This window comes from Eptesicus fuscus, chromosome 12 (assembly GCF_027574615.1).
Source record: "Eptesicus fuscus isolate TK198812 chromosome 12, DD_ASM_mEF_20220401, whole genome shotgun sequence".
Classification (NCBI taxonomy): domain Eukaryota; kingdom Metazoa; phylum Chordata; class Mammalia; order Chiroptera; family Vespertilionidae; genus Eptesicus; species Eptesicus fuscus.
The window spans coordinates 88,794,137-88,865,441 of record NC_072484.1 but is presented as its reverse complement, the minus strand read 5'-3'; the positions used below and the strand labels follow the sequence as shown (position 1 = coordinate 88,865,441).

At 47.0% G+C, this 71,305-nt stretch overlaps 2 protein-coding genes across 2 annotated transcripts in view; both read left to right on the top strand.

Moving 5' to 3' along the window:
- The window catches only part of DSG3 (desmoglein 3), a 27,744-nt gene extending 5,600 nt beyond the window's left edge, over window positions 1–22,144 (top strand). The window contains exons 2-16 of the mRNA XM_008148326.3: window positions 3,469–3,504; window positions 4,017–4,145; window positions 5,007–5,162; window positions 5,582–5,726; window positions 6,362–6,528; window positions 7,467–7,595; window positions 7,869–8,054; window positions 9,638–9,909; window positions 10,822–10,961; window positions 12,370–12,597; window positions 15,247–15,498; window positions 16,835–16,974; window positions 17,348–17,411; window positions 18,746–18,993; window positions 20,191–22,144. Of these exons, the coding sequence (XP_008146548.2) occupies window positions 3,469–3,504; window positions 4,017–4,145; window positions 5,007–5,162; window positions 5,582–5,726; window positions 6,362–6,528; window positions 7,467–7,595; window positions 7,869–8,054; window positions 9,638–9,909; window positions 10,822–10,961; window positions 12,370–12,597; window positions 15,247–15,498; window positions 16,835–16,974; window positions 17,348–17,411; window positions 18,746–18,993; window positions 20,191–20,808 (2,910 nt within the window). The 3' untranslated portion in view covers window positions 20,809–22,144. The remainder of the gene's footprint in view (window positions 1–3,468; window positions 3,505–4,016; window positions 4,146–5,006; window positions 5,163–5,581; window positions 5,727–6,361; window positions 6,529–7,466; window positions 7,596–7,868; window positions 8,055–9,637; window positions 9,910–10,821; window positions 10,962–12,369; window positions 12,598–15,246; window positions 15,499–16,834; window positions 16,975–17,347; window positions 17,412–18,745; window positions 18,994–20,190) is intronic.
- A 12,209-nt stretch (window positions 22,145–34,353) lies between these two features.
- On the top strand, window positions 34,354–66,974 carry DSG2 (desmoglein 2). Its single transcript, XM_054724044.1, has 15 exons — window positions 34,354–34,473; window positions 46,936–46,971; window positions 47,953–48,087; window positions 50,481–50,642; window positions 50,784–50,928; window positions 51,971–52,137; window positions 54,507–54,647; window positions 54,780–54,965; window positions 55,325–55,590; window positions 56,946–57,088; window positions 57,274–57,501; window positions 59,219–59,446; window positions 63,358–63,479; window positions 64,953–65,288; window positions 65,928–66,974. The coding sequence occupies exons 1-15, from the start codon at window positions 34,438–34,440 to the stop codon at window positions 66,972–66,974; spliced, it is 3,378 nt and encodes a 1,125-aa protein (XP_054580019.1). The 5' UTR covers window positions 34,354–34,437.
- The last annotated feature ends 4,331 nt before the right edge of the window (window positions 66,975–71,305 follow it).

The window sequence follows — 71,305 nt, the reverse complement described above, 5'->3', positions numbered from 1 at the left end:
AGGGGAGTGGGTGAGGCCCTTTCTTATACCCATTCTAGAGATGAGAAGGGTTGCTATGCCCAGGCCAGCTGGGAGCAGTTCCATGAATCCAATGCATAGTCCAACTATCTATCCCTCCCACACGAAAGCTTGAAGTAACTCCAAATAAAATGATAGCCAAACCAAGTAAAGTAGCAGTTGTTATTAAAATACCCTCAAAATGTATTTATTGTATATCTACCATATATATACAAACCTTTATCATCCTATATAATAAATATGCTAATGTGATCCTAATATGCTAAGTGTCCGGCCATCTGGTCAGCCATTCAACCAATCAAAGCATAATATGCTAATGATATGCTGAGGCTGCTCAACCACTCACTATGATGTGTACTGACCACCAGGGGGCAGATGCTCCGATTGGTAGGTTAGCTTGCTGCTGGGGTCAGACATGCCCTGGAGCCCTCCCAAGCTGACCAACCTCCCACATCCCTCCCGGGCCCCGATCATGCACCAGTGGGGTCCCTCTGCCTGGCTTGCACCCTCCGTGATCCAGGCTGAGGGACACCCCCCAAGTGCATGAATTTCATTCACCAGGCCTCTAGTATAACTATGTACATTTTAATTATCAAATGGGGGGTATAGATATCAAATCAGTTTATTTCATATTTTACTAATTTAATAATCTGATTTGATGTTAATAAAATATTTCTAATTCTTAGCTATACCAAAGTATTTCTGCCATGTCAATGTTTCAAAAACCACATATTCAAAATTATCAAAATAACCAGGAACCAAGCGGAAGGAGGAAAAGTGTAGGAACCCTCAAGATAAGAAGTGCTTTCCGCACTGATATGTCCAGTCAGGTCACCAATGGACAACTTAGCTGATTTATGTTGTCAGGAAACTACTGAAATAGTAATTAAATGCTGACAATAATTAGATTAGCGAATTAACTAAAATAATCAAGTAGCCACAGAGATGTATTAACTAAAATAATTAAGTTTTTTAAAACACAATTCTAAATAATGTAATGCTACAATTATATTTCCAAATGTCTAATGAAAATTTTCAAAACTTACAAGTGTTTTGTATTAGCTACCCCTTATTCCTAGAAGAGCAAAAATAATCACAGTTTCACAACACCCCCTATAATAAGGGAACGCTCTTGATTTTAGAGAGGACACGCAAGAGTCAAGGTCTAGACCAGTGATGGGCAACCTTTGAGCTTGGTGTGTCAAACTTCACCAAAAAACTGAGCAGAACTCGGGTAGTGTGTCACTTTGAGGAAAAAACATTATTTCGCAAATGTTTCATCCTCAGGAGCAGCAAATGTTTCAGCCTCGGCATGCGGCCGCCTCAGCAGCCGCGTGTCATCAGAAATGGCTCCGCGTGTCAGTGCTGACACGCGTGTCATAGGTTCGCCATCACTGCTTTAGACTAAGGAACTCCCCACGGCCTCTCCTTCTGTGAACAGACTGACTGAGGAACAACTGTGTGCGATGTTCATTCCCCGGAGTTCAGGGTTCGTCCTTCCGATGCTGCCCCGAGAGCACAGGACTTGCACTCCAGTGTCTGTTGGAAGCACCATTCCCGGTGGGGCTGGTACGAACACGTTCACATGTGCTGGGTGACTCTTCCCAGCTTCCCCGGAGGGGAGCGTGCGTGGCCCCCCTCCCGGGCGGGGCAGTGCAATTCCCACCGCGCTCTGGCCTGCTCTCCCCTTACTGCCCGAGAGCGCTCAGTGAAGGCAGCAGAGCTGAGCCGTCACGTGGAGGCCTGCCATCCCAATCTGCACTGGTTCTTCCCGGGGCTATCTGAACACACAGCTTTGGGAATGAAGATTTCGATGAAATATGTCGAATGGAAAGGTCCTGGCCTCCCATGTCTGATAGAGTTACTCCTTTGGTTCAGACTCGGAGTTACCTCTTTATGATAATCTCCCCAAATAAACAACGTAATAAATCTACATCATTTCAGGAGTAACCCCCAGGCTTTGCCAGGAAAAAAAGTCTAAATTGACTATTAGAAAACTTTCTCTCTACCCCTGGCTTTTATTTATCTATTTCTGCCTTCTTAGGCTGGAATCCACTGTGGTGGTGATGTACTCACTTTGGAATCAGGCTGCCAAGGTTCAAATCCTGGCTCTGAGAGATCTGTTAGCTGGAGCCAAGTGCTCCCCCTCTCGTGTCTCCATCACTTTATCCACAAAGAAGGGATTACAACAACAGACGCTCATTTCAATGGCTGCTCTAAGTATTAAGATAGAAAATACAAAGCTCTATGCATAGTAACTGACACGAAACCATAATAAATACTAGCTACTATTACTTTCACTTTTTCTTCTGATTTATTTTGCACAATCTTTCCCCTACCAGATGTCCTTCAGATCATGTGATCAGTGGATTAGCAAATAGTTGTGAAACATCTCCGGAGGAACAGATATTGTAAGGGTTGCAAGTAATAATAACAATGTAGAAGCACGGATCAGGCAAATTTACAGTTCTCTTGGGTTAGCACCACAATGTACATAAAACGATTAAGAAATAATAAACCAAGGCAAACCGTTCTGGGCTAAATTGCATAGTTCAGAATAAGGGTTGCACACGCTTAGAAAAGGAGGCCTCGGTAAAAACAGCTTCATGGACGTTGTTGGGATTTGCATTGATCTTAAAGGATGAGTAATACTTAAGGGGTGGAAGGGAAAGAAGGATGCATTCCAGGCAGAACACAAGATGGAAAAAGACAGAGATGAAGGTCCCGGATGCTCTAGAGAAAGTAAAGACCCACGCCTGCCTGCCTCCACATGTATCGTCATTTATTTCAGATGAGTAAGGAAATTAAGCTCTGTCTTGAAATGGAGTAGGGCAGAGAGGAGCAGGTCTGTGTGCCACAGCAAGCAGCTCTCGTGTTTAGAATAGTCTAACCCCATCTCCTCTGTCCCGTTCTCTAAACCAGACCAACTCCATCGTTGTGTCCACTCTTGAACAACTAAAAAAAATGCCTCACCCTGCAGCTCACTGATACAGGATTGCCTCACTAATACAGGTACCAGTCAGTTGTATAGGTCATGGCTTTTAATAATCGCCCATGGAACCTGATGAGTTTATCACAATGAAGATTGCCATTGTTTGCCAAAGCAACAATTTCCATATCTCCTGGGAAGTATTTACAGAACAGCCAGATTTGAAATGTCTGATTACTATAACTGGCTATTAAAAAGATATTTTCAAAATCCAATAGATTCTTCTGTATATCTTTAAAATTCTGTAGTCAGAGTAAAGAACTGGAAGAATTTGTTTATATGTAGAACATTTTCTTTTTCTTGAGAAGATTTTATTCTTTGAATCAAAATCTACTTTTTAAAAAAATAAAAACAAACTATACTATGAACAGCAGAATGTAAATATTGGGATTATTATCTTAAGTAGTTAGTACTTATATGAAAAACTCACATTTAATTTTACTTTATTTAAATGTCTACAGGTGGTCCTATTGGTTCATGGAGAAATGAGAATAGAGGTAAAGTATGAAAAGCTTTTTGTAACTAAAATAATAGTTCCATTAAAAAATTAAAATTGTGTTCAGGAAAACAAATATTAAATGTTTTAAATTATTTAACAATTAAAATGTGAAAATTCTAACAACTAATCCAATGATACTTAAATACCAGCAATGTGTGTTATTAATGTATTTTATCTCAGGCATTTGTTTCTTCTTATGTTAAATCAACAGGTTTTAATGAGACAGGGCCTATGTTCCCAGAATAGTTAAGATATTGTGGAATATATGGAGAAAATATAAAATATGATTAAATGCTGTCTTAAAAATCACATTGCAAAAGGCTTTATAACTCTTTTAGTAATTAATGTTTCTTCTTTGACAAAGTCTGAGATAGAGAAGGTAGACATGTAACAACAGTCTTAGATATCCTGAGACATAGGGGGCTCCTCAACCTATGTGTCTAGAATCAATTCCCAAAGCAACAATGTCCCACCGTGTGCATACTAAAACGGAACCCCTTTTTCCACCAGACCAAAGGGCAGCCCGGAGGAAACGGGACAGCAGCACAAGGCAAAAGGAGGCATAAACGGGAATGGGTGAAGTTTGCAAGACCCTGCAGAGAAGAGGAAGACAACTCCAAAAGAAACCCCATTGCCCAAGTAAGTCATTGGAGCAGTGAGAGTTTTCAGAACAAATGGATTAGATGTAAATTAAAATAATATGGCAGTTCCAGTTAGCAAGATGCGGACTGGGCCGCCCACAGAACAAATAACCTGATATCTACAACCAAAAAGAAGTCAATAATAATAATAATAATAATAATAATAATGATAATGATAGAGATAGACAAAGATGAAGGAACCATGGTCTGTAGAGTAATAAAGAATAATTAAAATACACTTGGACCAATTTCAATGGATAAGCCTTATTTAGATCCAGATTCTAGCCAATAGAAAAAAATATGTGGATAAGACAATTATAAAAATGGCTGGGAGCCAACACTGAATTGACCACGTATTCTTAATGGTTGGAACTGGATGATAAAATATATCAGGTTTATTACACTATTCTAACTCTATATATCTCTAAACTTTTCCAAACAAAAAGCTATAAAATTAGAAAAAAAAAAGCAATACATTTTAATACTATATAAACCTTTCCCTTTTTTCTCTCCAGCTCTCCCCATTTAAACTAAAATAAATGTTAACTGTTAAGAAAGGGAGCATTCAGACGTAGCTTCTCTGACTTTCTCTCAATCTTTTAACATCACCATGGTGGCCACAATCTAAGCAAATGTTCTAAAGCCAAAATGATTAATGCATATTGATCCATACCAGTCAACAGAAGCAACCATTTATGTCGTATTTCTAGTATCTATTAAGGTAAAACGTAAACAGCACAGTGTCAGAAAGGGTGAATAAAACGAACAGATGACTTAAGACTAGAGCGGTGGAGAAAAGGGGGGGAAGAAAAAGACTGAGTAATGATCATCTTAACACGTTGGGTATTTTTTGCTGCAGATTAGTTCAGATTTCCATGCAAAACAGAAAATTACCTACCGCATTACTGGAATCGGAATTGATCAGCCACCTTTGGGGATCTTTGTTGTTGACAGAAATACTGGAGATATTAACATAACAGCCATAGTTGATCGTGAGCAAACCCCAAATTTCCACGTAAGTAGTGTTTTCAACAGTGGGCGCCCTTTTCCCCTCATGCATCGTAGCTAGATGATACTCTTTATTGGTTAATTGAGAGGCGGTATCAGTGCATAAATCAACCCACCAACAAATAACATTAGTCCCTCGACAAAGAGCCTCCACTCATGGCCATGCCCCTGAAGGATATGCCAGGAGGGGCAGGCCTGCCAGACTCCAGATGCAGCCTGCCAAGAGCTTCGCCCTGCCAGCAGTCAGTGTCAGTCTGGAGAAAGGGGCAGACGGGTCTGCCCAGAAGGGTACCTTTTCCTACTTTGTCTACTCTTTGGGGAAATACTTTTCTCCTTGGCATGAACGTTCCCTCCATGCCAGCACAGGCTCCTACTGTGCAAATTCAGCTTGTTGAGTGAGAATTAACATTTTCCCTTTTTTTCTAGATCACATGCCATGCACTAAATGCCTTAGGACAAGATGTAGAGAAGCCACTTATATTAACGGTCAAAATTTTAGACATCAATGACAACCCTCCAGTGTTTTCACAAGCGGTATTCATGGGTGAAATTGAAGAAAATAGTCCTTCAAGTAAGTCTTTTTACAGTACATACCACTGCTCATTTTTTTTTAAATTTTCAAATATAAGTATCACGATAGCACATCATTTTTATAAGCTAATGTATTCTTAGTTTCATCAGTTTTCCAGAAAAACTCACAAAGATAACCTAAATCTTCTTGCTGATATTTGTAGTTGAGCTAATAACTCACTGCCATTGTGCTTCCAGGTGTGGCTCTGTTATGAGGCCAATAGCATCTTATTCTATACATACAAGTTACATGAGCACCCAGCAGTCACAAAGCTAACGAGGGGCCTTAGGTAGCCGGAGGCCCCAGCAGGGCTTTTAGAGGTTATACGGCACGAGACACTCTCACAGCACTTGAATAATTTGGGGGAAAGAGAGAATCATAAAGCCATCCATCAAGGGGAGACAGAAAAGCCTCTCCACCCCACAGCCAAGGCTGACGGGGAACTGGGGGGTTTTAGGGAAGGCAGTGCAGTTCTACCTGATGAAGACGGACAGCGAGCGGCAGGTAACGTTTTTTAGCATACATATAGGTGTAAGATCTTAAAAAACAAACATGGATTGGAAATTGTGTTGCGTAAACAATGTGAACAGAACATCAATGGCTCCATATTCTTCAATGAACTTCTCCCTTCCTAGACTCTCTGGTGATGATACTGAATGCCACGGACGCCGATGAGCCCAACCACCTGAACTCTAAAATTGCCTTCAAAATCGTCTCCCAGGAGCCCGCGGGCATCCCCATGTTCCTCATGAGCAGGCACAGCGGCGAGGTCCGCACCCTGACCAATTCCCTGGACCGAGAGGTAAAGCCAGGCGCGTGGAGCCGTTAACGTAAAGGCTTCTCTTTAGGAAAGCCAAGGGCAGTGATTCCGCTTTAGCAGAGAATGGAGAGGCAAAAGCGGTTCCCGGTGCCCCCCGGGCCAATCGGGGGAACCGTCTGCACCCCAATGTGACTCCGGGGGCGGGGGCACCTGGCACCGCACAGCCCATCACCCTCAGGAAACAAGCGTGACAACACGCGTGGGCGCTCGGGTGGAGGAGGGAGGGAGGCTCTGCCTACATGGACAAGGACCGGCCGTGGTTCGTTCCCCACACGATGGAGGGCAAGGACGGTCACAGATGAAGCAAAATGTCTCTGAGAACAGCCTTCTCTGGCGGCACACTTCTCCTGACTCCTTTTCATGTTACCCCGCTTCCAGAACACTAGAGAATCTCCTTCCTCTCTCTCCCCATCATCCTGCCACCACCACCCACCGCCCTACCACCCACCGCCCTACTGCCCACCACCCACCACCCACCACCCACCGCCCACCGCCCCACCACCCACCGCCCCACCACCCACCACCCACCGCCCCACCACCCACCGCCCCATCGCCCACCGCCCCACCGCCCCACCGCCCCATCACAGTCCACATTACTTTTACGCCGGTGGTTTTCTGAACAGAACACCAGGGAAAGTTCTGTCAGTGAGCTTCCCTCGCATGAGCACCCCGCCATCACCACTGCCACGTTTCTCCTCGGTGTCCTTCCTGCCCTAAGCCGCTCCCACAAGAGCAAGTCTGTGCTGGCCTCAAAGACCTCGAGAGCCCCCACGCCCTGCATGACGGACAGGACACAGTGCACGGCTCCACGAAATCATGAGCTGGAATGCCTTCCCTCCTTACTCACGGGAAGCACGTAGTTGTCCTTCATATTCTTGGCACTGGAGCTCATTGATTTCCTTTCCTGACTCCAAATGCAGCAAGTGAGCAGCTACCGTCTGGTTGTGAGCGGCGCAGACCGAGACGGAGACGGCTTATCCAGCCAGTGTGAGAGCAGCATCAGGGTGAAGGATGTCAATGACAACTTCCCCGTGTTCAAGGAGTCTCAGGTACACCCTTCACCCCCTCGAGAATCATTCTCACATACTTTTGTTAGATACATTGCCACCCTAATTCAGCATGTGTCTGCTTGCTGGCTTCTATTTAGGTTCTCCGCACTTTTCTCTAAAAGAAAATAGCCTTTTTAAAATACAGGAATTCAGTAACTGGCAAGGAGGCTATACATAATCTGAGAATTCGTGATGAATGCCATTCAGAATGAACATAATCCCCTTCGATGGAACCTGACATTGAATCTTAAATTCTGCTTCTCTCCTTCTTAGTATTCAGCGAGTATTAAGGAAAACACTTTGAGTTCTGAGTTACTTCGATTTCAAGTAATAGATTTGGACGAAGAGTTCACAGATAATTGGCTGGCGGAGTATTTCTTTACCTCTGGCAACGAAGGGAAGTGGTTTGAAATACAAACTGATGCCAGGACTAACGAAGGCATCCTGAAGGTGGTTAAGGTAAGGTCTCACTTCCCTTTGGTGGCTAACATATTCTCTATTAGCCAAAACTATCATTTCTACAAGTAAACCTTATGCACTTATTAATCATACCACTTCTTTCTAGAAAACATATAAAAGTAGATCAAATTTTTTAAAGACACACACACATAGCCCCATTACCTGAAGACAGCCTTTTTAACATGTTGATTTATTTCCTTACAAAGTAACATACTGTCTGTAGTAAACACACACACACACACACACACACACACACACACACACACACACTTGATTTAAGCACAAGAAAGTAAAACACATTTCTTGATTTAATCTCATTCTCCTTCTACAACTGAAGTTAGGAAGAGATACAAACACATGGAATTGTGGCTTTTGAATCTGTCAATTTATTTTAAGTGGATTAGCTAGTCAGAGAGGAAAAGAGGCAAGTTTTTCTAGAAAATGGGCATTACAACTAAAGCTGCAAGATGAAAAATGGGTGAGCAAAGCATCCATTTAACATGCTTGGCAGTCATCGCAAAGTTAAAACTCAAATCCAGATCTCTTCCTATAATTATTTTCACGAATGCACAAGTGTAACCAAAATGAGCATGTCCTTATCTCATCACGCTCAGAAAATTTACTATGAAGGCTATCCTAGGTTCCTCTGGCCTTGGTCCGGGCCAACTCCACAGCAGGGTCCAATCGTCCTCATGCAAGACCATCCGCAAACGGGTCTATGAAAAGCCACCCACACGCTGCTCCACAGAGGCCTCTTTGCCAACCAAGTTTATACAGACATTTTGCCTTTGCCACCTATGAATTTTTAAAATCAGAAAAGACATCATTGCACATGAATCCAGTGGCAGCTCCATGCGTGACCAGAGCTGCCATTTAGAGGAATGTGTTACGGGCCTTCGTTTGCTCAGTCCTCACAATCTGACGAGGTGAGGGATTTTTGTTTGTTTGTTTGTTTGTTTTTTGTTTTTTTGTCAGTCCTCACCCGAGGACATTTTTCCATTGATTTTTAGGGAGTGTGGAAAAGAGAGGGAGAGACAGAGAAACATCGATGTGAGAGGAACACATCGACACATAGATCGGTTGCCTCCGATCAGGGCCAAGGCCCGAGGAGCCTGCAACCAAGGTACGTGCCCTTGACTGGGATCGAATCCAGGACCCTTTGGTCTGCAGGCAGATGCTCTTTCCACTGAGCCAATCTGGCTAGGGCGGGGTTTGTTTTTCAGAAGTGGGAAGTTGAGGATCGGAGATATGAAATACTGTTCCCTGAGTCACACAGATTGTAAGCACTGACCGGGACTCAGACCAGGCTGCCACAACACGGGTGGGTTCTGTCCTCTGCCCACGTCACCTAAAATGACGTTTGCCAGCACCCTGCTTTGTGAGTGTCACTGCACTGAGGACACATGAATGAAGAATTCCAAAGGTCTCTCTACCTCAACATTACAGTGATCTCTGAAACCATTTTGCTCCATCGGTTTCTATTCATAGAAATAAGAATCTCCATTGGAGTTCTCTTGTCCTCTTCTGGGTTTGCCAAACCGTATTTCCTTGACACTTTTCTTCTAATTTCATTTTTCTTCCAGCCTCTAGATTATGAACAACTACAAAACGCACACTTCAGTATCGCCGTCAAAAACAAAGCTGAATTTCACCGATCTGTAATCTCTCAATATCGAGTCCAGTCAACCCAAGTCAAGGTGAAGGTTATAAATGTGCGAGAAGGAATTGCATTCCGCCCTGCCTCCAAGACTTTTACTGTCCAGAAAGGCCTAAGTAGGAAAAAGTTGATCAATTATTTCCTGGGAACGTATGCAGCCATTGATGAAGACACTGGCAAAGTTGCTTCAAATGTCAGGTACGAATACTTCAATAACATTTTATTATTCCTGGACTTAGTATTAATCTATAAATTATTATACCCAGCCAGTGTGGCTCAATGTTGAGCGTCAACCTATGAACCACGAGGTCACGATTCAATTCCCACTCAGGGCACATGCCCTGGTTTCAGACTCCATCCCCAGTGTTAAAATGAATAAGTAACACCCAAACTGTTATATGGCAATAATACAAAGATATACAAAGGTGGCCAACTCAATGAGCTGCTAACTGGAGGAGAGATAAGTAGTGGAATCATTAGACGACATTGTATTATGAGCAAAGATTAACGTAAGTATAAGTTAAAGTGGAAACTAAAAGAAAAATGCTTCAGCCTGCCTAGAGAGGTCAGGATAATGGTTCGCAGAAACTTTCAATTGAGTCTTAAAGAGGAGAAGTTCACCAGAAGGCTGTGGTGCAATAAGACGGAACAGTGAGGCTACTGGTAGGGTGAGATTTGAGCAGTTATGAGGCTACAGGGATTCGGCTGGGTAAATCGGGCTGCACATCCTCCTGGTCCCAGAGGGGTCCCCCACGAAGACTCAGTCCTACCCTGAATGTCCCCACAAAGGGACATTCTTAATCTACAAAGACAGACACATACGCCTAAAATCTAAGAGCACATGCAAAAATCGTCACTATAGTGTAACGAGTAAGGACACAGGTTATTGCACAGAGCATAAATTAGAAAAACCCAGGTGAACACATCTTAAGGGTTATAAAATACTGTTTGTCCATGCTAATTTGTTAACTTTCTGCTGCTTTTCAGAAAAGCATATTTCAATGTCTTATATTCAAAACAAATACATTAAATATAAATGGGTCATTTCCATTAAGTAGGTAACATTCCATATTTGAAAGAAAACTATTACCTTTTTCTATTATAAAACAGATATGCCCTCGGACGGAATGATGGTGGTTTTCTAATTATTGACTCAAAAACGGCTGAAATCAAATTTGCCAAAAACATGGCTCGGGATTCTACTTTCATAGGTAACAGGACAATCATAGCAGAGGTTCTAGCCATCGATGGTAAGAAAAATATTTCAATCGTATTTAGAGAAATGTTCCTCCAATTGCATTTAGTTATGAATAGATGATTATGATTCTTTAACAAATTCCCGTCAACACTAGATCAATGATCGCAGGGCCTTGAGTCTCAAGTCCGAAGCAGCTGAAGCTAGAAGGCTAGCATTCCAACATCTCAGTGGCCTTTGTAGCACCAGTGAATTCTGTGTTCCATCCTGTGGTTTGCTTGTGGTTGGGACAGGGATTTTCTGACCCACCAGAATTTCTGGTTTTGAGAAGGATGGATAAAGATTGATGCTGAATGCCTGCCTGTAAGGGAAGCTCAGCTCCAATGGGAGGTGCCTTTGTGAGTTACTCATACAATGAGTTCCTTATGAAGACCTCATTGCTTATGTCATTAAGCAATAGATTCTGGAATGTTTTAAAAATATTATTCATTGACTATGTATGTGTGTGTCCACAAGTATAAAATTAGCTTATGCTCAAGGAATTAAGCAAACATAAAGTTAAAACAAAAGAATAAACACCAAATTCACATCATCTGAGAAAATAGCAAAAAGCACAAAGGGAAAAAATACAGAAAGATTCAATCCCACCACTGCTAGATTTCATTTAAGGTTTTTGATTGTCGACATATTTAATTTTTTTTTCAATAATCTTTTATATCTTAGGTAACAAAAATAAATCAATTCTTATTCCAAATACTTTCGCCCAAGCTTTAGAAGTAAAGCTGGGATCACACAGTGCTGGGATCATGAAGTAGGATACACTGAAGAAAACTATAATTTTTATGTTGATTTCATTAGCAGGCAGTGAATTCATCACCTTACAGGTCTTGGCCCCAAAGCATCTACACTAATAAAAGAGAAAGATGCAAATTGACCATACCTTTGTGACGCCCACCAGCCAATCAGGAGTAGGTATGCAAATTAACCCAACAAAGATGGTGGGTTAATTTGCATACACAGGCGCCAAGCGTTCCGCACTGCCCCAGCTGCTCCAGGCCTCTGGGCAGCGTGTGAAGGCAGAAAGGTGGCTCCAGGCCAGAGCAAAGGCGGTGCCGGCAGCCAGGGAAAGGAAGGCCCATTCTTGCATGAATCTTCATACATCGGGCCTCTAGTTTTAAATTAATAGCCAATGCTATGAATCAGATGCCAGCCAAGTTAAATTTTCTTTTTACAAGATGTGGAGATTGTCATTTTTACTTGTAAGAATAACAAATATAATCTCTCATGAGAAGACACACTAACTTGGCTGCATGCAGGAAACACAAGGTTCATTTTTGTTTGTGTGTTTATATTTTTTCATCGTTATTGTTGAAAGTATTGCATATGTCCCCTCTCTCCCATATTGACTCTTCTAGCCTGCTTGTTCTGTATATCTTTTTAACGCTAACGTGCCGTTCTTACAGAAAACACAGGGAAGACATCTACAGGCACCGTCTACGTTGAAGTACCTGGTTTTAATGAAAATTGTCCAACAACGGTCCTGGAAAAGGAAACACTCTGCAGCTCATCACTTTCCGTGATTGTCTCCGCGAGAGCGCAGGACAGTGGTAGAGACACTGGCCCTTATGTGTTTTCACTGGAGGATGAAAGTGTAAAGCTGCCCGTTGTGTGGCGGATCACGACCCTTAACGGTGAGTCGCAGTGCAGGTGCACCATCAAGGGAAGTTCCAGGAGGATGAGAGCGCTCCTGTGGAGCAGGTGTTTTCCAGGAGCAATTGAAAAAAATTCAATGCAACCAAGATGGAGCCCTCGCCTCGGGAATTTCTTCTCTTCAGCAGAGGAAAGAAATGCTATGAGATCATGTTAGCACTATTTAATATTTCCTGCTTTTCATGTGGACTCCAATTTTTATTCTTATATGTTATTTCTACCTCCAGAGCACACCAAAAGAAGGTTAGTCAGGCACCTATTGTACTGCAGAGCTGTTTAGGTTTCTGGACACATAAAGGTTTCTTTCTGGGCAGGCTGCGGGCAGACAGGACGCACTGGAGGGCCAGCCTGCTCTGGCTCCCAGGAAGAGCTCCTTAGAAGAGTTGCAAGTCAGGAATCCCGAGCATGGGTGAATGGAAACCTGCAAACCCATTCGCCAATGGCAATGAGCTAATCCATCCTTCCTTTTCTTCTGGCCTCTTCCACGTTAAGTTTACATTTCCTGTCTTTGCCAGGAGTCTCAGAGAAACAGCCACTAGATTTAATAAGAATCTCCTCCCTTTCCAAATTCTATAAGGACCATCAGGCCACCTCAAGTCCCTTATAAATGAACTCACTTTTCTCTCACTCCTTTCTGAACCAACCTTGCTCCCTGTTATAAATGTGCTCCATGGGGCCCTCGTCCTAGGTGTCCGTCATTGCTAGGTCCCCAGAGGGATCTTGCTCTCCGTGGTCTTCTTTCCTGGGGCCTTTCTGACCCTGGGGTAAGATTTTGGCTCCAAATGAAGCACATAGCATTTAGCTCTAAATGGGTTTACCAGACACATGGCCAATGAAAAGGCTGCAAAAGAAACATGAGACAGACAGGGCCTGGCCCTAGAGACACCTGCCTGGGTGAGGTGGGGCCGGACAACTGTGGTTGGACTGGGTGGACCAGGGGTAATGGCAGAGGGTATGATGGAGTCAAGACCGATTCAACACTAGGCTGTACACCTGAAACTAAAACAAAATGATATTGAGTGTAAAATTAATTAATTAATTAATTAATAAGGCCTGACGGAAGCAGCACAGACCTGCAGCCGCTGAGAGCTGCTGCTGGAGCCCACTTAGAAAGGGAGGACCTAGCAATGGAGAATGGAGAGCAATCAAGGCTCACAAGTCAGCTAGACGATGGCCTTCACCACAGGGAATCCCACGCAGCCAGCACCAGCCTCATGGGATCAGGGCTGACAGGGCAGCTGAGGTAGCCTCAGCCAGAGCAGAAATTCAGTCTTGGTAAGTCAGACACAAAGACATGGGTTGAGGCAGGCGGGATGCAGTCACGGTGTTACAGGAAGGGGATATGGCCCTTGGCAGGTCTGCCTCGGGCGGCCGGTAGTGTGTGGGTTCTTGACCTCCTGCAGGAAAGATTTCACAACACGCGCTCAGATGACTATGAGGGAATACTTGCTCAGGCTGGAGTCATAAAACAAGAAAGGACTTGGCTTAGAAGAAGCAACAGGGGAGCCTGGGCTGGGCCGCCCTAGCTCTCGGGAGTCAGAGAAAAGGGGGTCTGGGGGACAGGTTCAGGGGTGAGCCTGGGACGAGCTGCTGCTGCCCACTGCTCCCCTGGTTGCAAGCCTCGTGGGGTCCTTTAGGGTTTAGGACAGTGATGGGCAACCTTTTGAGCTTGGTGTGTCAAACTTCGCCAGAAAACTGAGCATAACTCGGGTAGTGTGTCACTTTGAGGAAAAAACATTATTTCGCAAATGTTCCATCCTCAGGAGCAGCAAATGTTTCATCCTCGGCATGCGGCCGCGTGTCATCAGAAATGGCTATGCGTGTCAGTGATGACACGCGTGTCATAGGTTCGCCATCACTGGGTTAGGAGATGCATGCCTGTGGGGGAAGAAGAGGGAAAGGGAATGGCGGACCGGGGGAGGTTCCCCATAGGGAGAGCACACGCTGAGTCCTTTTTCTGGGGACTTTCTCTCTTTCTTGCAGGTGGGAATCTGAGGAAAGGCCTCCGGGGAGGGTTTCAGCACAATGTTAATCCGTTTTCTAGGTTCAGGGTCGTGGTCTCCACCGATTGGTCAGCGTCAGGGCAGGGGATAGTCAGTCATCGCAGCGGGTCCTGGTGTCACCCACCTGGCGTGGCTGCTTTTCTGGGCCTGGAGCTGAAATACACGGAGGCCCAGAGTTTATTCCCAGGGAGGTGACCGCCTGCACCGGCTGTAAATTGTCCACCAGTTGGTTCAGTTCGGGCTCCGTTTCCCTGCTCCATGGCCTGGCTTCCGCCTGTCTCAGGAGGGCCACCAGGAATCTAGGAGTTGGCATAGGCAGACATACAGGGGTGGGTGCACCCCGAGAGAGGGACCTGGGATTTCAATGGTGCCTGCGCCCCTCTTCTTTGTGGGGACATTCAGGGTCGGACTGAGTCTTCGTGGGGGACCCCTCTGGGACCAGGAGGATGTGCAGCCCGATTTACCCAGCCGAATCCCTGTCGCCTCATAACTGCTCACATCTCACCCTACCAGTAGCCTCACTGCTCACAACGGGGACGTCCACGGAACTCCGGCTGTTAACAAGCAGTAGTTTTCAGAGAAAAGGCACCTGTCCCACTGTTGACCTGTGTGATTCTTTCTCTACAGCCACCTCCGCGCTGCTGACCGCCCAGCAGCCGCTGGCCCCCGGGAGGTACCCCATCTCCCTCGTGATTGCAGACAGACAAGACAGGCAGTGCGACACTCCAGACGACCTGGCCGTGGAGGTGTGTCAGTGTGACAACAGGGACACCTGTACAGCAGCCCCCCAGCCCGGGCCCCGGTACGGAGACCAGACATCTGGGAGGCTGGGGGCCAACGCCATCGGCCTGATCCTGCTCGGCCTTCTGATGCTGCTGCGTGAGTATCCCCACGCTCCCTCTGCTCTCCCGGGGGGTGAGCACCGCAGAGGCCGCTGCACTGCACGGGCGATGCATGTGTGCGATGCAGAAGACATGTTCCCTAACTTTCATAGGCAGAGCCTGGAGGAATGGCATTCCCAGGAAGAATCTGCAATGTTTAAAGTTAACGTGTCACTTGCCAATAATCTATATTCATACCCAGCCAAGCAGGTCAGATGTGTGAGTCGTAATCTACAGTCATAAATGGTAGACATTAGCATAAGGCATAAGCAAGTAATAAATGCTAGACATTTAGAAAACAGCATGAGAGAATCAAGATGGGGGGAAATAATATTCATGATCAAAACAATGACTTTATCCATGAGGGAGACACTGCCTAAAATGTTTTCGCCATATCCAAGTCTCATGAGGTTCTGAAATAAAAAGAGAACCTTGGACAAGTAAATGTAGGAAGTCATGGGCTTGGTGCTTTACAGCACACAGTAACATACCACAGGCTCCGAGACATCACTGCTTAGTCCAGCCCTTCCTCCAAACAGCTCACCGCCTCAATGCACACCCCCCTTTACAGCTTCTTCACTTCATATAACTAGGGTCATTGAACACATTTAGGGAAACTACACACATGTGATATTTTTAATAGGAGTAAAATGTACTTTATTCAGTAGATGGGTTTCTAAAAAGTTGCATTTAAATTGAAATCTTGTGAATCAAATCATAGTTTTAATTTAAAAGAACTTTTGGTAAGTTCTTATATAAATAAAAGAAATCCTTGAAAAATTCAGTCACTTCCCTAATTCATTATAAAACCACAGACTCTTAGAGTTAAAATCCACTTCAACCCTTTCACTTAGATGTTAATTTACAAGGTATTTTTAAAGCATAAGGAAGTGCAGTTTGCTGGTTTAATTGCTGTTTCCTAAGAGAGCAGAGACCAGACCACTAAAACATCACGCCCACCTAAACTCTTGTCCATCCAGCGTGCATTCACGTGACACCATAAACACAGCCTCAACGTGTACAAATAAACACCTTCACAATAAAAACAAATTACCAACAAGGATGGAGGACCTGAACCCCCGCGCTCATCAGCCATCCAACAGGGCCCGTTTTAAGACAACTACACATATCACAGGAATGGCCGCTCTGTCTCCTTGAGCTTCATGACCCTATGGCATGTTAGTATGTTCCATTTACCAAATGTTATTTCACAGAAACAAACTGTGCTTTCCATAAATATTTAAAATATTTTATTTTCTTTGTAACATTCTGATAATCGTCGTTAAATCGTTTCCAAGAGACTGAAATGTCTACTTTCTCTTCCTTTATGCTAGTGGCCCCTCTTCTGCTGCTGACCTGTGACTGTGGGAAGGGTCCCATTGGGGGAGTGACAACTGGATTTATCCCGGTTCCTGAGGGCTCAGAAGGAACAATTCATCAGTGGGGGATCGAAGGGGCCCAGCCTGAAGACAAGGTGAGGATCCAGTGTGTCAAACATTTATTTCAATTACATAGAGTGAAGTTCTGTTTACATTCAGACAGGAAAGGGGATTGTGGGTATAAAAAGAAGAGGCTCCCAGGCCCTCAAGGACCCTTGGGAGTCAGTGCTGAAATGAATGGAGCCTGTTAAGATCTTAGTTCTTCAGAAGTCAAATCCTAAAAGTGGTTATTCCTGCAAGCATTTGGGTTTCTTGTAATGAAAGTAATAAATGGCCCCCGGGAGGTACCCCATCTCCCTCGTGATTGAAAGTAATAAAGTTGAAAGTAATTGAAAGTAATGTCACCATTTGCAAAGGGCCACAAAATCTGTGCGTGTTTTTAATGTATTTTTTTAACATGGTTTGCAGGAAATGACAAATATTTGTGTGCCACTTATAACCTCCAATGGAGCTGATTTCATGGAAAGTTCTGGTACGTGGACATCAAATTTATTTCTGAAAGTCACAGTGGGTTAAATAAGAAATGTTGAAAAACAAGAAGTGTTCTAAATTCTTTTCTTAATAATTTGCATATTCGTGTACATGCTGGGAGGTGGTACCATTAAAATAGGGTTTTAATAAAATGATTTATTTTAAGGATATTAGTCAATTTCATGACCTAAATCTGGCTTCAGTAAAGTTCATTTGCCCACTGTTAACACTGTTTTTAATATATGAAAATTTGTCACTTTTCTCAAACTTTAATAAACTAAAATATAGTTTTCATACAATCAATTATGATTTTTTGAATAGAAAAGATTTCACACATATAGAGAAATATAACAAACACTGTACTACCACCCAACTTGGACTATTCTTTTTGTAGTTGTTTTTGACTGTTACACACTTTCCCCACTTTCTCCCCCTCTGCCTCCTTCCACCCTGCCCCCACCCCCTAAGCCTTCCCCACACTATGGTCTGTGTCCACGGGTTATGCATACGTGCATATATGTTTATTGGTTGATCTCTTCCTGTGTCCTCTGCACCCTCCTTCCCTCTGAAACCTGTCAGTCTGTTCCATGCATCCATGCCTCTGGTTCTATCGTGTTCATCAGTTTATTTTGTTCTTTAGATTCCATATCTGAGTGAGACCATGTGATACTTGTCTTTCTCTGACTGACTTACTTTGCTTAGCACAGTACTCTCTAGGTTCATACATGCTATCGCAAAGGGTAAGAGATCCTTCTGTTTGGCTGCTGCGTAGTATTCCATTGTGTATAGTACCATAGCTTTTTTATCCACTCATCTTCTGATGGGCACTTGGGCTGTTTCCAGATCTTAGCTAATCTAAATAATGCTGTGTGAACATTTTCCTTAGGCACCAAGACACCAAGTTAGCATCAGCTAGTTTGCATGATCACACATGCATGTCTCCTCTTTGGGTTTCAGACTGAGCCAATATGGCAGCTTCATTACAATTTTTCCTCTGAAAACAGACAAGCATTGCATCAGAAGCTTTCCACGGTGGTGTGCTGAATATTGTTTTTACTTTTCCATTGCTGGCTGCTGCCTCTGAAAATCCATTTCCTTGGTCTGTTTTTCAATTAGCATGTTTTCAGAGCTCGTTCACCTGCCCTTATCCTCTGCTATACCCTCACCTCCTCGTTACTCTCACGGAACAGACTGGGATGTTCTTATCCCACTAGACATAGCACTGTGTTTCTCCCACCGATTTGCTTTCCTTGATGACTGCTCCTGGATATCAAAGACCAGTGTTTTAACGAATCCCAGCATGAGCCGTTACAGAATGTCCTCCTCTGTGTTTAGATGTTTGCGTGAATGCCTGTGCGGGAGGAATGACGGCGGAAGGAGCTTCGGGCATGGAACTGACCACCAACCTCGGAGCAGCCGCGGGATCTGGGGCAGCTGCAGGGTTCGGAGCCACCACTGGACTTGGCTTCTGCTCTGCAGGCCAGTCGGGAACCATGCGAACAAGGCATTCCACTGGGGGAACCCATAAGGAATGTAGTGAAGGCGTAATAAGCATGAATTTCTTGGAGTCCTACTTTTCCCAGGTAATTTGGTGAAAAACTTCGTGGCTCTGTTATCTCATTTACATTAGAGATCTTTTTCTACTTGACTATATTTCAGTTGTGCAGTTGCTTTACAACTTGCTAAAATGTAACAAAAAAAATCAGGGTTCTTTGCCTAAATAATACCAATAAACTAGGATGGCTGTCAAAACTGGGCTACTGGTCAAAAGGGATAATAGGCAAATAGACACGAAGTGAGAGAAGATAGCAAGGGGCACCTCATCCTTCAACTGGAATAGCAACGGATGGCAAGCTCTTTTGCATTTCGGGATCAGCAACATGCTCTTTAGAAAAACGAAGCAGCTTATTTTGTATTTCCTGTACCATAAAGGATGCCAGAACAGAAGTGCATGTATTTTTATGAGGAAAGGTTATAGTATTCTTCACATTTTCAAAGCAGTCCATGCCCAGAAAAGTTGAAGAACCATTGTATCAATGACCCAACAATAAAAGTGGGAAGAAGGGATGTGGTCAAAGATCCAATGAGCACAGAACCATAAGGGACAAGGGTACCAGAACAGAGAGGACTCTGGGAGGAGGCTGCTTGCCTCCTGATTGGTGTGTGATTAGAACAGATCTCACATACAGTTTTGGTTTCAAACTGGTAAGTGCCAGGATCTTGCCCACAGATGGAGGCTGACACTGCGTTGGAGGCTAGCCTGGCAGGGAGGGCTTGTTTGGGAAGGGGATGCTTGGGACAGTCTGAGGTGGTGTGGGCCCTCGTCAAGGGGCAGGCTCCCACGAGGGCTGCAGAGTCTAGGCCAAGGCCGCAGTCTGGGTGGGCGTTGTGTAGACGATGACGGTGGGATGTCTTCTCCCCTCCCGCAAACACAAAGACATGCATGGGCACAAGTACACACAGGGACCTCACACTCGGCCCAGGGAGTAACCTCCAGGCTTCATACACATTTGTTTTTCAGGCCTACATCCATGTAAGTGCCTTCAAAACCAAGAATTAACACATGAGCCTCGGCCAGGCTCAGTTCTGAGGGAAAGTCAACTACACTACTCTCCAAACACCAGATAATTTCTGCTAAGATTGTTGGTACGAAGACTATGTCTATGTCCACGGGTTACCTAAGTCACGCATTCACGATCAGACCTTGAGTGTAGGGTGGTATTGTATTCTCCCGCTGAGTCTCTTTTTAAATTCATGTGCCTACGTTTCTCCACCTTCAGAAAGCATTGGCCTGCGCAGAGGAAGACGATGGCCAGGAAGCGAATGACTGCTTGCTGATCTATGACAACGAAGGCCTGGGGGCCCCCGGCTCCCCCGTGGGCTCCCTGGGTTGCTGCAGCTTCATTGCCGATGACCTGGATGAGAGCTTCTTGGACTCGCTGGGCCCGAAATTTAAACAACTTGCCGAGATCAGCCTGGGGCTGGATGACAAAGGCCAACAGTCTCAGCCGCCCACCCAGAGCAGCGGTTCTGGGACGGGCGCCTGTGGCCACTCTCTAGAGCTCCAGCACTCGGAACCGTGCAGGGGCCAGACCACGGCGGGCGGTCAAGGGGCTTGCGCTTGGTCTGCTTGCGGCTCTGTCCTCCAACCGGCCATTTCCATCCCCGACCCCCTGCAGCAGGGCAGCTATTTGGTGACGGAGACTTACTCGGCTTCTGGCTCCCTCGCGCAACCCCCCATTGCGACCTTTGACCCACTGCTCATGCAGAATGTGGTCATGACAGAAAGAGTGATCTGTCCCATTCCCAGTGGTCACGGCCACCTACATGGTCCCACTGAGCTGCGAGGGTCGTGTAACGTGATCTACACAGAAGACCCTTGTTCCCGTCTGATATGACCAGCATGACCTGGAACAGCACACTGGCCCCATGAAGATATTTGGACCAAACGATCCATAATGGCATAGCAAGTCCCGGTATCCGTCTCAGTTGGCACCTACTTGCTACTCTCATAAAGGGATCATAGTGACAGTTGAAATTTTCTAGTTCATACCCCCAAAGTGAAGACGGTACCACTCTTAATTCTCAAATACTATTCAAGTGGAAGTAAATGTTAATGCTTTTCACACTCAGTAGGAAAACTCCCCAACCGTTTTGGAACTTCTGCTTTTGCAGCGCCAAAGAAAGGCGCCCATCGCTTTAAAATGCAATGCACTTCCAGGAGATTAAGCACTCGGGGTCCAGGGTCCTGGTTCTTGCCTCTGTCGCCTTTTCCTGTGTCATGAAGAATGATGTGCCTGGCTAAGGTGTTGGCTCAAGCATCCTGAGCTGCTCAGGAGGGGAAAAGAGAGCGAGTCAGAGTTGAATTGTTCCCATCTTCTTGGTGCTGGGAGACCCTAAGCGCATCTTTTCCTCAAGCTGAGGGCTATCGGTCTATGAGTAAACTTGCTGCAGCTTTATGCCTCATAGTCTAACCATAAGGCCATTTTATCACAGAACATTTAAGAAAGTTTAGTAAGTTGTAAATAGTATCTGGGGTTTCTTTATTCATCTTGAAATGATCGATGCAAAGGAAATGTTTTACACTGAACTCCTTCCTACACACTTCTTAGTAACAAATCCTGTGTTAATAGTTAAAAATGCTCCTTATTTTTTAAATGCCAGTGGGTAGATGTAACTTACACATGTCACGTCATGATGTTTATTACGTTAACAACGTCTACAGACTTTGTGGAAATACAAACCCTGGCTTTCTCGTGAGCAAAAGGGGCTTCTGACTAGAACAGCACGAGATGACATTTGTGAATATGTATTATAAGCAGCTTTTCGGGTTCAACAGGAGATGAAAAGGGATTACCAGGCACATCGATTTTTTTTCAAGCCTCGCTCTTTTTTTCTTTTTTTTTTATTAAACAGCTGCAGCAATTTCACTCTTGACATGACAATGTTAAGTTAGTCAAGATTTAGGATATATTCTTACATTCATGTTATCATGACAGCAATGCACTTCTTCAAATGATTTCTGCTCATTCAAGTTCTTAGCCTCTGAGCCACAGAGAGCACCCTCCCTGCTTATGGCCATCACTGTCTGGGCTGAGTCCCTACAAGGTCACTGTGCAGCTCCAATATCTAATTGTATATAAAATTCTCCTTCATTTTTTTTTTTTTGCCAGATTCAAAACTGATAATTATTTTCCAGATGGAATGCTAAGTAATAAAGTGTTCATGTTTTCACCCAGAAGAGTGCATGCAGTCTTGAGGATACCCTGGGGGAAGAGACCCCCTAAATGTCCTTACCTCCAGCTCCCTCTCCCGGTGCCCCAACGCCAGGAGGGCACTGCCAGGTCAGCCTGAGGAGTGCAGGCGGCGTGGTCTTCCAGGCAGGGCTGCTGCTCCGAGGCCGCAGTGCACTTGTCTTGAGTTGAGGGGAACTTGACCCCAGGGAGCAGCCTGCTGGGTCCTGAGGGAGTCGCTTTGCTATGACAACTGAGCACCCCTTCTCTTGTGTCTCAAAGACGCTTTCTCTGGGATCTTGAGCTGTGCCTCTGTTTATACATAAGTTACGTTAATGGTCATAATAACCCTTATTCCGAGTTCAAAAGTGTACTCGGGATCCTCAAAGGATTTTAACTTTGCCTCTTAAAACCCAACTTACCGGGATATGGGAATTTGGTGCATTTGTCAGACTGAAGAGGAAACCATGCCTAGCAGGAAAGGTGCTACAGTGGAACAATTGCAATTCAATGTGTTCTGAAATGAAAGCACATCAGCCTGGTCTCAGAGGACCTCAAGATGATTTGCCATGTAAAATTAAATCCAAAGCAAAAAATGTATCTGTATTTTTTCATCAAAAATAAAAATTGTTTTAAGCACACAAAAAATTTTAACTGTCTTTTTACTTGCTGTATCATGAATTTACAACAGTATATATTAAAACTTTAATAGTATAATATCGTTATAATAAAACCTTTTGGCGACAAACTTATGAGTACTCCCTTAACCATTCACTAAAAGCTGAACTACTCTCTATAATCAGTAGTTATTAAAAACATGATATAAGAAAGTGACTTCCATATATGTTTTTGTCATTTTCCCAGCTGACCCCTATCCCGCCTCCTCCCAGGCAGGCAGGACAGACCAAGGAGCCCCAGGACCTTCCTCAGGTGGGTGCAGACGGTGCTGGGTGAGGTCAGGGCAAACTTTTGCTAACTGGATGCTGTAACTCGTTTGTTATTTGTTTGGTAATCTAGCCTCATCTTTCAGACAAAAGTTTTGACATTCTATGATGACTCAGAGAGAAAAGCTGGAATAAAGAGAAGGTAAGGTTTCCAGCCTAACACGATGAAAAAATACCCCATGGCTCTGGGACAGCCGTTAGCCACAGCGGGGGGATTGCTCCCCACTAAATGCTTGTCTTTTTTTGTCTTTTATTTTTTTAAGAAATGCCACAATGTAAGTCCCTTCAGAACTTCAGATCTTGCTTCTGACTGACCTTCCTCACTCTTAAATGCGGACTTGGACTTGGAGTACGGGAAGCAGAAGCTGGATTAGAATGGATGTTGAGTGAAGAAAGTGTAAAGCTGAACTCGGATGATCAACCCAATTTCAGGATAAATGAAAGCCACGTAGGTAAATACCACCAGTTTCTCCTATTCTTAGAAAATTCAAGGAATAAAAATCTTAGTTTTCAAAAACCAAGAGCGTAAAAGGAATACATCCAACTGACTAGCTTCGCTGTGACTAGTAATGAAGAAACATGTGGAAGTTCAGGATCTTTCCTTCCTGTTCTGGGCAATTCAGCACTTTCTCAGCTCCTCTACCGGGTGACAGAGAGAAACTGAGTTACAGGGTATGTGGGTTAACACTTGTTCAACCTCACAGTCCGGGAGGCTCTGTGTCAGGGGCATAACTGATCAGAAAACAAGACAATCATTTGCATTCCAGGTGACAGAAAGGACACGCTTCCCAGGACGGATACTGAGATTCCTGAGCTTTATCCGATCCGGGCCTCGCTGAGATCCCCTCCCCTCCGACAAGACGGCGGCCACGCTAGGTCGGTGTCTTTACTTTCTTTTTCGTTAATACGTTGACTTTTGGTTCTTTTTACAAATACAAACCAAAAAATCTACACACACACAGATTTCTCTCTGGCCTCGTGTGTTCCTTCTTTGGCGACCTAACAATCTCCATTCCTCCTTTATTCCCTTGAAGTACATGGGACCACTGTATTTTTAACCAGTTAACTGCCATGCGTCCAAAACTGAAACCATCCCCACCTTCCACAATATTTTTAATTTAATTGTGTCTATAGACGCTTATGGTGTACAAAGCGTCTTAGAATACCTCTGCTGTTTTCTCTGTGCTGAATTTTTCATTATTAAGTTAGCAAGCAGAAAATTTCATGTGAAAACACAGAACACCAGATTATGATAATATAAGCAAACCACCGATATTGAAAGAAATGTATGTCCTCATTTCTCAGAAGGCACAGGGAGCTTTTATATGGTTTCCTAATCAAGAGGAGATTGCAAAAAGCTTTCTTAATTATAAAGCGGTACAGAATCAGGTAATCCCATATTTACTTAGATGGCATAATGACATGGTTTTCGTTCCTGCAAGGCAGCATTTTTACTAAGCCAAAAATGAGTATCTAAACACAAAATGTGAGATTGACTCCAGTTACGTCTTCCCGTGTCCCCCAGTCCAACTGACTAGCTCTGATAGTGAGATATATATGTTCCTCGCCAGGAGGTAAAACACACACAAGCTCGCATGCACACACGTTTGCCTCAGGCAACCATGTCCCTTGGCTTAGCTGAGGCAGGGTCTTTCTATCATCGACTCCATGGACTGGACATATAAGACATACATGCACAAAGTTGGCTCTCTCAATTTATTATTCACAAGAAAAGAATCGCCTGGATTTGTCACCTTTCTTCGGTATAGCAGAATGAAGGTGTCTTGTTTGACCAAACTTTTACTTATTCTCATCCATATTTTTACTAATCAACTTTTTATTAGTAAAAAAAAAAAAAATGAAATGTGTAACAGAAAATGGAAGTATTAGTCAAAGGGTACAAAGATTTGGTTATACAAGATGAGTAAGTCCCAGAGATCTACTGTATAGTACAGAGCCTACAGTTAATCATATTATATTGCATACTTAAAATTTTGCTAAGAGGGCAAATCTTATGTTATGTGCTCTTATCATAAAAAGAATAATAACAATAAGATGGTGTAAGGAAACTCTTGGAGGTGATGAATAGGTTTATGGCATGAATTGTGGTGATGATTTCTGGGTACATACTTGTCTCTAATCTCGTCAAGTTGCCTACATTAATATGGGCAACTTTTTGTCTGTATGTCAAAAAATTAATGTGTCATAAACACTTAGTCTAATAAGTTCTGATTATATTTATTCTTTTGCATCTTCCCTCTGCTTCTCAGCTGTTAGGAATTGCTCTGGGGATTTCCTCAGAAGACACTGTATGGCTGCTCGTAGCTGAACTCCCGGTTGATTTTCTAACCTGCCACTCTTCCTTTTCCCTTTCTTTCACCCTCGAACTGTCCTTCCTCGTACTGGCCTCTGAGTCTCCTTTTAAAGACGCAAACCAACAGCAAAGGCCTGTGCTGCCAAGAAGACAGAGGCCTTCTCCAGGCAACGAAGACTCTCGGGCCTCAGGGCAAGCCAAGGCTCGCTGTCGCTACTCGCCGACCAGCTCTGGGTAGACTGGGACGTTTCCAGTGAAAGAACAAGTCAGGAGATGTCGGAGGTTTGACAGGAACCAATGAGTTATCAGGCAAAGAAAACCTGCTAAAGTTTGCAGAAAATCAAAACTACGACAGGAGGACTAAGAGAGAATTTTTAAATCTCATTCCATCTATCAGTCAACCAAAAATAATGGTAGGTTATACATATTTTAATGGTTAACAAAAGGTAAACTTGAAATGGTTTGGTTTGGTTTGGGTTGGGTTTTTAATTCTGTGTTTTGAGTTAAGGGCTTTGGAGACAAATCAAATCACAGCTTGAGTTCAAATCACAGCTCCCCCACTTACTAGCTGTGTGTCTTTGGGCAACTTAACCTCTTTGCACATCTTTGTCATTTATAATTTAAATCTTCAAAATGCACTCAACTCAGGAGAGCTGACAGCCAAGCCACTGAAACCATACAAACTCAAAACACGACCTAATCCAAAGTCTTACTGTGCAGAGGCTTAAAAACAGGCTGAAAAGGAACTCGCTGACCAAAGGCCGAGTCAGGAACTGACTTCGCTAATTCTCGTTCTGCAACTCTAAACTCTGGCTGTAGTATTTCTCTCTCGCTAATCTTTTGCCGTAGCCACAGGCTGGTTCCATCTAGTCTGTCCTGCACTGGGAATTCCTCTGAATACACAGGCAAACAGAGAGCACAGCCAAGCTCATGAGAATCGCCACTGCAATTTTCCGTGGGGCTTCCTTGGAAACGGGCAGAGGGGAGGCTTTTTCCCTAAAGTTCTCATTATATTCTTTCCACCAAGCAGAATAGGGCAGCCAGGTGGGGTGAGGTGGGGTGGGTGGGGTGAGGTGGGGTGGGTGGGGTGAGGTGGGATGGGGTGGGGTAGGGTGGGATGGGGTGGGGTAGGGTGGGATGGGGTGGAGTGGGTGGGGTGAGGTGGGGTGGAGTGAGATGGGGTGGGGTAGGGTGAGATGGGGTGCGGTCGGGTGGGATTAGTTGAACATGAGCATGAAAGGAATGATGCTACTGACCCCACCTCCAGGAGGACACCTACGTGAGGTAATGCTACTGGAACAGCAATTACTGCACACACACACACACAAAATGACTCGCTTCTGCTCAGTTTCTGTACGGTGTGTGGTGCCAAGTTTCTGGCCAAGTGAAAAGAGTTTTATTTGCAAAAGCTAGTTAACCCGACGTAAAAGGGAAGGAAGTGAAGTTTGCCTTTACCTTTGCATGTGTTTTTACCTTATTTCTAGAACGTGATGTGCTTAATGTTTTCATAACCATTACCTCCTGCCTTCTTTAAAAATCTGAGCATAACTAGCTGATGCATCTTTAAATTGTTCAATATAGTAATTCACAGTAAAGTATAAATCACACAAAGCACTTTGTTACTCCTCCGCGGAGTAAATATCTTTAGTACTTATAAAATATCTGTTGACTCAGAAAACAAAGTGAAATTGTACTATCGTTAGGACATAGGTCAGGGGGCGGAGTGTTTTGTGTACAGACACTGTCTAGTGTCCCTCAAACCACATGTGTGTCCTCCGTCCATGTAGGACCTCAGAGCACACCTGGGACTCAGTTTCCCATTCTGACCACATCACCTATTGTACTTGGTCTCTAAGAAGTAAAAATAAGTAAAACAATCTAAAGAATTTCCATCATCTTGTTATCCCTGAAAGCCAAGAAGTCACAAGCTTCCTGTAATTTTTTATTTGTTCTAAATGGCTTATTCATACCTCTGAGGTGAAAATCTAAGGTACAGAGAACAATAAACCATACTCTGTGAACTTAAGAGTGCAATTATTGAAAATTCTGAGGCTTAGCTTCCCACAGGGCCAAACAATGGAGGCGCACAATGCACTTCTACAGTCCATAAAGCAGTCCTCCTGCACCGTCACACGGATCTTACTTTGTTCAACGCTGCCTTCCCAGGAACACTGCTCGCTTACCGCGCTGCGTGCTCATCAAATTTACTGATTACTTCAGCGGGGTGTTCTAATCCTACAGCCAAGACAGACACACAATGACACGCGCCCTGCCTCTTTCACACCCGTGAGAATTAGTCACAAGAAGTCACCATTGACTGACTTACCTTCATTGTCCTGATTCTGCATTAAATGGGTGTGACTCTCTCCAGGGGTATGATGTTATTCAGATCCAGCTGGGAGGGGAAAAAAAGTTACAGTAAATTCACAGAAAATCGCCTAGTAAAAGGAGAGGTCTGCTTTCAAGGCATAGAGTGATGATCATTGTGATTTTTAAAAAATCTGTAAACACAGCTGTCCTCGGGCAAGCTGGTAAGAGTCACTGGGATCGTCAAAACTAAATTACCCGGGAAAATTTTTCCCACTGTCTAAGGGAGGAAGAAAAGAATTTTCCAGCTTGGAAGGCTAGAAGGCAAACTATTTTCCCCCCCACAACCTTCTATGTATCAAAGTTCAGCTTAACTGGTTTGCTTAATGTTTGAACATATTTCTATGTAATAAAATATCTTTTTTAAGTAGGAACTAGATGAGGTAATGAAACTCAAAGTAGACCCACTGCAAAAACAAAAAGATAAAACATTTACAGGACAAACAAAGCAGGTTTAAAACAGACATTTTCCTGAAATGCTCAGATACTAGAGACATTTTGATTCTCTTCTTCATGTCGGCAAGCGGCCTCAGCTCTCCGAGTCTCTGGGTGTGTAGATGCCACCGAGCCCTTTAATTCTTATTTGTCATGTGAAAAGATTTTCAGTTACTCTGGAAACAAAAGTGAAGTTAGTACAGAGAGATAATGTGCCATTCACAGTATCTCATTTGGGGTTCAAGAATAACAATATTATAAACTGGGGCAGCGCGGCTCTTCCAAACGTGTCCTTCAAAGTAGTGATTCTCGATGTTTTGTGCAGGACACCTGTGACAGACGCATCCACAAGGTCATGCCTCCCCATGACCAAGGTCATGCCCCCCCATGGCCAAGGTCACTCTCAGGCTCTGTTCCCCTTCCAAACTAGGATCCACCGTGTATCTCCACCCGAGGAAATGTCAAAGATGTGAGTAAGTAACACCATTATTGAAGTACTTCAATGTGCTCTAATCATTTTAACAAGTACTGTAAATAACTCACAAATTGATTAACAAATTACCACATGGTGTGGTACTGAAATAAGAATCACCACCAACAAGGTTAATTTCGAAAGTCAATTAAAATGAGTGATTTCATATCTTTGAATCCTTGTTTTTACCTTAAAATGGAAATTATTTGTTGGTGAGATTCTGCTCCTCTCTGCGAAAGCCATTGGTCTGGGTCATTCTGAAAGGATCTTTAGAGCTGGTATTTCTACCTCCACGTTTGCTCTGCAAAGCTATGGCATCGCTTTTTCATTATCCTCAAAAAGGTCACTTGTCTACGTGCAAATGAAGTCACTGCCAAGGGGCTTTTCTGTGTCTCCCTGAGGTCATTAGCCACACCGGGTCAGGGGTCAGGGCCGCAGTTTCTGTCTGACACTCTGTGTAAACTTTCCTGCCTTCAGACCACAGAGCCTGTCCTGCAGGCCGTGAATTCCAGTCCCTTCCCCAGCCTCTGCTATTTCCCTTATCTTCCCAGGAATTCCATAAACAAACCCGGGGGTGAAACCAAAGCCAGAGGTGCATTCTGAAGCGTTTTCAGAAAATGGAGTTGGGAAAACCAAGTCCGCATCCCCAGGGTCACGCTGCCCTCATGAAAGCTGTCTTTGTTCACTGCGGAGGGAACGGGGTTTCCCGTATGGCTTATGGTTTCGCACTTTGCTCCCCCGGGAAGAAAGGAGTCTTAAGGAAGAGGAGGGACACAGAAATGCTCTCCCTTGTTCTCTGAACTCCTCGCCCTGTGCTGTGCAGGGGGATCCTAGCAAAACCCATCTGACAAAGTGGGAGGCAGGGGGTGCTGTCCGTAGTGGACCAGGCCTCCCAGTGCACCCCACTCAGTTTGGGGACCTTTACTCACATCCTTCCAGGAATATAACAGTCTCTGGATCTTTACCCTCATTTTAAACACACACACACACACACACACACACACACACACACACACACACACACACACATAACCTACCCTCCAAAATAACCCTGAAAACATGTTCACTCATTCACACTTTCAAATAATAGCCACCGAAACCCCTCAATGAGTCAGAGGTCCTGCTGGATGCCTAGCCGGTCACAGAGAGGACCCCCAGCCCTCGGGAGACTGGCGTTCTAGGGAACGGCAGCAGACAAGACAGGGGTAACTGTCCAGTCCTGGAGACTGTGATGTGCCAAGAACAGGAAGCAGGGGCGGAGGGGGGAGCGCTGGGTGGGAGCCATGGCAGGTTTTAAAGGGGTGGCCACAGAAGGCCTCACGGAAAAGGTGGTATTTGAGGGGCAGAAAAGCTAAGAGCGAGGGAGTCAAGTGTGTACACGTCCGGACAGAAGGTTCTAGGGGAAAGAAGCCGAGAGTGCAAAGGCGGGGGGGGGGGGGGGGGGGGGGTGAGGGGGGGGGGGGGAGCCGGCCGGGTGCTAGCGGCATCCTGCTGCCTTGTGAAGGCTGATAGCACGCCCCTCCCAGTAACACACACTGATGTGAAGGCTGATAGCACACCCCTCCCAGTAACACACTGATGTGAAGGCTGATAGCACGCCCCTCCCAGTAACACACACTGATGTGAAGGCAGATAGCACGCCCCTCCCAGTAACACACGCAGCACGGAGCCTCGGGCTAAAGGATTGCAGCGTGAGTCAGTGGGAGGGAGGCGTTCGATGGGACTTCTAGGCCTTGCGGAGGGTTCCTTGGAGACTGCTGCTTTGAACACACCTCCACCCAGCACGGCTATCGTCTTATCACCTTTAAAACCAGCATGATGTGTTTTGGAAAAAATCTCTTAAACTGTGCTCAGCACTCTGCTCAGGTCCAGGAACAAACAGCTTTGCTTTCCTAGCTGGGCCAAACCCGATTCTGCAGCGGTCCCATCTTCTTCTCCCCTGCCCCATGACCCTCCCCTGTCCCATCTTCCTCTCCCCTGCCCCATGACCCTCCCCTGTCCCATCTTCTTCTCCCCTGCCCCATGACTCTCCCCTGTCCCATCTTCTTCTCCCCTGCCCCATGACCCTCCCCTGTCCCATCTTCTTCTCCCCTGCCCCATGACCCTCCCCTGTCCCATCTTCCTCTCCCCTGCCCCATGACCCTCCCCTGTCCCATCTTCCTCTCCCCTGCCCCATGACCCACCCCTGTCCCATCTTCCTCTCCCCTGCCCCATGACCCTCCCCTGTCCCATCTTCTTCTCCCCTGCCCCATGACCCTCCCCTGTCCCATCTTCTTCTCCCCTGCCCCATGACCCTCCCCTGTCCCATCTTCCTCTCCCCTGCCCCATGACCCTCCCCTGTCCCATCTTCTTCTCCCCTGCCCCATGAACCTCCCCTGTCCCATCTTCCTCTCCCCTGCCCCATGACCCTCCCCTGTCCCATCTTCTTCTCCCCTGCCCCATGACCCTCCCCTGTCCCATCTTCTTCTCCCCTGCCCCATGAGCCAAGTCAACAATGTCCTTCAGGGATTTGGATTCAGGGACTTCGCCTCCCAGCAGCCAGGTGTCATACACTGACTCACAGGGCCTTCAGGGACGGGCTCAGACACAGGGGGTGACTCACCGCCTCAGGCCCTCCCTCTCTCAGGGCGTCGGCTCTGTGGCTGTGCTCTCAGACTGATGTTGCCCACCCCCACCCCCGGTGTGGTGATGGTGCACTAAGAGGTGCTGGCATCTCTGTGAGACCACAGGGCCTGCCATCTGCTGGGCTCTCAGTACTTCTCTAAATTCCAGCTCAGGACGGCAACAACATTTTCCCCACCGTTATTACCAGAGGCCACCCCTCACCCCCAAGCTGGCCAGTGCTCCTCTCTCGTGGCCTGAGGGGGGGCCGCTCTTGGTCCATCTCACTGGAGAGACGTGGGAATTTCAGCATCCGGACACCTAGCGCCTTGGTTAACGCAGGCAGGGACCGCGGCGCCTCCTCCAGGTTACAGAGAAGACCGATCCTCCCCCATCCCCTCCTGATGGAACACAGTCTCCTCAGCCGGCCCCTGACCTCCTCCACCTTTGCCCTGTCTGTCTCTCCCGCCGCACTCAGCGCCAGGTACATCCTGTGCTGACACCTCTCACCTGTCAGCCAGGCCACGCTGCAGCCCTGACTCACAGCCACCCTCTGCTCCTCTGCTCCTGCTCCCGCTGCAGTGTGGTTGGAGAAAACACACACATACAAACCAGCACATGCATGTGTGTGGGCACCTATGATTGTACACACACGCACACACACAATCCCAGACCTACACTGTCTGACCAGAGCCACGATTAACTTATCCACAGTGGATATTCCAGACACCTTTCCCTGCAATTGGTCTCGACAAGTTTTCATTGATTGTCTAACATGCGCTGGATACAATGGGTTGGGCCCACTGTGAATGTGCAATGACCTCTGCTTTCAAAGTGCAAACAATCCTGAGAAGGAGGGGTGGGTGGAGTAGCGGACGTGGATGAAATAACCGCAGCCACAGAGCGACAGCTACGAGGCAGGTGTGTGAGTCATCGAGAGCAGAGTCACCGAGGGAAGGAATGGAGGGGGAGGGAGGTCACTGGATACGGAGAGTATGGGAGAAGGAGGGCTGAGGATGACTCTCAGGTCCTGGGCCTGATGGCCAAATTGACAAGGCAGAGGGGGAGGTAGGAAGAGCGGCTGGAGCAGTGCGGGGGGCGGGGGGGGGGGGGGGCTTTTTGTCGGTATGCTGAGTTTGATAGCCCTACGAACTGGGTAGGTCATTTGAGGCCCCTATGAAATATCCAAATGGTAGTGCCCCATGTTTGGGGCTGGGGAGGGGAAGCTGTGATAGACCTGCACAATGGGAGTGGCTACAGACTCGTGCTTGGTGCCAAGGAGGAAAGAAAGAACTCAAAGGCATAAGCATTTAACAGGGAGGCAGAGAGTAAGAAATGAATTGAGAAAGAACAGCCAGGAAAATAGAAAAGTAGGTGACTGTTTCAGCCTCCTAAATTGATCTGCAATTGTCTTCTCTCAATTCAAACTACTTCCCGGCTTTTCTACTTGGATATGGATATTGCTCTGATATCTCCATTTCACACACACACACACACACACACACACACAAGCTTTCACTTCTGGCTTCGCTTGGTGTGTCAACAGGATGAAAACCATGCTTTTGTTACGGATAAATCTGAAACCCCCGACTCTTCACCAACAGCGTCTATGCTTTGAGTTTCTCTGTCCTGGCAGGCCCAACGTCTCCTTCACAATTATTCTTTTAAGAATCAGCTCACCGCACACACACTTCTTAAAGAGATTTCTCTAACTCATGGTTCAAAGTGTGGTCAGGGACTCCCTTCTCTATGATTATATTACACCCTGCATATATTTCCACCACTGCATTTATAATAGTTTATAGTAGTTACAGTTATATCAGTTCATAATATCAGATCCGTTTCATAAAGATCTATTTTTGTTTCTTTGAATGAAGAAACACGTTTGCATCTCCAACAAAATGAAATCCTCAATGAATAGGAACAAACTAAATGGTGAAAGGGACAAAAGGGAAGATGGCAACTGCACTGGATCTGGCAAACTGGCAAAATCAGAACCGGGGAGAGAGAGGGAGGGGGCTTGGGGGAGGAGAAATGAAGGCACTTCGGACCACAGAAGGCACTCGGCCATTTGGCCAAATTTTCTAGTAGCCAATCAACCCTTTATACTTTTATGGGCTCTTCCATCACTCCACCACCACCAGTTCACCTTTCTTACAAGTTTCCTAATCTGTTGCTGGTGCTAGTATTTCTGTTTTTCAGGAAGAGTTCAAGTTAACATGTACACTTGCAATAATAACTAGTCATAATATATCGCCATTTATTGCACCCTCATGTGCTGGACACTGCAGAATGCTTCACTCAGATTTCCTGATTTAATCTTTAGAACAACCCTCTGTGCTGGGCACTATGAATCCAATTGGACAGGTCTGGAAACTGAGGCACAGAAGGGCGCCCGGGTGGAGGATTCTGCCTCCTTACACTGTGTGTCGGGGTTTTGTAAACCATATGGAAGAGTGCACCTTTCCCCTCGTCACCTCTAGCGCTCTCTCCTAATGGCACCTAGGTCACCGGGGGCACAGGGCTGTCCCTTGGACCAGGTGCGGCTCTGCTCATGACTGTGTCTCCCTGAGCCGGGCAACATGCGAACCTGCGGGAGGAAACTACCGTGGGGGGAGCGGAGAGGCCTCGGCGGAGCCATGCACCTGCAGTCCTGCTCCAGGGCCTGGGCCCCGCACTCCTGTGCAGTGAGGACCCGGTTCCCAGGCGCTCTTCTTCCTTCCTGCCACCTGGGCCCGGGCCCCACGCACAGGCACAGAGCGGCCTCGCAGGACAAGGCGGGTCCTCGCTGGACACGGGTCTGCCGGGCGCCCAGCCCTGCCCTGCCCGGAGGCCCTGCGTCCCGCTCCTGGGAGGAGGGCTGGGAAGGAGCGGACAGCGGGGCGGGGCCTGCCGCCCAAAGTCCCCAACCAGGGACGGCGGGCCCAGGTGCGTGAGCGACAGGCAGGCGTCACCGCCTTCCTCCTGCGGGAACTCCCACCGGGGCGGGGGCTGGGACCACCGCTCCGCGGACCGGGCGCCTGCACCTGGGGTGGCGCCGGGCGGCCCTCGGGCGGGGCGGGCGGGCGAGGAGGAGCCAGAGCAGAACCCGGACCGCCGAGGAGCGGGCGGCGGCGGAGCGGGACCAGCGGCCCGAGGCGAGGGCGCGGACGGGACCGGCGATGGCGCTGCGCGCGGAGGGCGCCCTGCTGCTCCTGGTAAGTGCGCCTCCGGCTGGGCGCGGGCAGGCCTGGGCACCCGAGGGCACCGGGCAGGCCTGGGCACCCCAGGGCGCGGGCTCGGCCCTGACCCGCCCGCTGCCCGAGCCGGTCCGCCCGCCCGGCGCTCCCCGTGGCGCCCGGAGGTGGGGAGGCCGGGCCCTGGGGCCGGGGAACACGCGCTGCGACCCGCCCGCCCTGGGTGCTGGGTGCTGGGTGCTGGCCCCGGCCCCCGCCCACGCCCTTTGTCCTGCGATCTGTGGGTGCAGAGCGCCCGGAGCGGGGCGCACCTGCCGGGGAGCCGGCTTTGTTCGCGTCTCCGGCGGGAACGGAGGCAGAGGGAGAGGGAGAGGAGGAGGGAGACAGGGAGAGAGGGAGGCAGAGGGAGGCGGCCGGCCCCCAGGCGCTGGGCGGCGGCCCGGACACCTGAATTCTTGGCTGCAGCGGCTGGAGAGGCCAGCGTCCTCCGGACACGTTCCTCCCAGAGCTTTTGTTCACCGAACCACGCTTTTAAAACCACCGCACAAGGTAGTTCTAACTTGTCTAACTGAAGGTCGCTAAGTTGGTGTTTGAAAACCATTTCCTGGTATGAAAATTCATGTATGTAATAGTGTTAAGATCTGTGTCACTGTAAAGGGTTTCGGACAATCGGGTGTGGAGCCACAGCCACAGGGGTTTTCAGAGGTCACTCTTCCTGTTGTCGTTAGTCCTCCCCCGGGTATTCCCATTGGTTTTCAGCGAGTGGAAGGGAAGGAGAGAAACAGGGATGAGAGAGCAAGGAGAGAGACGCATTGGTTGATTACTTCCCTCCCCCACCTCCCCCATCCCACCCAGGGCCAGGGATGAGCCTGCAACCAAGATACGTCCCCTTGACTGGAGTGGAACCCGGGATCCGCTGCCCAGGCTCCATCCACTGGGCCAACCGGCCAGGGCTCAGTGGTCAATCTTAAAGAAAGGGTTTCAGCCGCTGGGACACGGTGTCCAGTGCTACGTCCACATGCCATGCTTGGTTTCAATGTGCCATCTGGATGTTAAACTATATTCGTGTCTCTTTGTTAACGGACTTGCACATAATTTAGAAATGGTCTGGTTTATAGGACTTTGCTAAATGGGTTTTCCTGTAGACAGACATATAACCCAACAGGAAGTACATACAGAGCGGGGGGTCGGGGGGACGGCCAGTCAGCGCACACAGCATGGTCACTAGGACCCCGAGCTGGGCGCCAGATTACCTTCCTGCTCCGTTTATCCATCGTGTTTTGCCCAAGTCATTGAAGTAATTTTCAGTTCAAGTTCACGTTGTCAATAAAGCTTTTCTAAGACATAATTGTGAGGGTTCGTTTTGACCCCCGGAAGAACAGAGCAAGTAATTCCCTCGTGGCGATGCCTCCGGGCCGAGGAGAACAAATGCCCAGCTACACAGCGCTGGGCCCTGTGCGAGTTACCGTTACCCCTTCCGTGTGGGGAAAGGAGCCACCTGTCCCCACGGTGTGACGGCAGGCCAACTCAAACAGCGACAGAGAAATAAATAGCTTAACGTATTTTTACGGTAGCAATTTAGTATTTTTACTTTGATTTGGCAATAATTATGATCCTTTGGAAGTGAGTATAGCTGACTGGAGCGGAGCGGCATTCTGGCAGGCCTGCGCATTTTCTACAGTCCATTCTGTGATGTGAGTGTGAATGTCCATTTTGGTCAAAGTGGGCAGTTTAGCCTTTTGCCTCCGATGTATCTCAAGTTGGAAGGACAGGGGTTCCGTCACGATCACCTCCTCGTGTTCAAAGTCTCGTAAGTGGGAAATGCGCTTCCCACACCTGACCTCCTGCACGTCCCAGGTTAGCCTCGCCCGCCTTCATCGCGCTCAGAACACCTACATGAGCGTCCAGGTGGGCAATTACCTTGAGTTTCATCTCGAGTTCCTTCTTCTCTCCAGAATGAGACAGAGCTAGGCATTTCACAGACATTATGGGATACAACAACACAAAACATGATATCCAAAACACTGCTATCACAGTCTTGCTTCGCTTACCGGCGGGTGTACGCTCCGAGAAATGTGTTGTTAGGCAATAGCATCATTGCGCAAACTTCATAGAATGCACGTCCACAAACCTGCTCGGTACGGCCTACCACACTCCTGGGCTCTATGCTAGGGCCCAGCAATTGCCCACCGGTGGGGGTGCCGCTAGAGGCGCTCTGGTGAGCCACAAGAATGTTTAAAACATCGGTTCCTGCCTAGTTAGTCAGGGGCACTGACCTCTTTTCCCTTAGATTGTCAAATTAAAAAATGACAACAGCCAACACAATAGCCATCAGGTGTGAATGAATCAAAATTATACTTTTTTTTGCATGTCAAATCGAAAAAATAGATATTTTGGAGAGCCGCAGAATTTCAGTAATTAGTTGATGTGCCCTGCGATGGAAAAGGTTGGAAATCACTGGGACAGTCTGTTGCTCCAAGGCTACAAACCTGTCCATGTCACTGTACTGAATGTTGTAGGCAACGTACTACAACGGAATCTGTCTATCTAAACACGGAAAAGACACATCCACATGACTTTTTGTACTGTTTTTAAAAGGACACAATAAAAACACAGCACAAAAACAATGTGTATGCGCGCTTTGGGGGTCCGAGGAGGGCTGCGAACAGAGAGGCTTTTGGCGAGGAAATAGACATCAGGAGGGGGGAGGGACGGAAGGGAGAGCAGAGACCAGAGAATAAGCCTGAGATGAGACTTGATAAAAGGGAGGGGGGAGGAGAGAGAGGGAGGAACAGACTGAGAGGAAAGAGAAAGGGAAATGGAGGGGCGAGAAGTGAGTGTGTGCACACAAGTGTGTGTGTGTGCGTGTGCGCGTGTGCGCAGCACAGGGAGACAGCACGCTGAGCCTCCTCTCTTACACACCCAGAGCTCGCAGGAAATTCACATGGAAGTCAGTTCCACCTTTTCTTTCAACGTCGCAAACAAGCGTTTTGCTTATAATCCACTGAAACCACCATCACGTACCTGTGGCCCATCGTTGACGGAAACGTTATGAGGCGCATGACTGTAGAGTATCGGTCGGTTACCTCTGTGATTGTGTGGCTGATGGGGGGTGGAGGGGCGATGCAGCCCCCAGCATCACAAAGGAGTATCTATCACGTATTGCCAGCCTGGAAGGATCCAAATTCAGAATGTAACTATGGTTTCTCCTGAATGCTTACACATTTGCACCAGCATTACGTCGACTTTGCGAGCCAGGGGCCGTCTGGGTAGTCTTTGGTAAAGAGTGGAAAGCAACTCATCCAAGTAGTTCTTAAGGAAACTGGATTCTATAGGAGAGAACAGACATTGTAGTCTGTATGGGTCAGAGTTCAGTTGCAGATAACAGAAGTCCCTCCAGCTAGTTAAGGCGAGAAGAGGTTTATTTCAGGACAGAAAGTCGGTTACGTAAGTGTAGAAAGACTGAGGAAACAGACCGTAGTTTGTGTTATCAGTCAAGACTTCAAAGCCATACAGCCGGACCCAAGCCCACAGGGAGGGCCGCCTCTCCTGTGAACAGGAAATACCGCCACTCTGGCAGTCTGGAAGCTTCCATGATTAGGATACTATTGCTGCCGCTCACAGAACCATGTGACAGCTGCTAGGATCCATACTAACTAAATGTACTTGTACTCTGCCTCTTGGCACCCAGGGATCTAGTGGTGGGCACTAAGGCTGCTGCAAAAACCCAAACACATCCAGATCCATGCTTGCCAGCTTCACTTCCTTCTCTCCCATCTCATGTAAGCATTGATTGGCTGAATCTAAATAATCACATTCCGAACCTTAGCTGCAAGGGAGTCTGTGATACGTGAGCTTTGGCTTTCCTCTGCAGTTCAGGAAGTCACACCAGCCTTAGCCGATTTGGCTCAATGGATAGAGCGTCGTCCTGTGACTGAAGGGTTCAGTCCTGGTCAGGGCACATGCCTGGGTTGCAGGCTCGATCCCCAGTAGGAGGAGTGCAAGAGGCAGCCAATCAATGATTCTCTCTCATCATTGAGGTTTCTATCTCTCTCTCTCTCTCTCCCCTTACTCTCTGAAATCAATAAAAAATATTTTTAAAAATAAAATAAAATATTTAAAGAAAAAGACACACCAGAAGGAGATGTTGGGTGACACCCACAGAGTTATTACAATCATTTAGGCCAACTCCATCTAAATGAAAAATGAGAGAACTTGTGAATAAAAGCAGAGAATCTTTTCTTCTCAAGAGTTCTTTACCTGGGATCTACCTACTCCTGTCCATAAGTAAAATTCAGAGGGTCCTTAGACATGGCTGGGAATAAATTACATACCTATTTTCACTAACTGCTAACTGAGACTTCCTTTAAATTATGAACGTAGGAAAGACATTGCAATAGCATTAACAGTACCTGAGAATTCACAAAAATGTTGACATCATACTGTAATTATCTCAAAATGCCATTTATTCTCATCACTAATAAACTTTCTTCTAGACCTTATTATTTAATGCACGGGTAATGAAATGCATAATATTACTGCATCACAAATATGGTGGGTTTTTCAAAATTCTGATAACTATTTTGATATAATTGGGTTCATTTGTCATTCGACTTTTTAAAAATACATTTAAAAACATTATTCTGACAAGGGATCCATAGGCTTCACCCAGCTGCTCAAGAGGGCACTCAAGGAAGAGGTTTTCTGATTGTTGCCTCAATTCTGCCTTGACAATCAAACTCCACGTTAAGGATTCAGTGATAGCCCCGTGTGCTGTGAACAGGTGCGCCTACCTCTGCTGGTTTGCTGGGGCTGCTGTAGCAAAGAACGAACAGTGGGCGCTCAGCACAGCAGGGCTTTGTTATAGTCCAGATGCCAGCAGCCTGAGATCAGGTGCTGGCAGGGCACACTCCCTCTGGCACATGCCGCGGGTTCCTTCTTTGCCTCTCCTCGTGTTGGGCGGCTTTCCGGGGTTCTCGGCGTTCCTTGCTTGTGGATGCATCCCTTCAGGCCTCTGCCTTCACACAGCATCCTTCCTGTGTCTCTTCATATTCCCTGCTTCTGCGCAGGTCTGAGTCTGTATCCAACTGTCCCCTTTTTATAAAGACGGTGACCATGTTGGGCTCACACCAATGACCTCAAGTTGGTGAAATCTCCAAAGACCCGGATTCCTAAAAAGGTCACATTCTAAGACACTAGGGGTTAGGACTTCAACCTGCCTTCTTTTGGGAAACAATGCAACTCATATATTACCAGTACCATCAGTTTTACAGTATTCTAATATGCAGCTGGATAGCAGATTTTAGGATAAATTCAAGTATAACTTAGATGGTATTGAGCCTGTAAGAATAATCAGTTCTATCCAGAAATTTTAGAAATGCATTATTTCACACTTGGTTTTGTTTCTAAAAAGTAATAAGTAATAGGGAAATGGCAACTCAACAGAAACTTAGAGAAAGGACTTTACAAAAAGACATGAATCTTCATTCAGTCTAAATTCTCCCTGATCATTAGAAATATCTGATGAGCTAGATTAAAATCCTCAAAGCTGAGATCCAGAAATTTGTACTGATAGAAACTTCCCATTAATCTAATTATCAGACAGGTCTAAGAATGACAATTATCAGTCTAAAGTTTGCAAAATAGTTTATTCATGAATGGAGCATGCAAATATTGATATGGAAAGAAATTACTCATTAAATAGGGATTGGTATTTTTAAAACTGTCAAATTGTAGTAAAAATCAGAAACCTCAATTGAAATCATAAATGAGCTTTAAATTAATTTGAGCATTTCTTAATCACAGCTTGTTTTTTTCCTTTCAATGTACCACAAAATTTAACGGCTAATAACACTTTCAAACATATAGTTCACATATAATGAAAGATTGTTTTCTCAGTTGAGTTTATCTTAAAGTATCAGATGTATACCACATATAACATTGGATTATTTTTGTTTATTTCAAATTATTTTTTTCATGTATTGAGATTTTTATCATACGCAAAGCTTGCGATTAGGATGAAGGAAGCTGGAGCAGGATTTATACCATCCGCTGATGCTAAAATGAGTAAAACCCACAAGAAAATAAAGCACAGGAGGGGGACATGCTATACACACATCACGAGGAGACCTATCAGGCACGCGTGGGAGCAGGGTGGGCGGTGGAGGGTGGCAGCAGTGGCTGAGGTGCTGCCCTTGCCCACTTTGGGCCACATCCCCTATTCTGGATTGTCGAGCGCCTCTCCTCCTACTCAGAGGGTTTCCCCAGGGTCTAAGCTTAACATTTCTACCATCTGAGCTCTGAGAGTCACATCCTTCTAGCCCTCAGACTTAGCACCATATGCCCTCTGACCCCTTCTGTCTTCTACGCACAGGGCACTGCCAAGGACTGAGTTGGGCCCCCTAAAGGCTTGCCTCCCCCCACCCACCCATCCTGGTGCCAGTCCTCTACCGCCGGCCTGTTACCTCTCTGGCTTATGACTGCCCTCTGCCTTCCGTCTGAGCAGCTCTGCCAGAAATCTCCTGCAGGCCTAGTGCAGAAGGTCTGGTATTCCCTGCCAGAAGCTGCCGGTGCTCCCCACGCCATGTGGGGTCAGTGAGGACCCCTAGTCCAACCGTTTGTCCTTATTTTCTACTTGCTGCCATCGCCTGGTCTAGGAGCCAAACCACACGACTTCCTGTTCTCTGCCCTCAGTCTCCAAGTCCCCATCCTTGCCTTCCGCCTCCCCACGTGGCAGCCTCCTTGGGCGCAGCCGCAGATCCTGCTCTCCGAGGCCAAGCTCCGGCCAGCGCCTGCCCTAACCCTCTCCTCACGTCCCTGGCAGGAAGTAGCATCTGCCCTTTCCAAGGTCCCCAGAACTGTCTTGGCAGCTGTCACTCACACAATCAGGTGCTCCCTCCTCATCTTGGAGTGATGTAGGTGCACTTGTTCTCCGACCCATCTCAGCGGCTCCAGCGCAGGCCCACCTGTCATAGCTAAACTAGGAAGTGCCTTGGACACAGCTGTATTCTCTAAAATGTAAGAGCTCAAGTATGTATGATTAGAAAAGCTGGAATCGTCATCCGAATTTCATTTGTTTACAAGAAATATGTAACACCCGGGTGGGTTGGGACTGTGGGGTGGTAAGTGTTTGTCTGATGTTAACACATTCATCAGCTGCTACTGTGCTTTCTCCAGGTGCCAGTCTTCTGGGTGCTCGCGACTTGTCTCGTGGGCAGGGAGCTTACAGTCAGGGAACCGGTGAACTTGGCTCCTGGGCAGGGAGCGTAAGTGAAGGAACAGGGGTACAGGGAAGAGGGCTTGACATTTTGTGAGCACCCACAGTGCACCAGTTACTGGATTTAGTGAATGTTATTAATGGGCCAAGCCGGATAGAGACCAGGTCCCCCAACGCCATGCCCCTTGCCCTCCCAGGCACTGAACTTCACAGCTCACTGTGACCTCGGTTTACAGCAGCTGTCTGTGGTCTGTCATCAGTGAAGGCCTGACCTTCTGGGACTAGGTCGTTAGTTTAGTTTCATTACAAGTTAGAATGCTAGACAGGAAAGGAGAGAAGAAACGTCAACTAAGATTTGTCCTGCAGAAGTATTCATGCCGCTGTCAGAAAGCCATTGGCCTTCACCATCTTCATTTGGCCACCCGCTGACTTGAGGCCAATGGGAAAGGCCGGTTTCCACTGAGGACCTGGGAGTCCACTCTTGGCCACTGTCTGGTAGCTCCTGGAGTTTGCCTTCTTGGTAGACCAGCGCCATCTAATGGTGAAAGGACAATCTGAAGCTCTGTTACTTAAACTGGCCTTAGGTTTACAGGTATTTGTCTTTGTTCCTTATACCAAGGACAAAAGAGGAGCTATCCATGATTGCACAAAACTCAACTTGAAGTTAGAATATGCACGCTCTAACAACTCATCTGTATCACAGCATTGCTAAATCCATATTTTAAAGTTCATTCAGTCAATAAATGCTACCAAAGAAAATATTTTCTTGGATTCTAAAAGAGATCTGAGTCACCCACAGTCATATCTGTTACGTTAAGATTAGCCCAGACATCGGAAGAGCAGGCGAAAGATTGTGATAAATCATATAATTTATTGCAGTGAGACTTAAAGGACATAGTTTTGCTGTCTAAAGTTCAAATTCAGGGTTCAACCCTTGGAGTTCAAAATACTGCTTTTCTTGGCTGAGTCTTTCCTAAAGTGGCAGCTGTGAAAACAAAAATGTACTTGTTTAAATTAGCCGTTGAGCGTGGCTGCTGTATGAATTCTACTTCGGTGTGGGTCATTTATCAGGTGGACTTTTAAGTTGCGATTTTCTAAATGAGCTGTGACGTTCAGCCATAAAATAGGAAGTTTTGTAGACAGCCTCCCGGAACGTGTCAGCCACGGGAACTTCAGCCACTGCCTCCTGAGCTCCCGGGTCTGCGTGGTCCACTCAGCAAGGTGCCTTCCGAGCAGGAAGTGGCGTTGAAAGGTGCCGACCTTGAGAACAAAGAGTGCATTGCTTGCTTGTATTTTGGCAGCGGTGCCTGACCTTCCCTGGTGCCTCTGCCAAAACCAAATTATTTTCTTGCCAGTTTCCAGGAAAACCAGTTTTTACAAGATGCGTAGGATTCAAGGATAGAAACTGTTTCTAAACTTCAGCAAATTGGGAACGCTTTTGAAGGATTTATCTGGTCCACCTTCCAGTCTTTGGGCACAGAGACCAGAAGATTACTTCCCCTCTTCAGTCTTTTGGTTTGGTTGGTTGGTTGTTTGTGTTGTTAATCCTCACCCGGGGATATTTTCCCATAGATTTTTAGGGAGATCGGAAGAGAGAGGGAGAGACAGAGAGAAACATCAATGTGACAGACACACATCGATTGGTTGCCTCCTGCACACGCCCTGACCAGGGCCCGGGCCGGGGAGGAGCCTGCAACCAAGGTACATACCCTTGACCGGAATCGAACCCGGGACCCTTTGGTCCCCAGGCCGACGTTCTATCCACTGAGCCACACCGCTTAGGGCTCCTCTTCAGTCTTAAAGGCAATGCTGCACGGGATATTTTCCATCATCCAGTTTCTTGTATAAGAGTTACAGATTTCACACTCGGGGAACCACAGCGGGCCTCCTGTGAGCCGCCCTTCCGTGTTGGACCCGAGTGACCTGCAGGAGGTGCCGCAGACAGAGCCAGGCATCTCCCGGGGGAAGGGGAAGGGGAAGGAGTGGAGTGGCGGTGTTAGCTGTTCCGTCTTTATCGCCTGCAATGCGCTACCAGCTTGGAAATTTCCATAAACCCTCATGGTCCTGCGGAGCTGGGAGCACCATCATGGCCCTAGTTACTAGTCATTCCCACCCAGAGAACCGTGGTCTACGTCAGGGCTCCTCCACCTTGGCACTCGGCCCTTTGGAACCAGATAATGCTTTGCGGGTGAGAGGGCCCAGTCGGGGCAGGGGGAGCTGCCTTGTGCATTGCAGACCTGTAGCATCTCTGGTCTCTACCCACTCGAGGCCAGCGGCACTCACCTCCCCACCCCGAACCCGACTAGACAGCCAGAAACGTCTCTGGACATCACCAAATATCCTGGGTGGGGGTGCAACGTCTCCAGTTAGGAACCACTTCTCTAAATGAAGAATGTGTTTCACACGGCTCAGAGTTCCAAGGAACCATCCAAATTACATACGCACTTTAGAAAAGAGCAGTTAAGATCTTAACTGGTTTCAATCCAATAAGCCAGAGGCCGCCAACCTTCCAGGCCTCACGGACCACCAGCGGCCCGCGGACCCCCAGAAACAGCTCCACAGCTGTTAGTGCGGTTCTCTGGGGTTCGGGGCAGTGAGTGCAGGGCAGTGTTTCAGTCCATCCTGCCTCGTTACGGTCTGGAAACAAGCTGCTGCGACAGGTGCTGTAAGAAGCAAACGGCAGACCTATCGTGTCGATCCCCAGGCCCCGCAGCTTCAAGACGCACACAAATCTCTGTGGCTCGTTAGTATAACGGACAGAAAAGTGCACGTATTACAAGTGTACTGAGTTACTGGACTTCCTCAAACTGCACACCCGGTAACCAGCGACTAGATTAGCCAGTTAATTGCCACGCGTCCAAAACGGAAACCATCCCCACACACCACGGTATTTTGAATTTAATTCAAAGGCCCTCCGCTTGCGTCTACAGACGCTTAGGGCCTACAAAGGGTTAAGAAACAAGGTCACCAGCACCCCAGAGCCCAGCCATCACCCCCGACTCACTCTCCTCCAGCGGCACCCACCCCGATGGCGCTGCCATCAGCCCCACGCCGCGGCCTGGCTAGCCCCCTGCAGGGCACTGCCTGGCACCCCTCTCGCTCCCCTCCGGGAGCCGCCTCTCCGTCCTGCATTACTGCCCACCACCCTGCCCCTGCTTTAACTTTCTTACAGCTCTCATCACAATCTATTTTTGTCTATCTCCCCAACATCTAAGAACATTATATTACTTAGCATATTGTAGAAGCTCAGGAAATTGAAGTCCTGAATGACTGAATCCAAATTTCAGAAATTTTAAGGTGAGGAAAATGCAAGTCTTGGAATGGAGGAAATACCATCATAATTCTATTGACTGAGTGCCTGCTCCATGCCAGTCATTTGCAATAAAGACACTTATGTGTTATTTCTTTTAATCGGTGTAATAACCATGCCAAGTGGGCTTGTGAGGTGGGTTGCTTTCAGATATAAGTAACAAGACCCAACTAAAGGTGGACTAAATAGCCCGGCCGGTGTGGCTCAGTGGTTCAGCATCGACCCAAGAACCAGGAGGTCACAGTTTGATTCCCAGTCAGGGCACATGCCCAGGTTACAGGCTCAATCCCCAGTAGGGGGCGTGCAGGAGGCAGCCGATCCATGATTCTCATCATGAATGTTTCTATCTCTTTCCTTCTCCCTTCCTCTCTGAAATCAATAAAAACATATTTTAAAAAATTAAAAGTGGATTAAAATAAAAAGAATATTTAAGAAGTGGGTCAGAGATGGGGCGGCTCCACATTTGACCAGTTCTGTAACTCCGAGATGCCACAGTTTCAGTTTGGCGTCTCTGCCATTGCATTAGCTTTCTCCTCATGTCACAGCTGGCTGCAGCCATTCCGAGTCTCATCCTCACTCACCCATCTCCAGGGCAGGTGAGGAGAGAGGCTGGGCATGTGCTTCTCTTCTCGTCAGTGCGGGGCGTTTTTCCAGACTCTCCTGATATCTCACTGACTAAATTCTCTCATTCATGGTTACGGACTGAATGTGCTCCCCCCAAACTCCTATGCAGAAGCCTTACCTCCCAAAGTGATGGCCTTGCGGGTGGGGCCTTTGGGAGGTAACTGGGTTTAGATGAGGTCATGAAGTTCGTAGTCATGTGCATGACAGGGATACAATAAGAGACACTAAGATAAGGGGCTGTGTACCTGGTGGTCTGAATGAGCACACTTTTGAGAATAAAAGGGCTGCTAACAGAGGGAATACCTGCACCAGGGTGTCATCCGGACTCTGGAGGAAAACATAAATATACGGTCGCCCTGGAAACCAACACCAGCCCTGTGGAAGGAGCAGGTGTGAGAGAGCATGCGTGTGTGACCGATCCAACCAGCCCCTGGGCCTACCAAGCACTTGTCAGTACAGGGTCAGGATCCAAGAGAGTAAGAGATGGGCACACAGAGGTGGGGGAAAGTGAGGCAGCAATGTTAGCAGATCAAAAGAAGAAGGGCTGGCTGCGTCACGGACAGCGCCTCTGGGATGGCGGTAGGAATCTACCAGCATCGTCCAATCGCGTTGTCGGCAGTGATGGGTGTCTGCGATGTCTCAAGCCACTTAGCTCACGTGGCTGTTGAGCAAATGAATTATTAATCACAAATAATTTAAGTTCAAGTGTAAATAGCCACATGTGGCGACCGCATTAGAAAGTGCTGGTTTGGATTCAGCCAGGAGAAAGGTGAAGCAAACATCAAAAGGCAGGATAGGAGTTACTGTCCGGCTGTCAGGGTAAACATACTGTGTGTAGTTCTGTGGAACGATGAAGTTCAAATGTGACAGTGCTGGATAGGACCATAAAGAGTCGGGGGGCCCAGGAAGGTGAGGAAGGAAGTCTGAATATGGGCAGCGTGGGGGTGACCCAGGGGGATGATGGGAGTTGGAGTGCTGGGGGCACTGCACACTAAAGGCCTTGAGGAAAGGTAAGTGGGTTCCCCAAGAACAAGAGATGAAAATCACAGGAGAGTTTGGGGTTGGTTTTCAGATATTCGTTGTGTTCTGAGTTTCCTGGAGAAGACATTGTGGACCAAAAGGAGTGTAGATTCTTCTCTCTGGCCCTGGACATGGTAGGGAAGCAAAGGGGAGAAAATAAATTTAGTTTCCTTTTGACAAAGGAGAATAGTGGTGGTGTTAAACCTATTTTCTTCCTGTTAATGTCTGTAATATACTAGTTATTAATTTAAAATATATTTAAACTGGAGTAATAAATTATATTAAACAATAAATAAATAATTTTATTTTTCAGATCTGCTTTACCTTTGGAAATGCACTCCATTTAGAGGTAAGGAACCATGCATAGTACACTGTGTTTTTATAGGAAAAGACCTTTATACATGTGCGACGCTATGGTCATAAGAAAGACCACAGAAGATACTCATTCATCCAGTTGTTAACAGTGACTACTCTGAAGTGTGAGTGAAAATGTAGAGGGAAATTTTATACTTTTACATTATAAACTTTAGTGTTATTTAATGTTTTGTTACATAATTTAATTTTTTAAGTTATAGAAGAGTTTTTCAACTAAAAGCAAAGAAAAAATTAATGACCTAGAGATAAGCAGTGTAAATATTTCTAAATAAAATACCTGTTATATAGAACTACAAAATTAGGAAAATGAGAAACCTAGTAGAATAATCATTTCTGATCTTAAGACACTAGGTCAGTTGTATTGAAATTTTCCTTGGATAAAACCTATGTTATCTGTTAAAGAACAATTGAAAATTTATACAATCATTTTCCACGTAAAGATTCCAAAAACAAAATATGGGCAATTTAAACTTTGACCCCATCATTAAAACAATAAATTCATTAATTGACACTTTCACTGCTTTTAGTCAAATTGAGATCAATAGGTTACTTACATTTAGTCTTAAAACATTTAGTAACTTATTTTTAAAATATAAGCTACCACAGAAAAACTGAACTTCATTTCTAATTAGTAAGAAAAATTCATGTTAATTTTAATTTGCTTATTTGTAAGGTCACTAAATTATTCTTTAACCTTTTAAACTCTTCACTCTGGGAAATCTTTTCTTTCTGATAAAAACGAAACCCCAGATGCTATACTGGTTTGGAGACAATCTGTTGAACTCCTGTAGAATTTGCTAGAGTACATACACATTTCCTCTAGAAAAGGAAGTCTGTTCATAAATATGAAATTTATACCTTGAAGTGTACACAGCTTTCTTTAAAGTTCTAGTGAATTCCATGATACCATCCTGACGTCTTAGGCACTGAATCACTTTTTGGCAATTTGTTGTAGACCTTACACACCAGAAGCGAACATGAGCCGCCTCCTAAACACACTCACTTGGTGCGGCAGAAGCGAGCCTGGATCACCGCCCCCGTGAGCCTGCGGGAAGGAGAGGATCTGTCCAAAAAGAATCCCATCGCCAAGGTACTCTCTAAAGAGGAACAGAAAATACGTGCACGTTACCGAAATGTGGTGGAAGGAGACTTGTGTGTCCACTTTCAAATTTAAGGAAAATTCTATAATGTACTTAATGAGGTTTTTTAATATTGTGGATGTATTTGAAAATTAGCAAAGCTTAATTTTTAGCAGGAACCTCTAGTTTTAAAATCTTCTTTCATATCATATTGACCAATGTCACCCCAATAAATTTAACTTAAAAAAAATAGAAAGCCACACCTGAAGCCTATATGATGATGTCACCCAATAAATTTAATTTAAAAAAAAACAAAAAAACCTTCCTCTCTCCCATTCTGGAAGATGCACCATCATTGGTGAAGATACTAGGATATGTATAATTTGGGGCTTTGATTAAGTTAAGAGTTAAGGGATCTAGCACCAGTTGAATCTCTGTGTAACAAACAGGTTACAATACTCAAAAGTATCATATGCTCGGGAGGAAAAGTTCTTTTTCCTGCTACCCTCCTAGGTTCTCTGACTGGGAACCTGTTGGACTGACAAAAGAAAAATTAACAGGAGAAAAGTAAACAGGTTTATTAACGTGTGTATTATACATGTAACACATGGGAGGATCCAGAGATGAGTAACTCAAAGGTTTGGCTAGAATTTGGGCGTCTTGGGAAAGGAACAATAAATCCTTAGAGAAGTGACAAGGCAAAGGAAAGGGACCTCGAATTTGTGGGGGCAGCAAACAGTGGGAAGACAGATACACGGTAAACTGATGGTAGAAAGACTCGCTAGTCAAGTTTGATATGTGGAGTCCTTGTGCCCTCTCAATACTGAAAAGGGTCTAAGGTTGTCATGAGGATTAACTCTTGTCCTGGGTAGAGAGGAGAGAGAGAGATCACCTTTATAAATTCATGTCCTGCGTTTAGACACACAGCGGGAGGGCAGAGAGCTTGTGTTATATCCGCTTCTCAGTGGCCTTCAGCTCAAAATAAGCCCGTACCAAGCTGGCACATTTGGGAGTGGCGTATTCCGCTCCCCTACCCGTGAAGAGGAATTTTCAAAAGGAAAAACTGATGCCGAATAGATATGGTGACCATCCACACAGCTGGAGACAGTCCCCGCTAATGTCGTTGTCCTGGCCCAATAGTTAGCTCCCTTTTCACTCAGTTCCTATTTTTTTATGGTTATATCTCATGTGCGAACCTGAGCCCCTGATTGTTTTCCCCTTAAAGGTGCTCTAAGTTCTACCCATTTCAGTGAATGGCACTATCATTCCATCCAGTTTTAAAAATGTAGCAAGTGTTATGAGCTTTACCCCTGAAATATATTCCGGATCTGCCCACTTCTCTCCACTGCCACCCCCCAGTCCAAGTCAGTGTCATCTCTGACCTGTGTTCCCCAAAGAGTCTTGACCTTGTGTCCCTGCTCTCACTCTTGGCACCCCCTGCCAACCCCGACCCCCACCACAGTTCATTCTCCCCAAAGCAGCCAGAGTGATGGGTCGAAAAGGTAAATCAAAGCACGCTCCCCCACGTCGTGAGACCCTTTCAACTGCTTCCCTTGGGATTTATTGGCCTTGACCTCCGCGCTGGCCTCAGCTCCTATCAGCTGCATCCGCCACTCTGCTACATCCCCTTGGTCAGTGGTCGGCAAACTCATTAGTCAACAGAGCCAAAGATCAACAGGACAACGACTGAAATTTCTTTGGAGAGCCAAATTTTTTAAGCTTAAACTTCTTCTATCGCCACTTCTTCAAAACAGACTCGCCCAGGCCGTGGTATTTTGTGGAAGAGCCACACTCAAGGGGCCAAAGAGCCGCATGTGGCTCGCGAGCCGCAGTTTGCCAACCACGGCCCTAAGTGATCTAACTCATTCCACATTCCAGCCCCTCCCCCTCGCCCCTCCAGCTCCCCCTGCTGGAAGCCCGCCCCACGGGTATCTGCAGCGTGGGGTCCTAAGGCTTCCCGTCCCTGCCTCACCCCGTCCCTCTGTCCCGTCCCTGTCGCCTGGTTTATGGCGCAGACACCTTTCCAGTCTGACTGAGACACGTCATGCATGACGAGCTCCCCATTTCCCAGCAGCGGGCCGTCTGGAGAAAGCCTTCCGAAACGCAGACTGTAAGCCAGGCGTCACAGCTCAGTGTGTGTGTGAGCAACTGAGTTTTTCGTTCGGGTTTGGTTCGGTTTGGTTTTCTGAGATATCTGAGTCATTCACACTTTCTTTCGTTCTGTTTCCCTAAAACGCATTGATTCTTTGGGGTTCAATATGCAAGAACTCTTCTTCTTACTAATTTTAATTATATAAGTCGTTAAGAATAAAATTTACATAAAAAGGAAAAAATCTTATTAAATTTCCCCAACTTTCCAAATTCTCTATCTAGAGATAATATCCCCTTGTTCTTTTTATGCTAGATACATTCTGATATTGCAGAAGAAAAAAGAATAAAAATTACATACAAATACACTGGAAAAGGCATCACAGAGCCCCCTTATGGTGTGTTTGCCTTTGATAAAAATACGGGAGAACTGAACGTCACCAGCATTCTTGATCGAGAAGAAACGCCCTATTTCCTGGTAAGAACAATTTTACATTTATTAGTTTGAAGTTTTATCTTTGGTAACTGTCACGATTTGTTTTATTATTTTTTGATACCGCGGCAGGTCATTACCTCAGCTGAAATCTAATCTCTTGTGTTATTTGTGCCATGACTTCAGCTAATTGGTTACGCTTTGGATGAAAGAGGCAACAATCTAGAGAAGCCATTAGAACTGCGCATTAAAGTTCTGGATATCAACGACAACGAGCCCGTGTTCACCCAGGACGTCTTTGTCGGGTCCGTGGAAGAACTGAGCGCAGCACGTGAGTGAAGACCCAAAGGCACTGTAACCCGCTGAGGGACTGAACACGACCTCCTGGGGCTCCGTGGGGGCTGAGGGTTAGCCACGGGACAAAGAGTAACAAGCCTATTGCTCCAGGTGTAGAACCGGCTTTTTTGTCACATGTTCAAAAGACTGTACATGACATGTTTTATACCCGCAGAACAGATATGGTGGATGGCTGTGGCATGTTGGATCTCTGTATCAGCTATTCTGGCTTATAGCAGAACAGCAGCCATAGAAAGCATGTAAGCAAATGGGCATGGCTGTGTTCCAATAAAACTTTATTTACAAAACTGGTGGCTGTCTGGTCTTGCCCGCTGGCAGTAGTTTGCTGCCCTTTGACTCATGTTATTTCTACTGTCAGGTTTATTAGTATCATTCAATAGAGTGCTCTACATGAATGCTTATAGAGAGAGATTTCTCTTTATTAAAAAAATATATTTTTATGATTTCAGAGAGATAGAAATACCAATAATGAGAGAAAATCATCAATCAGCTGCCTCCTGCACACCCCCTACTGGGGATCAGCCTGCAACCCGGACATGTGCCCTGATTGGGAATCAAACTGTGAGCTCATGGGTCATGGGTCCTAGGTCCATGCTCAACCACTGAGCCACACCAGCCAGGCAAGACATTTCTCTTTGATCATAGTCTGAAGAACAGCTGTGCTTCTCCTGAATTGTTTGTATTTTAATAAGCATCTGTTTGTACCTGTTCATTCTCCTTTTTTTTATTAGAACTATTATAAATAAATCTGTGGCCCTCCTGTAGCAAGTGTTGGGGACTTCACCCTAAGAATTGTATGTATTAACGTTGGTCCTGCCCTTTCCTTGTTTTTCTTACTCCTACAATCCATTCACACTTATTTCCTCGTCCAGTTCAGTTTTTTTATCTTGGTAAACTGTGGTTTTGATAAACACCTGAAATCCTTCTTGGAACAAGCTGAAATGATACATAAAATAACATATGTGCACATGGTCAAGGTTGAGTTTCATTCTGGACGCCTTTGTTTCTAATGCCAGATACCCTTGTGATGAAAATCAACGCGACAGATGCAGATGAGCCCAATTCCATGAATTCTAAAATTTCCTACAAAATTGTATCTCAGGAGCCTGCTTACCCCGCAATGTTCTACCTGAATAAAGACACGGGAGAGATTTATACAGTCAGTAGTACCTTGGACAGAGAGGTACGTGAATATTTTATGTTGCTCATCTTTTAAACTCTCCTTTATTCTCTCAGGTTCTCCTCTATGTTCCTCTCTTCCGTTTTCTTACTTTGTTGTATATTTCTAGTTCACAGGCTAACACCTGGCATTATCCCTCCTAGGGATGTGCTGTCCCATATGGTAGCCACGAGCCATATGTGGCCGGTGGGCACTTGAAATGTGACTGGTCCACATTGAGTTGTGCTACAAACAGAAGATGTACCAAACTGGGAATACTTAGTGTGAAAAGAGAAAAGAATGTAAAATGCCATCTTAATAACTTTTTGTTGATTTCATTTTGAAATAATATTTGGGATACCATAGGTTAGATAAAATATATTTTAGTATTAACATCAGGATTTATTTTATTTATTTTTTTACTTTTTTGAATGTGGCTGCTAGAAAATGTAAAACTGTCATGGACAGCGCTGTTCTGGGTCCTCTCCAGCCGGGTTCTGTGTGCTAGAGAGCTTCCTAAGCTTGCGGTTCTGCCATGAAACACCAGGGTCTCCCTCACCACTCAGAGACAGGCCTCGGAAGGCAAAAAGGCAGAGGTGGCAGCCCTATTACAGAACTCTTTGTAAAGGGAAGAATTACTGTAAATCCCAAAGTGGAAGAAAATTTGAGTATGTTTCCTAGAAAGGCTGTTCTCTCAAACATTTCACTTTTTTTTTTCTAACTGAAAGGAAAATTTTTAAAAGAAAAAAGGGATATGGAAGATTTTACACGTGCTGCGCACAGGAAGATTTTAAGTGTGCATGAGGGAAATGGTGATGATCCTAAGAACACTGAGTTGTCATCAACTATGAATCATCACCCAAGGGCAGTCAATATATTTTGTATCTCTTAGATGATTTCACTCTGCCCAGAGGGGACAGGGTTGTGCCCAATGTTCCTCCTGAGATCTTGGTAGAATTCAAGAATTTTATTACTCTTAAACTGCTACTCTAGACCTTTCAATAAAATTAGAATGGAAAAGTATTCTTTTGAAGTAGTGTGACTTTTTAATAAGCTGCTGTCCCTGAAGTATGGGAAGGTTAGCCCATAATGTTCCTTATCGGGCATTTACATATGCCAGGTGTATCCCACACCTTTTACGTAGATGAACCCATTCAGTCCACCTAGAAACCCTGTGAGGCAGAGCCATACATCCTCCATCCCCATTTTACACAGAAGGACGCTGGGGGTCAAAGGCAGTGAGGGTATCCATCACAGCTAGGAAGTGACAGCCAGCACTGGAGCCGGGCGCAGCCTCTGCCGTCCTCCTGTCACTGAAATTCTGCCCCGCACAGCCGCCCCACGCACGGTGCTGGCTCCCACCCTGTCACCTCCACCCCCACTCGGAGGGAGACGCTGTGGGGCCATGGGAAGAGCAGGGCTCATTTGAGGTGAGCATCTGAGATGTCGTTCTCTAGGGCCCCTTCTCTAAGAATCAGATCCCTCGGGATGTCCGGACAAAGGTCAAGGTCACCAAGTTTTGCCTTCACTGGCCAGCTTTTCCTGGAGACCAGGTCTCTCTGGCTTAACTATGAGCTGACAAGGGAGTGTGAGGTAGAAGAACCGGTCCCTGTATTCTCGCCATCACTTCCAAGGTAGAGAAACCGCGCTGTGAACAGCACTCTGGGCACAAACTGGTGTAAGGAGAGACTCATCTCCTGATAACATCACCAATGACTTGTTTAAGAAATTGACTGCTATCACCAATGAACCTGTTTTTAAAATTGACTGCTATCACCAATGACATCTTTAAGAAATAGACTAATAGCACCAATGACATGTTTAAGAAATAGACTAATATCACCAATGACATGTTTAAGAAATAGACTAATATCACCAATGACATGTTTAAGAAATAGACTAATATCACCAATGACATGTTTAAGAAATTGACTAATATCGCCAATGACATGTTTAAGAAATAGACTAATATCACCAATGACATGTTTAAGAAATTGACTAATATTAAAGAAATTGACTTATATCACCAATGAACATGTTTTAAAAATTGACTAATATCACCAATGACATATTTAAGAAAGTGACTAATATCACCAACGACATCTTTAAGAAATTGATTTACATCACCAATGAACATGTTTAAGAAATTGACTAATATCACCAAGGACATCTTTAAGAAACTATCAGCAACTCCTCCAGGCTCCTATGCCCCTTCTGGAAAATCGCTGACATCAAATAAACATCTTCACACGAATAACAGCAGACCATGAAACTTACTTATGAGTACATTGCACTGCGGTGCATTTCCTTGATGGTGACGTGACTAAAAGCAGGAAGACAGGTTTGTTTGGAGGGCTGATGCTCACCCAGGGGGTATTTGCATTGCCCTGCAGGAACACAGCAGCTACTCTCTGACGGTGGAAGCCAGAGACGGCAACGAAGGAGAAATAACAGATAAGCCCGTCAAGCAAGCTCAAGTTCAGATCCGTATTTTGGATGTCAATGACAATATACCCGTGGTGGAGAGTCAAAGGGTAACTACTATTTTTATAACCAATGTATCCACTTATTCATGTTAGTTTTACCTAAAAAATGTATGACGTGTGTGTGTGTGTGTGTGTGTGTGTGTGGCATTAACATGAAAGTCCTGTGTTCCTGACTTGCAGTATGAAGGGATGGTTGAAGAAAACCGCGTCAATGTAGAAGTGATGCGCATAAAAGTGCTCGACGCAGATGAGAGGGGCTCGGATAACTGGTTGGCCAATTTTACATTTGTGTCAGGAAATGAAAGGGGTTATTTCCGCATAGAAACTGACAATCAAACTAATGAAGGAATCGTGATCCTTATTAAGGTAAGTACTGTGTATGTAGCCCTTTCCCCAGAACAAACCCATGGAACCAGTTTAAGGGATATTAACTGATATTGAATGTCCATTAACTTCCTTGAGAAATCACTTCAAATTGTTCAGAATAAATATGTTTTTTTAAGTGACATTGACCTTTAAAAAAATTGGGGATGTTTCATAATCATCCTTCACAGTTACGAACATCCACGTTGGCAGATTTTTAAATGCATGTTATCAATGTGAGTTGGAATACTCAGGGCTGCTGTGTTAAATTGTCCTATCCAACATTAAAATCACATGTGGTGCATGTGTGTGTGTGTTCTGTGTTCTCTTTTGAACAGTTCCCTTTGATTTTGCCTTTCTAGGCATTAGATTATGAAGAAATGAAGCATCTTGACTTCAGCGTCGTTGTCACTAATAAAGCCCCTTTCCACAAGTCAATTAAGAGTAAATATAAGCCGACATCCATCCCCATCAAAGTGAAGGTGAAGAACGTGAAAGAAGGCATTCATTTCAGAAGCAGCACCATCTCCATTCGCACCAGCGAGAGCATGGAAAAAACAAGCCTGAGCCGAGTAATTGGGAAGTTTCAAGCTTTTGACGAAGACACCGGACAAGTGGCCCGTGCAAAGTAAGAGGCGGTGACGAACAGCGGTGCTCGTTGTACCTTCCTCTCAGTGCCTGTTCACAACAACATCACAATGAAGGGTGACCCGCTCATTTCTGCCCACCCAGCACTGCGATTCCCCAGCGGCCTGTAGGTTAACTGCCCCAGGGCTGTACCTGCCACTGTTCCCCGGCCCGTTCCCTCCACCCCGAGTGTGCGGCAGGGCTGGGTCCCTCGCCTCAGAGAGTTCTGGCTAGCAAGGCTGAAAAACAGCAAAGAAAGTAGCAAATTTTATTGCAAATTCCACTTGGTACCAGGTTGGTTAAAAGAAATAGTTGCCGCATGGATTTTAATGTGGAGAAGCCAGTTTCATTTGCACATCCACCCTGGAAGTGACTTCATTGAAGCCATGCTGTTAGGTGCAGGGATGGAGGAGCCTTTGACCCTGGTCTCGGTCACGGTGGCTTTTACTCAGATACTTGGGCTGAGAGCCCACCAGATGGCACCACTGTGCCCTCGGGAAGGGCCGGGGCTGGGCCCCGTTAAAGCACCTTAGGTCTGCACGCTAGGTGAAAATTTCAGAGTAAATGTACATCGTAGGTGGCAGGTCCATGCCATGGAAGACGAACCTACAGAACGGTTCCTGACGGAGCCCAGGTGGTCACTCGGGTGGGACTTAAAGCAGCCGCGCCTGCCGCCCAGACGTGCAGCCGGCCCCGCCGTCAGCCGGGCTGTTGGGTCGCTTAGCTGTCCTGGCGCCTGGGACCTCTGGCCTGAGCGCCCCTAGGTACCAGCACTTTATGAAGGAGTGTGTCACCGTGCGTGGTCAGCCACAGCAAGAACCCTGCGTGCCCTGCAACCACCTTTCCTTTGGGTGACTTCTTTTTAAAATATATATTGTTTTATTGATTTCAGAGAGGAAGGGAAAGGAGAGAGAGACACAAATCAATGATGAGAGAGAATCGTTGATCGGCTGCCTCCCGCACGCCCCACACTGGGGACTGAACCCGAAACCTTGGCATGTGCCCTGACGGGGATTAATCCGTGACCTCCTGGTTCATAGGTCGATGCTGAACCACTGAACTTGATGACTTCTTCTAATGGAATTCATCATCCAAGAGTAGCAAATTGCCTTTTCCCAAAATAATATTAACTAACGGCCTCCGCTGTGTTTTCTGCAACAAGGAAGGTTCCAAAATAAGTGGCGTGTGCAGTAAAGAGAGGGGCTTTTAGGATAGTTTCAGGAAATTAAAAACATTTCAAGTTAATGCCTGTAACAAGAACATATACAATGAAGCAAAAGTTAAACTTGAGTTTGTAAATATTAGAGTCACAGTTTCTCCAGAATTCAAAATTGATTTTGTGTTTGTTTTAAACAGATATACCAAATTGGAAGATATAGACAACTGGGTCTCTGTGGATTCTGTCACCTCGGAGATTAAACTTGTAAAATTTCCCGATTTTGAATCCAGATATGTCCAAAATGGTACATACACTGTAAAGATTTTAGCTATCTCAGAAGGTAAGTTATTAAGTAGATATTTTGGATTAAAAGATATTAGGTGATCTGACTATGAAAAATATCTAGGATAGGAAGTGTCCTCATTTGTTAGGACCTTCTTATGAAAATGGCAAGAAAATTCAAACTATGCTGGTTATCAGCAACAGAATCAGAATTTACGTATATTTTTCTTCCCTTTCTTTAAGATTCTCCTAGAAAAACCATCACTGGCACTGTTGTGATCACGGTGGAAGACATCAACGACAACTGCCCCACCCTGGTGGACCCGGTGATGAATGTCTGTGATGACGTGCAGTACGTGAACGTGACCGCGAGGGACCTGGACGGGTACCCAAACAGTGACCCTTTCACTTTCGTCATCGTTGACAAACCAGCTGGCACGGCAGAGGAGTGGAAAATCATACACAAAGAAAGTAAGCCAAGTCACTGGCTGACAGATCAAAATATTACACAAAACAAGTGGAGAGCCTTTATGCTAGAGGCTGGGTTTCTTTTATCAATTATACTAAAGGCCTGGTGCACGAATTCGTGCACGGGTGGGGTCCGGCCGGCTCGCCCCAATCAGGCAATCGGGCAGGGCAGGGGGAGGGGATGCGGGCGGTTGGTGGGCCAGCCCCACCCCCTGGTTGAACTCAGGTTGAACTCCCGGTGGAGGGGACAATCTGCATATTATCCTTTTATTATATAGGATTTCCAATACAGTTTTCAAAGGTTATAAAATGAGGTTTCGAACCTTGGGCATAGTGTCCTTTATCTGGCTCGAATCCAATATCCCATTCGCAACAACAGAAGAGGGAGAGAAGAAAAATCACCCAATGCCCAGCTGATCGCTGGGTGTTCTCTAAATTGCTCTTGAAGATGTGGTTGTGTCTCACAAGCTGTGGGGCACCTTGCCCGTCTAAGCAAACAAGTAACATCTATTGATCACTGACCACGTGCCAGGCACTCTGCTGGCCCTTCAGACGCATGACCTCATTTAACCCTTCCTCCATACCATTATTCCTTCATTCTGGCTGAGGAAACCTTGATTTAACTAGAGTTCAGTAGCTTGCTCAAGGTCACGAAGTGGGTGAGTGATGGACACCCATTAAGGAGGGTCTCTGTGACCCTCCCGGCCAGACAGCCTTATGCTGTGGCCACATCCTGCACGTGGCTATCCCAGCAGGTAAGTCCGCCCTCTTGACGTGAGCCTCCGGTGCCCGCCCTTCCGGTGGTTGTGACCGTACAGAGACCTCCCCGGAGACTTTTCCTAAACAATTAGTGTTTGTTTTCAAAACGTTTCAAATATCATACCCATGTTCTTCTTAATTTACAGATCTAATGTTAAACATTTAAAGTTTAACAACTCTTCACAATCACTTCACAGAGCTTTCATAATGTTAAAGCTGGTGACGGCTACCATGGGGTTAATTATGCTCTTCTCTCGACTGTCTGTTTGAAATTGCCTGGATACATTTTTTTTTTTTTATGAAACGCTAAAATAAAGGTCATTCAATAGAAGTACCACTTGTGTGTCACTATGTTCCCAGTACATAATATAGTTTATAGTATTTGGCAAACCACACACATTTGTGAAGGCTGATCATCGTGAAGGTAAGGCAGGTCTAACTCCTATTCTTTGCTCTTCACCCACATATTTGGAGTGTCTGGACTAAGCAAGAAATTAGACCAAACCCTTTTCATACCAACATGCCAGCCCACCTCTGGGGTGTCTCCAAAAGGGGATAGTTTCACCTTCCCTTCCCCCGAAAAGGAAAAAAGAAATAGAGCTATGTAGAAAGGATGACGCTTCTAACTGGTGCTAAATATTACTGGCCACTAAAAACTGTTTCCAGCCCAGCCAGTGTGGCTCAGTGGTTGAGCATCAACCCAGGCACCAGGAAGTCACCAGGTCCATTCCCGGTCGAGGGCACATGCCCAGGTTGCCAGCTCAACCCCAGCAGGGGTGGCAGGAGGCAGCCAGTCCATGTTGATGCTTCTCTCTCATCGATGTTTCTCTCTCTCTCTCTCTCCTTTCCTCTCTCCCTAAATCAATAAAAACTTACTTTAAAAATAAAATGTTTCCAGAATTCCCTCTTGCCCTTCCTCGGCCATCACTCACTGTCGTTCCTCTTGCCTCCTCCCCCACAGGTACCAGCGTGCTGCTGCAGCAACGCGAGCGGAGGCCGGGGAGCAGTGACATCCAGCTCCTGATCTCAGACAGCCAGGGCCTCAGCTGCTCCGAGAAGCAGGTCCTGAAGCTCACGGTGTGCAAGTGCCTGGACGGCAGCGGCTGCGTGGAGGCGCTGCGCGGCGCCTACGTGGGGCTGGGGCCCGCGGCCATCGCGCTCATCATCTTGGCTTTGCTGCTCCTGCTGCGTGAGTGTTCTGCTGGCTCCTTCGGTCACTGGGCTTCCCGGGAGTTGGTACCAGAGGAGCCGTGGGTTCCTTCAGTTATCCTCACCCACTGAACACGGAGGGCGAGGGGGGACAAGGACTGATCGTTGGTGAATTCACCGAAGGTCATTAGAGCGTGCCTCAGAACTTGGTTGGATAAAAATGTATCATTTTCTGATTTAAATCACCAAGGCTACCATGCATGATCTTCAGCAACCTTTTAACATAGACATCGGTGGGGTCCCCATTTAAAAAAACACAGCATTTTTTAAATGTTTAAATTACAGTTTACATTCAGTATTATTGTGTATTAGCTTCAGGTGTACAGCATAATGGTTAGACAACCATACACTCTACTACCCGTCCCCCCTGGTATTTCCAGTACCCACCGGGCACCGTACAGTTATCACAGCATCACTGCCCACATCCCTGTGCTGGACCGTGTGTCACTGTGACTGCTTTGTAACTACCAATTTGTCCTCCTTGACCCCTTCACCTTTTGCACCCAGTCCCCCAACCTCCCTCCCCTCTGGGAACCCGCAGTCTGGTCTGTGTCTGTGAGTCTGCTTCTGTTCTGCTTGTTTGACTTGTGTAGTTGTTCAGATTCCACATGTGAGTGAAACCCTCTGGCATCTGCCTTTCTCTGACTGACTTCACGTAGTTGGGGTCCCCGTTTGAGGAGCTCTGAGGCAAGGACCTGGTCTCTGCTTCGCTGCCCAGCGCCTAGGTCAGCGCCCTGCCCACAGGAGGCACTCAGACAAGATCAGATACAAGGCTATTTCACAGGCTCATCTTATTCTCATTCATCTTCGCTTTACACATTCACCTGGTCAGAGCCCACCTCCCCGACCCTCTGCGTGGCTTCCCCTGCATCTCCCCCGACCCTCTGCGTGGCTTCCCCTTCATCTCCCCGACCCTCTGCGTGGCTTATCCTTCATCTCCCAGACCCTCTGCGTGGCTTCCCCTTCATCTCCCCGACCCTCTGCGTGGCTTCCCCTTCATCTCCCCGACCCTCTGCGTGGCTTCCCCTTCATCTCCCCGACCCTCTGCGTGGCTTCCCCTTCATCTCCCAGACCCTCTGCGTGGCTTCCCCTTCATCTCCCCGACCCTCTGCGTGGCCTCCCCTTCATCTCCCCAGACCCTCTGCGTGGCTTCCCCTTCATCTCCCCGACCCTCTGCGTGGCTTCCCCTTCATCTCCCCGACCCTCTGCGTGGCTTATCCTTCATCTCCCCGACCCTCTGCGTGGCTTACCCTTCATCTCCCCAGACCCTCTGCGTGGCTTCCCCTTCATCTCCCCGACCCTCTGCGTGGCTTATCCTTCATCTCCCCGACCCTCTGCGTGGCTTCCCCTTCATCTCCCCAGACCCTCTGCGTGGCTTATCCTTCATCTCCCCGACCCTCTGCGTGGCTTATCCTTCATCTCCCCGACCCTCTGCGTGGCTTCCCCTTCATCTCCCCGACCCTCTGCGTGGCCTCCCCTTCATCTCCCCAGACCCTCTGCGTGGCTTCCCCTTCATCTCCCAGACCCTCTGCGTGGCTTCCCCTTCATCTCCCCGACCCTCTGCGTGGCTTATCCTTCATCTCCCCGACCCTCTGCGTGGCTTACCCTTCATCTCCCCGACCCTCTGCGTGGCTTATCCTTCATCTCCCCGACCCTCTGCGTGGCTTATCCTTCATCTCCGCGACCCTCTGCGTGGCTTATCCTTCATCTCCCAGACCCTCTGCGTGGCTTATCCTTCATCTCCCCGACCCTCTGCGTGGCTTCCCCTTCATCTCCCCGACCCTCTGCGTGGCTTATCCTTCATCTCCCCGACCCTCTGCGTGGCTTCCCCTTCATCTCCCCGACCCTCTGCGTGGCTTATCCTTCATCTCCCCGACCCTCTGCGTGGCTTCCCCTTCATCTCCCCGACCCTCTGCGTGGCTTCCCCTTCATCTCCCCAACCCTCTGCGTGGCTTATCCTTCATCTCCTCCGACCCTCTGCGTGGCTTACCCTTCATCTCCCCGACCCTCTGCGTGGCTTATCCTTCATCTCCCCGACCCTCTGCGTGGCTTCCCCTTCATCTCCCCGACCCTCTGCGTGGCTTATCCTTCATCTCCCCGACCCTCTGCGTGGCTTATCCTTCATCTCCGCGACCCTCTGCGTGGCTTATCCTTCATCTCCCAGACCCTCTGCGTGGCCTCCCCTTCATCTCCCCGACCCTCTGCGTGGCCTCCCCTTCATCTCCCAGACCCTCTGCGTGGCTTCCCCTTCATCTCCCCGACCCTCTGCGTGGCTTATCCTTCATCTCCCAGACCCTCTGCGTGGCCTCCCCTTCATCTCCCCAGACCCTCTGCGTGGATTGCCCTCACCGGGCCCACAGAACTGAGACTTCTGTGCTTCCCAACAGTGAGGACCCATCCTGCCTGCCTTGCGTGTCCTCCAAGACCTCAGGGTTTCTTTCATGAGAGAACCAAGGGCTGCAGTCTCGGGTCACGTGGAAGACCACTGCCCTTGACCACTGAACGTGGGCAGAGGGCCATCTCCGAGGCAGCCCCGCTATTTCAGTGACAGGGAGAGCTTGGCGAAGCCGTCAGTAGGTGCACATCACTCAACAGTTTACAGTGTGCTGTCGTACCATCGTCTGTGCTTTACAGACACATAACAGTGACTTCCCGCAGTTCCCCAAGCTGGTAGGGAGGTACTGGAGTGGGGATTCCCAGCACTGCCTCTCACTCACATTCCCAGGGGCCTACTGTGGCACTTGGCACCTGGTACACCCTTGACAAATATTTGTTGAATTTGCACAAATGTTGGAACTGCCCCTGGCTGATTTCAATCTTATTATCTCTCACAGTAGCTACAGTGACTCTGCTGTCAACTGTTAACATAAAACATGTCTAGGGAGTCGTCATTTCGTCATTGGAAGCTGCCCAGTGGGAGTGGCAGTAACACCCAATTCTGGTGTACTGTGCACAGGTGTAGTGAAAGCCTTTACGACCTTGATCGAGAGGCCAACATTGGCCTTCACTTCCTCCTGGAGGTAGAATGAGATTTAAGGGGGGAGCTCTGAAATTGTACTGCGTTCTAGATCGGTCCTAAAGGTTTTAATGCAGAATCGTTTTAGAAAGTAGTACTCAGGTAACTCAAAGGTAGATTTGAACCTCCAATCCCTTTTGAGTCTGCCTTTTGCCCAATTCTACTCTAGGAGGAAGTGGTGAAGTACTATAGAAATTCCATTTGAGCATGTTAAAATGTTTCTAACCTTGGGAGCTTTTGGTTTTTTTAACACTTTTTTGTTTTTGTGTGTGTTTTTTTGGATAGTGGATATTCTCATATTAGAAGTGAAAGTGGCCTAAGAGAACCACAGGGTCTTGGGTTTGATTCCGGTCAAGGGCATGTACCTCTGTTACAGGCTCCTCCCCGGCCCAGGCCCTGGTCAGGGCACGTGCAGAAGGCAACCAATCCATGGGTTTCTCTCACATCAATGTTTCTCTGTCTTTCCCTCTCTCTAAAAAAATCAATGGAAAAAAATCCTCAAGTGAGGACTTAAAATAAATAAAAATAGATGAAAATGGTTTTAAAAATTGAAGACTTTAAGTTGGTTTTGATGATTTAGATACTATTGTATTCAGTCTTGGTGTTCCACTCAGTACCCAGACACTGCCTCCTCCTGACGGACAAGGCCCCTGGATCTGTAGGACCCCACATCCTGCCTGTAGACTTTGGTGTGCCTCTCCCACCACCAGCTCGGCGAGACTGGATCAGGGTGAAAAAAAGAGAAAGGAACAATAGGGCTATAAATAAGTGAAGACTGAATTCCAGGAAGTGATATATGCAAATTCCAAAATTCTATGACACATTTAGAATTAAGGTGGGGCTAACGTTTTTGTGCTTGCTTTTGTCCCGTCCAGTTGTGCCGCTTCTCCTGCTGATGTGGCAGTGCGGGGAAGGCGCCAAAGGCTTTGCGCCCATCCCTGGCACCATAGAGATGCTGCACCCTTGGAACAACGAAGGGGCACCACCTGAAGACAAGGTCAGGTCCTGGGATGAGCATGAAACTCGTCTTTTCCGATTTAAAGGGCCCCTGGGAAGTGTTTCTAACGTGTTAGGTCATGAGAGAGTAATGGGGTCCTTACAGCTTTCATTCGCATGCCTTCGAATGAAACGTATTTTGTGTTCGTTGCCAGGGCAGAGTGGGGGGGCTTTGCTGTACTGTGGCAGCTCCTGGGTTACAGAGAATGTAGAAAAGGGGTCAGGTCGTGACATGGGGAATGCAGAACAAAGGTTAGAGAGAACAAGAGTGTGTAGAGATTTAGGATGAAAACATTTCTTATTACCAATATTAAATGGGCAGTTTTCACAACCAGATGTTCCTGCATTTTCATTTCCTCAGTACGTAGCGTTGGCAGAGGTAAGCCCACCACCCATTACAGTTGTAAAAGACTGTGAAACCCCCTATTCTACCTAATAGCATCTCCTGTTACCTCTTCATTGAGTCTTCACCCTGAGTCTCTCATCACAGTCTGCAGTGAGCTTCATGTCGAACAGGATGTGATTTAGCATCCAGTGTCCAGGAACTCAGAACCACGGTGGCTTAAGTATACATGTGGGCGGTCCAGGACCAACATGCTGATCCCATATGGCGGCCGGCTCCTTTTTCCTTATTGTCCCTCCACAGATGAGTTCCATCCCCTGCCATCTTCATGCTCCAGACACTAACTGCTGTCCCCACATTCCCCAAAGCAGACAGGAGAAAGGTGAAGACCCGCTCCTGAAAAACATTCCCATAAGACACATCCCCCATATCTGCCTGAAATCCCATCCAGCAGCCTTAGTCAGGTGGCACTTTCTACCAGCAATGGAGGCTTAAAATAGAAACTGTATTTGCGATGACCATGTGTCCAGCTAGACAAAAAATAACAGTTCTATCATCATAAAGAAGGCTTTAAACTCGAGGAAAGTTGGAATGCAATTGGTGCCAACAGAGTAAATGAGCCATGACAATATATATACATATATATATATATATATATATATATATATATATATATATATATATATATATATAAAATATGCAGTGTACCCTCAGGAGTTTGACCACTCGCTGTACATGCACTGACCACCAGGGGGTGGCATAGAGCAAAGGAAGACCCCGGCCAGCAGCCAGCAGCTGGGGAAGGGAGGCCCTGGCCAGTAGCTGGAAGGCCCAAATCGGCCCTGATCGCTGGCCAGGCCTAGGGACCCTACCCATGCACGAATTTCGTGCACCAGTCCTCTAATATTTAAGTAGCTTTTGTTTTCTCCTTGCATTATAATCATCTAAAAAAACAGGAAGGTAGAAGGGGGGTCTTCAGAAGACTCAAAGAAAAGTTATTCAACCCAAAATCGTTTTCCGAATTTGTTTCTGTGGGAAGAGCTTATTGTGTGCCCGTGTAGCTCAGATCCTACCACCCAGACGGACCCTTCACCCCTCCGACTCAGTTCTCCACTGCCTTTGCCCTCCCAGGTGGTGCCATCGCTGCTGACAGCGGATCACAGAGAGAGTGTGGCCGTGGGCAGCGGCGCGGGAGGCCTGGCGGCCAAGGAGACGGCCGTGAAGGCAGGCAGCTCGGCGTCCTTCACCAGAGTGCAGCATGACATGTCCGAGGTGGACGGGCGGTGGGAGGAACACAGGAGCCATCTCTCCGGGGGCACCACCCAGGTCACAGGGACGGCAGGAGCCCTCCGAGGCGGCGAAACCATCAGGACCACCAGGGCCACGGGGATCTTCAGAGACATGGCCGCAGCTCGCGCGGCTGCTGGTGCCATGAGTGAGGAATTCTTAGGGAGCTATTTCACTGAGGTAGGTTGGGAGGAACGCGTGTGATTAGGCTAATTATTGCCTGTGTGATTAGGCTAATTATTGCCTGTGTGATTAGGCTAATTATTGCCTGGGATCTGGATGGCACTTTGTCGTTTCTTATTTTTAAAGAGATTATAGACAGGTAACGAGGGGAGAGAGATGCAACCCACTGAGCCAGTCCATCAGCTGACTTACGTAGTGACCACCAATGACCCCCGTCTTTTTTTTTCAATATATTTTTTACTTTTTAATATATTTTTTTATTGATTTCAGAGAGGAAAGGAGAGGGATAGAGAGATAGAAACATCAATGAAGAAAGAATCATTGATCAGCTGCCTCCTGCACGCCCCCTACTGGGGATCGAGCCCACAACCCAGGCAGGTGCCCTGACTGGGAATTGAATCATGACCTCCTGGTTCATGGGTCAACACTCCATCACTGAGCCATGGCGACTGGGCTCACAATACTAATATTTTTTAAGACTACTGGCCAACGTGTTGTCGGATGCCCTTCAGTGTTGGTACCTAATGCTTCCTTAGCATTCGTTCCAGTTACGTATTTTGGGCAGGAATATATAGAGTCTCGTCCTTAACCGAGGTGGTGTCACTAACCCTGCGCCTGTTTGTACTTCCCTTTTAGAAAGCCGCCTGTTACACTGAGGAAGATGACAGTCACACGGGCAAAGACTGCCTCCTGATGTACTCGCAGGAAGATGCTGAGTCGCTCCATGGTTCCATAGGCTGCTGCAGTTTCATTGAAGGAGAGCTGGATGACCACTTCTTGGATGACTTGGGATTAAAATTCAAGACCCTGGCTGAAGTCTGCTTGGGCCGAAAAATAGATATGGATCTGGAAGTTGAGCAGAGGCCAACGCCCGTGAGCGAAACCGCTTCCCACTCACTCTCCGAGCAAACGAGGGTTCATTCCGAGAGTTCCTTCTCCTCGGGAGGGAGCTTTCCGGTTCCCAAACCTTTGCACGGAGCAAATGCAGAGGAAATCACTCAGGAAATAGTCACCGAGCGGTCTGTGTCCGCTAAGCAGGGCCAGAAGGGAGCCGCCCAGCTCCCTGACGCCCTGGCTGCCGGAAATGTCATCGTGACAGAAACGTCCTTTGCCACGGGCCCCACTGGGCCGCCCCCGGCGGTGGTCCTGGGTCCCCGACAGCCTCAGGGCCTCATTGTGACGGAGCGGGTGTACGCGCCAGCCTCTGCCGTGGTGGATCAGCACTATGCTAATCAGCACTATGCTAATCAGCACTATGCTAATCAGCACTATGCTAATGAAGGAAACATCACGGTCACCGAGAGGGTCATACAGCCTAGCAGGGGCCTGTCCGGTGCCCTAGAAGGCACCCCGCACCTGCCAGACGGACACTACGTGATGGTGAGGGAGCGAGAGAGCTTCCTGGCCCCCAGCTCGGGCGTGCAGCCTGCTCGGGCCCAGGCCAGCGCAGCAGGCGGGCGGAGTGTGACCGTGACCGAGAGGGTGCTGACACCCGCTTCCACCCTGCAGTCCAGCACCCCAGTGGCCGCTGAAACGGCCGTGACGGCCAGAAGGACTGTGGTTTCCGGAGCTGGAATCCCTGGCCCTCCGCCCAGTTTCAGCTCCGAGGAGTCTGGTTGCACTGTAACCACCGCGTCCACCAGGATCTCTCAGCGCAGCACCGTGCAGCACCCCTACGCCTGAGCAGCCAGCACCTGCCGCCCTCACCCCTACGCCTGGACAGCCGGCACCTGCCGCCCTCACCCCTACGCCTGGACAGCCGGCACCTGCCGCCCTCACCCCTACGCCTGGACAGCCAGCACCTGCCGCCCTCACCCCTACGCCTGAGCAGCCAGCACCTGCCGCCCTCACCCCTACGCCTGAGCAGCCGGCACCTGCCGCCCTCACCCCTACGCCTGAGCAGCCAGCACCTGCCGCCCTCACCCCTACGCCTGAGCAGCCGGCACCTGCCGCCCTCACCCCTACGCCTGAGCAGCCAGCACCTGCCGTCCTCACCCCTACACCTGGGCAGCCGGCACCTGCCGTCCTCACCCTACGCCTGAGCAGCCGGCACCTGCCGCCCTCACCCCTACGCCTGGGCAGCCGGCACCTGCCGCCCTCACCCCTACGCCTGGGCAGCCGGCACCTGCCGCCCTCACCCCTACGCCTGGGCAGCCGGCACCTGCCGCCCTCACCCCTGCCTGGGCAGCCGGCACCTGCCGCCCTCACCCCTGCCTGGGCAGCCAGCACCTGCCGCCCTCACCCCTGCCTGGGCAGCCAGCACCTGCCGCCCTCACCCCTGCCTGGGCAGCCGGCACCTGCCGCCCTCACCCCTGCCTGGGCAGCCGGCACCTGCCGCCCTCACCCCTGCCTGGGCAGCCAGCACCTGCCGCCCTCACCCCTGCCTGGGCAGCCAGCACAGTCTCCCAGAGGTCAGCAGCAGACCTGCCTTTCCGGAGCCTCCCGGACGGAAGCTCGTACACAAAGCTAAAGTGTCTCAGTCACTGACAGACAGCGGCCCCGGCTGGCTCAGCGCCCAGGAGGGCCCTTCAGAAACGCTCTGGGATTCAGTGAGCTGTGGCCACACAGTGTCACAAAGCAAGCTGAGGAGAGAGGAACCTGGCTCCTGGGATTCACCAGATTCCCACTAGCGCCCCCGGGTCAGCAGCACCAGCAGAGCCAGGAAGCCGGCGCCTCCGCACAGCCTTTCCCAGCCGTCCTCCCAGCCGTCCTCCCAGCCGTCCTCCCAGCCGTCCTCCCAGCCGTCCTCCAGCACCGCCCACGGGGCGCACACGCGCTCTCCCCAGGTGCACGGGCTGGGCCACCAGCAAAGACCGGCGGCTTCCCGGCTGTGTTAGGGGACTGAATTCCGGAGCACTGACATGCTAAGAACACATTACATGTTTCTGTGCATATAACTGTGTATGATTGTGTGTGTGTGTGTGTGTGTGTGTGTGTGTGTGTGTTGTATGACCTTAAAAATAGCATTCTCCTTCCCCTTTGTCTCAGTAATCAGGACGATGTTCAATACTTCCAATTCAGTGGAGTTATCCAGGGGAAATTCATAACTATAAAATCACTTTTTATAGTAATAATATACTATTTCTAAAACCTCAGGCTCTATTATCTTCTAACTTTGTTCAGCTAAATTCACCACAGTGCTATCCACATACAGAACAGAAAGAACCACGCTTGTTTTGGGGCTCATATTCATCCTCAGTGCCTAACATGGGTGCCAAATCAATATTTGTGGCATAAACTAGGTTTTACACGCCACTCTCTTTAAAATCTCGAAACACTGAAAGACCTTATAACTTATAGAATTATGAGTTTGAAGTTAGTATTTTATTCTATGTCTGAAAGTCATTGACTAGCCAATCATGACTTACTACATATTAAATTTGTAACTGACATGAATTTGGGTAACACCCTTGCCCTTTTTTGAAAAGTTATTTGGGTGTTTTGACCAAATAAACAGATTGTATTTTTATTGCTCCTTGAAAAAAAAAATCCATTTCAGGTTTCAAAATATATGTTCATATCAGCAACAATTTATATAAATATTCTCCACAACAAACAATCATTTTCAGAAATTTTAAATAACATGTAATTTTGTGATTGTTCAAGATATTTTGCTTAGGGAAATGAATCTTTAAACATATTTTTGTAGCACATTTATAGAAATTTTGACTTGAATTGTACTATGCAAAAGACTGATACTTTTTGCTCCCACTATGAGTAAAAGGCAAATATGTTTAGACACCATAAGTGCATGACCAAGGTGAAGGTCATTCTCCCATCATCTAAATTTTTTACTCTCTACTTAGTATTGTTGCTTCTTTTTATTATTATAGAGTTAGCAGTTATATTTTGTCAAGTATGCGGCAGGAATAGCACCACCGTGTGGAATGTAAACATGATCCAACTACTTGGAACAAACAAAACTTGGTCTTAAACTTCCCCACCCCCCTAGGGCAGGTGTGGGAACCCTGGCCTGTCGCAGGTGTCTAGTGTAAATCACATTCTCTAAATGGCTCTCTCTGTTCCCAAAAGGGTGATTTGTATTGGTTTTTACATTTGTTCCTTGGGAGACTCTATTTGTATGCATATCATCAAAATATTTAAATAAAGAATGGCCTTTGGAGCAGCTCTTGGCCCCTGTCTTTTTATTGCTCCGGCATATTGACAAGGGATGTCGCTGGAGGTTAGAGGAGGAGGTGGCACCCTGAAGGCAGGCGCCTGTCTGGCACTTTAAACTGCTTCCATCCAGCCAGCAGCCCCTTGGAAGAGCACCTTCCCTTCCGAAGTGGCACAGAACACAAGGAGGCCCGGTTAAATCTGAATTTCAGATCAATGAAGGGGGCGGGGAGGAGCGGTGCTGTTTGTTTGCTTTTATTTATTGATTTTGAGAAAGACAAGCACATTGGTTTGTTGTCCCACTTATACATTCATTGGTTGATTGTTTTGTTTTGTTTTGTTTATATTGATTTCACAGAAGAAGGGAGAGGGAGAGGGAAACATCAGTGATGAGAGAGAATCATCTATCGGCTGCCTCCTGCACACCCCCTACTGGGGATCGAGCCCGAAACCCGGGACCCTTCAGTCTGCAGGCTGACACTCTATCCACTGAGCCAAACCAGCCAGGGCCACTGGTTGATTCTTGCATGTGCCCCCACCAAAGATCAAACCCGAAACCTTGGCATCTCGGGACGACACTCTAACCACCTAAACTACCCGGCCAGGGCCAGGAGTGTTTTAGTGTAGGCATGCCCCTTAGTCAAGAATCACCTGTTCTCCGAGTTCAGATGGAACTGGGCACTCCATTCCTGTTTGCCAAGTCTGCCAACTCTTCTACAGAACTGCCGCTGGCTCTTGGTCCAGAGGTAACGGGGAGCCTGCTGGGTTGGCTGATGGAAGCTTGCACCCCTGACCCAGAGAGATGCCGATGTTGAGAGGCTGTTTGCGTGGCTTGGTGTATTTTACAAGGGAAAAAGGCAAAGGCTCTGCCTGTGCGATAATGTCACATTAGTAAGGATTTTACCACTGGCTGAGACCCCCTGAAGCATGGAGACTGGGTTCCACTGCTGGACCCCAGGGCGCCCACCCCTGGTGGCGCACCGGAGCAACTTCTGGTTGATTTCTCGAATCTACAGACACATTTCCATCACCACGACATCAGAATGTGTACAGGAAAACGCTGCTTATCAAGTCCCACTCAGAAGTGAGGGTTCAGATAACAACTACCAGATCTTTAAATCTTACTTCTTTAAACATAACAAAATTCCTTGGTTTCACTATTTTAGTAGCTCAAATCCTCTTTCATTACTGATTTTTTTTGGTCTGCCTTTTTATTAAAGAGGGATGTTAAAATCCAACCGCTGTGCTCGCCCATTTCCCTTTAATTCCCTCTGCTCCCTGTACTTTGAAACTTGTCATACCTTTATTAGCTACAAACACATTTAGGATTATTGTGTCTCCCCCCATCTCCCCCCGCCACAAAAAAATGGACCCTTTTATCATTATGTAATGTCTCTATCTCTGGTTATATTTTTTGTATTGAAATCTGCTTTGCTTAAGCATTAATATCGCCACACCAGCTTTCTTATATTGTTTGCACAGTGTATCTTTGATCCTTTTACTCTCAGCTTGCCTATGCCTTTACCATGTGTCTCTTGTCCATTTTAACCATGTCTGACATTTAATGGAAGGTTTCAGTCTGCGTAAAGCAGTGACTCACGTGGGTGAGTTTAAGCCTGCTCTCTTGGTGTTCGTTTCCTCTGGGTCCCGTCGGTTCCCCGTTTCTCCGCTTCTTTCCTGCCTCCCTTTGGGTGTGGTGTGTGCTAGGATTCCCCGTGGCTCCCCTACTGACCTTTAAACTGTACCTCCTTGTGTTTATTCTTTTGACCGGTTGCTCTGGTTATGGAAACGCAATCAAGAACAAAATCTCCTGCCCACTTAGAAAAACTACACAAAGGTAGAGGAGAAAGAAAACAATGCTATCACTGAATAAACGGCAAGCCAGAAGGATCCCTGCA

Coding starts and splice junctions, on each gene's coding strand:
- DSG2 (XM_054724044.1), top strand. CDS start 34,438: ATGGCGCTGCGCGCGGAGGGCGCCCTGCTGCTCCTG. Junction 46,972..47,952: donor GAAATGCACTCCATTTAGAG/GTAAGGAACCAT, acceptor AATTTGTTGTAG/ACCTTACACACCAGAAGCGA. Junction 65,289..65,927: donor TAGGGAGCTATTTCACTGAG/GTAGGTTGGGAG, acceptor CTTCCCTTTTAG/AAAGCCGCCTGTTACACTGA.